This window comes from Panthera onca, chromosome B4, assembly GCF_046562875.1.
Source record: "Panthera onca isolate mPanOnc1 chromosome B4, mPanOnc1 haplotype 2, whole genome shotgun sequence".
Lineage (NCBI taxonomy): Eukaryota > Metazoa > Chordata > Mammalia > Carnivora > Felidae > Panthera > Panthera onca.
The window spans coordinates 74,979,663-75,051,751 of record NC_138345.1 but is presented as its reverse complement, the minus strand read 5'-3'; the positions used below and the strand labels follow the sequence as shown (position 1 = coordinate 75,051,751).

At 39.2% G+C, this 72,089-nt stretch overlaps 1 protein-coding gene and 2 pseudogenes across 1 annotated transcript; all 3 read right to left on the bottom strand.

Moving 5' to 3' along the window:
• Window positions 1–11,380: 11,380 nt before the first annotated feature.
• On the bottom strand, window positions 11,381–12,326 carry LOC132676596 (olfactory receptor 8S1-like; annotated as a pseudogene).
• Window positions 12,327–31,392: 19,066 nt separating this feature from the next.
• Window positions 31,393–39,214, bottom strand: LOC132675804 (glutamate dehydrogenase 1, mitochondrial-like; annotated as a pseudogene).
• A 4,229-nt stretch (window positions 39,215–43,443) lies between these two features.
• CB4H12orf54 (chromosome B4 C12orf54 homolog) lies at window positions 43,444–66,862 on the bottom strand. The gene is made up of 8 exons (XM_078449904.2): window positions 66,842–66,862; window positions 65,950–66,062; window positions 60,650–60,680; window positions 60,122–60,160; window positions 56,803–56,835; window positions 54,767–54,791; window positions 53,033–53,081; window positions 43,444–43,703 (listed from the first exon to the last, which is right to left on the bottom strand). Exons 2-8 carry the CDS (start codon window positions 66,003–66,005, stop codon window positions 43,577–43,579), a joined length of 360 nt encoding a protein of 119 aa, XP_078306030.1. The 5' UTR covers window positions 66,006–66,062; window positions 66,842–66,862; the 3' UTR covers window positions 43,444–43,576.
• Between the last annotated feature and the right edge of the window lie 5,227 nt (window positions 66,863–72,089).

The following is a 72,089-nucleotide window of genomic DNA, read 5'->3' as shown; positions in this document are numbered from 1 at the left end:
CAGCCACTCTGGAAAACACTATGGAGGTTCCTCAAAAAATTAAAAATAGAACTACCCTATGACCCAGAAATTGCACTACTAGGTATTTATCTAAAGGATACAAAAATGCTGATTCCAAGGGGTACATGCACCCCAATGCTTATAGCAGCACTATTGACAATTATTCAAAAATTATGGAAAGAGTCCAATGTCCATCGACTGACTAATGGATAAAGAAGATGTGGTACACACACACACACACGCGCACACACACACAAATGGAATATTACTCAGTGATCAAAAAGAATGATGTCTTGCCATTTGCAACATGTGGATGGAACTAGTGTGTATTATGCTAACCAAAATAAATTAATCAGAGAAAGACAAATATCATATGATTCACTAATTTGTGGAATTTAAGAAACAAAACAGATGAACATAGGGGAAGGGAAGCAAAAATAAGATAAAAACAGAGAGGGAGACAAACCATAAGAGACTCTTAAATGCAGAGAACAAACTGAGGGTTGCTGTCAGGGTGTTGGGTGGGGGAATGGACTAAATAGGTGGTGGGCATTAAGGAGGGCACTTGTTGGGATGAGCACTGGGTAGTATATGTACGTGATGAATCACTAAATTCTATTCCTGAAATCATTATTACACTATATGTTAACTAACTTGGATTTAAATTAAAATAAAAAAAATTTAAGAAAAAGGAAGAGCAGCTATAAATGAGACAGGAAGTATGAAGGACTCTGGGTGCAACTTTGGTACTTGCCCTTACATTATTTTCTGGGATAGATGCAGAGAACTCTGGAAAAAGAAGGAAACAAATTATGTGAATAGAAATCATGTTGGTGCCCAAAGGAACAGCTAGGAAAGAAGACCCTCTCCAGAACAATACACTCTGAACAATTCCCCTAGACAGGGTAAGACAGGAAGAGTGTAAGAGAAGAAGTTTGGGAATGTATCCACTTAGTCCTATGACAGCTTGTGCCAGGCAGAGTCCCTGTGTTCAGATGAAATCATCATAGCTACTGAGCCCTGCCCCAAAGGAGGTAGATCTCACCTTTCTTTGTCCAGTCTGGAAAGGCTGCTTATAAACATTCAGTACTGTATATACTACAGTTGGGTACCTCTCTGGTCTTGATTCTGAAACACTTTTTCAGTGTCTAAGTTTCAACTCCCTTTCTCATGCCCAGGTGATGCTCCTCTCCTTAGATTCCACTTTTTTCTAAGACTCTATATCTAGTTTATAGCATCAGGGAGTGCAGTTAAACAATGTTATGCATAGTTTCCAACTCTGACCTGATAGCCTACAGCCTGTCCTTTAGGTAACTTTCAGGATTCACTGTGGTGTCCCAGCCTGATTCCTGGTTTATGCTAATCCTGAGTTGCTTGGTAGCTGATAATGCAAGGTCTAGCTCAGACTTAATTACCCAGCAAGGGTGACTCCCGAGCCCTTACTTATCAATTCCTCATCCCTGATCCCACCTACAAAACCCTTTCCAGAACCCAAATCCTGATTACCTATGAATTCTGCCCAACAAGACAATCTGATGCCCAAGAAGGCTGCAGAAGTGTGATTTAAACACAGCTTCTAAGAAGTTGAATGAACTATAGCTTTTGCATCCTCAAACATGGTGAAGTTCATAAAATCCTATTGCTAACTAGATTCTGAACTAAAAATATTACTAGATTGTAAACTAAAAATATGAAATAGTCGCAGCACAGTTGCTTCTTTCAATGATCTCAAATGCCTTCATCCAAGCGTCTCTTCATTCGGATTTCCAGATGTTTCTTTATAACATGTCTCAGCCACTCATTGGGTTATCTGGTCTAACTAATCCTCAGAACACCTGTTTAGACAGTTTGAGCATTAACCCTCTGGCTGAGAAGCTCAGGGGAATGGCAACTCTGTTATTCCCACTAGTCACAATTTGAAGTCAATCTTGTAGTCAAGAACCTTAGCAACTGTACTCAAGAATTCATGGAGCTTGCTTAGATGTGGAATTAAGGAACTACTGGTTTGATGTATGTATTATGTATGAACCTTTGTTAATCTAGAGGGAGCTGGTTGGAGACAGATTGGGCCAAGAGTATTTATTTGATTGGTCCCCGTGAAGCAATGGGAACTTACTTGATAGTCGCTGACTCACTAAATTGATTACCAAATAAGTAAAGAGAAAAAAAATCAGTGAACTCATTTTTGTGAACAATTTGACTCCCGTTGTATGATGCATCTGTGTAGATTCAGCCTACATAATAGCTCTGTTAAGGTTTGAGTGCTCACAGGTTAAGATGTGCAGAACTGTTTGCTTAAGTTATCAGAGTCCTGATATAAAACAAATGTCCATTTGTTTATTATAATGAGTTTTAAGACCATCAGTAAAATTAGCTCTAGGATAAAAATAATCCTTAACATTTATTATGTTACAGGAGGGTGGGAGAGACACTTGTCTTTGTCTCGTGTGTCAAAAAAAGGAATCTCACCAACATCGGAGAGTGAGCAAAGTGATAGAATTTATTGAGGGGAAGTATAAAGCTCTCAAGAGGGAGAGGGGTCTCACTGGGTAACCACTGAGGATTTTTGTCCCTGACTTTTTATTGGGACCTTATCAGAAAGTGTGAGACTCCACTCATGGCACGTCACCCAGGCAGGTCTGGAATAGGTTTATCCTTTTTTTCCCCTCAAACCTGTCTACCACTTCAGCTTCCCACCTGAAGCTGGAGCCTGCCTTATCTATCCCTTATCTATCCCTGCCTAATGTTAACCCTTTCCCTACTCAAACACAAAAGCCAGCAAATAAAGTTCTAAAAAGATCAGAAGACTTGTCTAGATTGGTGTTGTGTGATGAGAAGTTTCTGTGGTGATGGAAATGTTCTATATATGCACTCTCCAAAAAAGTAGTCACTAGGCACGGGTGGTTATTGAGCTCTTGAAACGTGGCCAGTGAGACTGAGGAACTGGAGTTTTAGTTTTACTTAATTTTAATTAACAAAAAATTAAATTTAAATAGTCTTGTGTGATTAGTGGCTATCACATTGGACAGCTCAGGTCTGGACAATTGTTTCTCTCCAGGAAATCAATGCCAAGTAATTTTTATTTATTTCTCTGATTATAAAAGTTATATACATACATGTATAATGTTATTATATATTATATAATGTAAGAATGTTGTATATGACTCATACATGCATGTTTGTATATTTTCACATGTGCATGGTGTCTGTGTGCTTGCATATAAGGAATATATACAAAGTATTAATAGTAGTTATCTCTGGATGGGCAGTATTATACATTATTTATTCTTTTTAGGGGGATTCTCTGTATTTCTATATTAAGTATCTGTTAAAATAAGAAATAGAGTGCCAGAACAAGAGTAACACAAGTTCAAGTAAAAGAAAACCATAATTAAGAAAATATAAAGCCCTTTTTATTTGACACATTTAGAGATGAATACTCTGGTATTAAGTCATTTTTCCTTTAATTCTGTTTGTCTGCTTATCTATCTCTATCATCTATCTATCTATCATCTATCTATCTATCTATCTATCTATCTATCTATCTCTATCATCTATCTATCTATTTACCTATTTATCATGTATCTACTTTCCCTTCAAAATTGATTACACTCTTGCTACTCAACTCAATAATGAGCCAGCTTAGTAGCATCACGTGGGAACTTGTTAGAACTACAGGCTCTTAGAACCTGTGCTTGCCTTATTGAATTAGGATCTACATTCAACCAGATTTCCATGTCTACATAAAAATTTGGTAAATAGTGAATTAAATCCAAGTATAGTTTAGTAACACTTTTATGTAACATTTTAATGTGTAGATTTTCTTTACATTAAATACTTTTCTAAATGTGGTTTTAAAATACGGATTACAGTATTCCATAGCATGGGTTTACTTAACTTTTTTTTTTTAACACTTATTTATTTTTGAGAGACAGAGAGAGACAGAATGCAAGCAGGGGAGGTGCAGAGAGAGAGGGAGACACAGAATCGGAAGCAGACTCCAGGCCCTGAGCTGTCAGCATAGAGCCTGATGCAGGGCTTGAACTCATTAATTGCGAAATCACGACCTGAGCCAAAGTCGGAAGTTCAACCAACTGAGCCATATAGGTGCCCCAGCATGGGTTTACTTTAATCACATAATGCATTCTCCAATATAACAGTTAAATAATTTATAGTTTTCATAGTTATCATGAAAACTGATAATTCTATGATAAGCAGTCTTGTGGCTAAAATTTGATGCAATAACCGATTAATTATTTGAACCCAGACAAGCTAGGGAAAGGGATATGATCTTTGTGAAAACTCTTGATACATATTACTACATGATATCCAGAGACATTAAACCAGTTTATACTTTGGCTTAAAGCATGTGATTATGCTTCTTTTGTTAGAGTTTCACCAACATTAAACATTGCTAGTATACTTAATTTTAAACATTTATTGGCCCGAAATTATATTTTATTTTATATTCACTAGAGTGAATAAATTTTGGATACTTACTGGATTCTATTTCTCCTATTGTGAGGTGCATATTTTGTATTTTGCAAACATTTGATTGGTATGTCTGTGTTTCTGAATGGTTTTAAAATTTTCTGTGAAGATTTCAATCCAAAGCTAGAAAGGGCAACACACAAAAAGGAACCTGAGCTGGAGGAGAGTTAAATATCAACTAAGAGTATGACAAAAAAAATAGAAATAGAAATAGAAATAGAAATAAAGTTTGAATAAATAAAGTTAAATAAAAAAATTTACTGGAATAGGCCACATTTTAGAAGTTTGAAAAAGTAAACTATCTTTTCTCACATAGTGAAATTGAATTAGAAATCAATATCAGAAGGATAAATAGAAAAGTCCCCAAATACATTTTTGTAAAAGATACTCTATTTTTAAAAATATATTTATTTATTTTGAGAGAGAGAGAGAGACCACAAGATGGGGAGAGGCAGAGGAGAGACACAATCCTAAATAGGCTCCGTGCCATCAGCACAGAGCCTGAGGTGGGACTCAAACCCACAAACTGTGAGATCATGACCTGAGCTGAGTCAGATGTTCAACGGACTGCACGACCCAGGTGCCCCCCACCCCCCATACATTTTTAAATGTACGTAGGTTAAAAGAGACATTGCAAAGGAAATTAGAAAATATTTTGAATTGAAAGAAAATGAAAGTAATATATCAAAATTTGTAAGACACAGCTACAACAGTACTAAGAGAGACAAGAAATCTTTTAATACATCTATTAGAAAAAGAGAGAGAGTGGAATTCAATTTTCTAAGCTTGCACCTCAAGAAGCTTGGAAAAAACCCAGCAAATTATATACAGAGCAAGTGGAAAGAGGAAAATAATCAAGAGCAGTAAACAAAATAGGAAGTAGATGTACAACAAAGAAAACAAGGAAGGCCAAATTTGATTTGTTGAAAAGATCAGTGTAAATGGTAAATTTGCAGTATTGACCCAAAATAAATAAATAATTAAAAAATTAGTGATATCTGAAATGAAAAGGAAGAATTACCACAAATCTTATAAAAAAGTTATTAGAAGGATGTTATGCACAAATATATCAAATACTTGTGAAAATATAAGTATCAAATATTTATATTAATAGCACAATTTCCTTGAGAAACACAACCTAACAATTCTAACACAAGAGAAAATATAAGGTTTGAACACTTCAATATCTGTTAAATAAATTAAACATGAAATTACAATATTTTCCATAAAGAAAACTCCAATCTACATGACTTCACTGGTGAACAAATAGTACCAGTTTTACATACAAATTCATCTATAGAATGGCAATTGTAGGAAGAATTCTCAACTTGTTTTATGAGGTCAATAATAACCCTGATACTAAAATCTGACAAGAACGTGAAAAGAAAATAGTCCAATAATTATCACGAACATAGATGGAAAAATTGCAAGCAAAACATAGCATATAGAGTCAAATAATTTATTAAAAAGATAATATATCATAATGAAGAGGGGTTCATTTTGCGAATGCAAAATTAACAGTCAGAAATCAATCATTGAGAGAGGCAAATCTAAAAAGAGAGAGGGAAACAAACTGTAAGAGACTTTTTTTTTTTTTTGCTGAGCAACTTTAAAGGTAACTTATTTACATTGTGATGTATCAAATTATATATGAAAATTAGTAATTTTATAACTGTGATAATAGCAGGGTAATCAATTTTTTTAAAAATTATTCAAAGCTTATTTTTTCCAGCAAAAGTAAAATGATTGTAAATTGAAATTAGTTTCTTAAATTTTTTTTGACTTTTTTTTAATTCTCAAGTTAGTTAACATACGGTGTAGTCTTAGCTTCAGGAGTAGAACGCAGTGATTCATCTCTTACATATGACACCCAGTGCTCATCCTGTCATCCATTTAAACCACTTCCCAACCCCCCCCACCTCCATTAACCTTCTTATGGTTATGAGACTCTTTTTTTTTTTTATGTTTGTTTATATTTGAGAGAGACAGAGACAATATGCAAGTGGGTTGGGGCAGAGAGAGAGGGAGACACAGAATCTGAAGCAGGCTCCAGGCTCCGAGCTGTCAGCACAGAGCCCAACACGGGGCTCGAACTCACGAGCTGAGCCAAAATTGGATGCCCAACCAACTGAGCCACCCAGGTGCCCTGAAGTCAAATTCATTTAAGGATGAGTTTGTAAAAGAGGCTTGAGAAAGGTATAAACTGACATTAAATTCTTCTGGAAATTCTCATTCCCTTAGCACCCTTTTCACATAATGACAGTAAGTCAGATAATTTTAAATATAAATGAAACATGCAAAACCATGTTAAAATGCATTTGTAATTTTTAGAACTATATGAGTTCTTGTAGCAGACTTGAACAATGGCTTTAGAATCATCAAACACAGCAGCCACTAAATATTTACCAGTTGCCTGCTTGACAAAGAAAGGACTACAAAGATGGCCTCAGGACCACTAAAGAAAAGAACAAAACCAAATGATTAGTCTTGATTACTGTTTGTAGCCTGTGTTCTACGAAGGAATGCACCCTCATGCCTTTAGAAGAAAGAGTGAGAAAATAGAAAGGAACTGGGGAACTTTTCCTGATCAGTGAAGATTCTATGAGAAATAGAAGTTTCTATATTGTAGAGTTTCTTACAGACTCTCACACTTGAAATTTGGTCACCAGAGCAAATGAAGAGTTTGTTCTAAGTGTGTGTGTGTGTGTGTGTGTGTGTGTGTGTGTGTGGAGAAAGCTAGAGCAAGTCATTATTTACATTAATAAGTGGGATCAATTCAAATTTATTTCAATTTTTCTGTTACATAATAGTTAAGAACATGGACTCTAGATTCTGAGCTGCCTAGTTTGAATTCCAACTTAAACCTTTAATATGCATCATTGGGTTATTTTTATTAACATCCTTTACTCTAAGTTTTCTTGTTCATATATGTGACTGGCCAAATTTACCTTATGTCAATAATAATGGGATAGTGAATGTAAATTATTTAAGTTCTGAGACAAATTAAGAGTTGCAAACATGTTTGATATTTGCCTCATATTAACAAAAGGATTTTTTAAGCTTTAGGAAAAAAGAATCTTCATATGGAAAGTTGAACGTATTTGATTACATAAAAATTAACATTTCTCTTTCTCTAAAAAGGAAACCCACAAAATTAAAAGACATTTTAAGGAGGTTTACAAGTTGGAATCAACCATGACAGACGATGTTTAATGTATTTATTGTATTAGTTAAATTGATAAGAACATCACCAACTGCATATATTAGTGGGCAAAATAGATGAATAATTAGACAAGAGAAAAGTAGTAAATAAATATGTAACATTGTTCATGTCGGTAGTATCAAAAGAAATATAGATAGATACAAAAATTTAATTCCTGGCCTATAAGTAAAATATTTTAAAAGCAGTATAAATAATATAGGTTACATTGGAAAGAGAGACATTTGCATACGTTGCTGGCATCACAATAGTGGTAAAATACTTGGCAAAATAATCTGTTGAAACATGTCACAAGGCTTAACAAACATCATACACATTTGATCTAATAATTTCCAAGCATCAAAATAATTATAACAAAAATATATTTATGAGATATTTAATGCATTGCTATTTTTAGAACTGAAATGTCACCTGAACTGTACTGTAAAATATATGAAAGATAAATTATAATAGTGAAGTAATAAACTATTTTCCATGATGAGAAAATGCCAAGCACACTTTGGAATATAAACATAATAGATTATTAAAATAATTAAAACTAATATTAGTTATATTAACATAAAAGTCACTTACAATATAATTTAAGTAAAAAGCTGTATATATAGTGATACATGTTGTATGAATTTTATTAGGTATAAAGATGTAAACATAATATAAAACATGTCAGTGGGAATTATCCTCTTGGACTGGAGTTGGTTATAGGGCTCACAGTGAAACAGATGCTAAGTTTCCTCTTTTAAAATGAACTGCCAACAATGACCAAATCCTTTTCTCCTTGGCTTTCTAACAGGTAATAGTGATGAGGGAGCATCGGGTGAGCTGAGAACATAGTACAGGCTAACAGCACCCCCAACCCTACCCCTTATGGAATATGTGTGATATTCCTGGACACTCCTGGCTACCCAAGAACAGAGGAAAGGGGTTTAAGTGCTTGCCATGGTAATGTGGGAAACAAAGGCAAATGAAAAAGTAATTCCCTTGCTGCTTACAGGCCATTGACAAGTCCTTGAAACAGGCAGAGTGACCTTCCTCTAGAAGTTCAGCTGCTTCCATGAGGACACTTTGCTAGGAGCAAAAGGGAATCTGGGCTGACCATTATCCTGACCCCTCAGGATCCTGTAAGTCTACTTTAACATATAAAAACTTCCATTATCTCAACTCTCCCAAGATATATGCTGGCAATCATACTCCAAGTTTATGGCCACCTGATATATATCTGAAGGGTCTCATGATGAAGGTTTTACTAAACGGTAATAAATGGCATTTTCTTAACACAACTAGCTCCTCAAGGTCATGGAAACCTTGCTTCCAAAATTCCTTAGAGACTTACTCTATCCCTAACCCCCTCCCAACCTGAGGGTATATAATGAGTTACCCATCACAACCCCCATGCAGCTCTTTCTGCCCATGGGTCCTGTCCCCATGCTTTAATAAAATCACCTTTTTGCACCAAAGCCATCTTCAAGAATTCTTGCTTGGCCAGCAGCTCCAAACCTCCCACCATCACTGCAAGACTTCACCAATAGAATACATCTGCTGCTACTACTCCAACACACGTTGAACAATACATAAAAGAAATTCTGGCGTTTTAGAGAGGATGAGGGAATCTTGACGTCTTTGTCTCATATTACAATCTATAGGGGATTATAATATGTTTGATGGACAATCATTTCTTCCTCTTCTTGCCGGTGAGAGATGGGTAGACTCCTTTCCTAGAAATCACATAAAGAAAGCACCAAGGAAATTATGTATAAATGTAGGAATTCATGAAAGAAGAGAAGACTGACCTATCATTTCTCTGTATGAAAACTTTTGATAACTTAAGGAATTCAGTTTCTTTCAAATCAGAAAATATTGGTTCACATTAATACAAATTATATGATGTAGTAACAAAACCTTTTGTTTTGAATATAGCAAGAAATTAACTGAAAAGGAAGAGTAAATGCTTTATAGTATCCATTATAGACTGTCACCTTTGCTGTCCATAGAACAATACCTCAGTATCCACAAGTGAATATATTTTTTTAACATTTATTTATTTTTGAGACAGAGAGAGAGAGCATGAACAGGGGAGGGTCAGAGAAAGAGGGAGACATAGAATCTGAAACAGGCTCCAGGCTCTAAGCTGTCAGCACAGAGCCCGATGCAGGGCTCGAACCCATGGACTGCGAGATCATGACCTGAGCCGAAGTCGGCCACTTTACCGACTGAGCCACCCAGGCGCCCCTCCACAAGTGAATATTAAGCAGATGTCAGGACACCTGGGTGGCTCAGTCAGGTGAGTGTCCAACTTCAGCTCAGGTCATGATCTCATGGTTTGTGAGTTCGAGCCTCGCGTGGGGCTCTGTGCTCACAGCTTGGAGCCTGGAGCATGCTTTGGATTCTGTTTCCCTCCCTCTCTATGCCTCCCCCTCTCACACACTCTCTCTCTCAAAAATAAAACACTAAAAAAAATTTAAGCAGGTGTTAAATTGATCTACTATTTCTTGTAGCATAATTCATGTGAATATGAATAAAAGTAGCACAAAACAGAGCAACAATTTTTAAAATTATATACGTGATGAATCTTCTGTTAAGAATGGCCTACTGATAAGCATTTACAATTATGATTTAAATATGAAATGCCTTTGAATCAATGGACTAATAATCGCTCAAATTCTCCAAAGCCAAGAGAAAAACATCCCAAAATACTAAAGGGTCTCAAATATTTCTCTCTCACAAGAAATTTGGAAATATTTTGATGATAGAATCTCAATGAATTGTTACTATAGAAATGTATCATTAGGATAAAGGACATTTAGGAAAATTCATCTTCAGTGAATTGTCATTGGTTAGGTGGGCACCTAAGGAAATGCAAGATTCCTGCCGGGAGCAAAAATGTTGCTCTGAGCACTTAGATGTGAGCAGGCATCAAGGAAAGTAAGGATCTGCAAAGGAAAGGTAGAAGCCACCAAATATGTCCAATTTGCAAATCTACTCAGCACTTAACCTCTGTCTGCTTGTTTTGGAAATAGGATTGCATTGCTCTGGTACTTTCGTTTTTCCTGTCACTGTCTCTTTCCCTGAGGCTGTGGGCACTACTTAAACCCAGGAAATGGTTAGCTGGTTTGCAAAGTTACTCTAGGAGGGCAATTTTCCACAGACCTATTCCCACCTTAAGCTTTCTATAAAAACAAATGTTTGGGAAGTCTTCAGCCCCATTATGGTAACTCACTCATTTCTCTTTCTGCAACTTTAACCAGAATTCATTACCCAGTGGCCCTGTGAACTTGTTATGACTGTTCTCATTCAAAGATTCAGGCAATTTTCCATTTAGGAAAACCATGGCTTTCAAACTCCACTGCAAATGATGATAATTTACATCACTCATCTTAATATATATGAAAATAAATGAGAAATATCGATGAACATGTTATAAGCAAAATTTTATAGTGTTACATGAATATTTAATCAATTATTTTTTTTTTGCTTTCAAGTAGGACTGACCTAAATGATCCACCATATAATAGGTCTTTGTTTTTTTTCTTAATCCTTTCTGATTAATTTTGCCAAACTGGACATCATGAACTGTCAGGAAGTACCCCTTAATGTCAACTCACTCGATGTTTTGCCACATATTTTTATTATAATTACCCATAATCCTCTCTCTTTATTCTGCCACTGGAAACATTATAAATACTTCCCCAGTGTTCTCTGCAGAGCATCCTTCACCTCCTTATTTTTTGGTCTGCAGATGAGAGGATTCAGCATGGGAGTGATCACACCATACTGCAGAGATCAGATCCAGAGTGGGGGGTGGATTCTGAAGTTGGAATGAAATAATGAAGAAGGCCCGAGCCATAGAACAAGATTATTGTGGTAAGGTGGAGGAGCAGGTGGAAAAAGCTTTGCTTCTGCCAGAGGTGGAGGTGATGCTCAGGATGGTGGAGATAATGTGGGCATAAGAGATGAAGATTGACAGGGAAGTTACAAGGCCATATGGGAGGAAAGAGCAGAATATGACAAAGAGGTTTGTAGAAACATCTGAGTAAGAGAGAAGGAAGAGAGAGGGCAGCTCACAGCTGTAGTGTGGGCTGGTATGGTTATCACAGAAGTCCATTTTCATTGCCAAAGGGACATTAATGAGTGTGTCCAGAATGCCCAGGTTCCATGAACCCTACACTAGCTGCAAATACCACTGTTTACTCATCACCTGGCCATTGAGCAGTGGGTGGTAGATGGCAGCATAGTGGTCATAAGCCATCTCTGAGAGTAGGCAGACTTCAGTCCCTGCCATGATAGATACAAAGAAGACCTGAGCCAGGCAGCCCTCTTCTGAGATGGTTTTCTTCTTAGAAAGGAGATGGTTTTCTTCTTAGAAAGGAGGTTTTCCAACATCTCGGGCACAGTGACAAGGGAAACAGAGGTCTGAGAAAGAGAGGAAACTTAGGAAGAAGTACATGAGGCTGTGGAGGTAAGAATCAGCCTTGGTCACCAGCATCATCGTCAGATTCCCTACTAGGGTCAGGAGATAAATCACCAAGAAAAGCACAAAGAGCAGAGTCTGAATGTGGGGGTCAGCAGATAGTTCAAGCAGGATAAACTCTGTGATGGTGGTGTGGTTCCCCAAGGCCATTTAAAAAGGATGGCCTCTAAATATGATTATGAAAAGCATGGCAATGAAGTTTCTATTTTCCTCCAACCAATTTTCATATTGCTTTGATTCTCTTGTAATATCACAAACATTCAGAAAATATGTCTTAACTTCCATCATGGGCCAAGTTTTGTGTCAGTCACATGGAACATAAAGAATAAGATTTGATGCCTACATTTAAAAATGTCATAGTTGAGGGGCACCTGGGTGGCTCAGTTGCTTGAGCATCCAACTTCGGCTCAGGTCATGATCTCACAGCTTGTGAGTTCAAGCCCCGTGTCAGGCTCTGTGCTGACAGCTTGGAGCCTGGAGCCTGCTTTGGATTCTGTGCCTCCCTCTCTCTCTGCCCTAACCTACTCACATTCTGTCTCTGTCTCTCTCAAAAATAAACAAACATTTAAAAAATGTCATAGTTTAAAGAAGAATGCAAAATAAAGACAAGCAATTAAATCAGAATATGAGTAACTGAAATGGGAACTTTAAGTTTGATTAAGAGAGAAGTCATTAATGTCATCTAATTTAAGGTAAAGGAAGAAAAATTTAAGGATAAGTATGATTTCTCTAGGAAGTCATGGAAAGGAAGGACATTTAACTGGAAGATCAGGATTGAGAAGTAGAAAGGCATATTTAGTAAAACGTGGGCATTTCTTAATAATTAAGAGTTTAGAATATGGGTAGATAATAATGCAGTGACTAAGGATGTAGGGTCCTGTGTCAGACTAAAATCAAATCCCGGCTCCACATTGTGCATGTTACATAACTGTCCTTGTCTTCTGTTTCCTTGCTGAAAATTAGGATAACAATATAACTCTGTTAGAGTTGTTAGGAGAATTAAACGTGATAACATATGTTAAGTGCATTTTAAAAACCTGTACACTATTTCTTTTTTTTTTTTTAATTTTTTTTTTAACGTTTATTTATTTTTGAGACAGAGAGAGACAGAGCATGAACGGGGGAGGGGCAGAGAGAGAGGGAGACACAGAATCGGAAGCAGGCTCCAGGCTCTGAGCCATCAGCCCAGAGCCCAACGTGGGGCTCGAACTCACGGACCGTGAGATCGTGACCTGAGCTGAAGTCGGACGCTTAACCGACTGCCTGTACACTATTTCTTAATGTACTGTCGTTATTTGAGATTACGATTGTGGCCTAAAACAAATAATATCCTCATGCAGAATTATCCCCTATCAGAGTTAAAGTTATTTTTGCCACTACTGCTCCTGTTCCTTACTGAAAGGAGTATAATAAAGTTATTTTGAAATCACTAAAGATAGATACTCTCCTTTTCCCATCTCCCACCTGAAAGAGTTTGGGATTTGGAATCACATTGAAATGTTCAAGGGTTAAAGACCTTAAAGTTACTGAGGGCAATGTTACTCAGAACAAAAAAAGCAGCCAGACTTGAGAGATGCCAAAGGAGAGAGAAGGTGAACTTGTGGCCCCAGAAAGAAATCACTTTCTGGGATGGATGTGTGCTCCATGAACAGCCAGACCTCCAGGCAAATAAGGAAGAGGTCATATAAAGGAGTACCTTGCCAGTGTCCATGGCATAGATCACTCACTCAGACAAGGCAGAAAAGAGGTAAAGTAGGGACAGAATTTCAGGAGCCCATGATCCTAGAACTCTGAGAGCTTTGCAGGACTTCTAAATTATTCTGGAATTACCACAAGAAGAGATTCTTCCTAAATAACTTTCCTCTGTCCATTTTAAGAAGGCTTCTTAAAGAGGGGAATAGAGCATTCAGTCATGCACATATTTAGATTTATCCTTTGACATTCATCCTGAGACACTTCCCAATACTTTAGTACCAACACCTTTCACTGTACCTTGACTTTGCCCAAACACTCAGGTTTGGTTTACAAAAATACTCTGCCTGTTTGAACATTGGATGTTATCCATCAGTTCTAGCATTGGTCAGATGCGTTAGAATTGGATCTTTGGGTCACTCGTAGGACTTATACAGTGGCTGAGTATATTTCCTCTTCCTGCCATTCCTTTGTTGCCCTGTTCCCAATAAGTTCAAAACCTGACCAAGGTTAACTTTGAGTGCTTACTTTTCAACTGATCAGCCATCAACACATCCCTGTTCCATTTCCAATACCCAAATGCATGTTACCTGTACATCTTCTTCAACAGACGGTCTACTCCCTGATGTGGCTATAGGGCTTGTGTTTGATTCAACTTTTAAGAATGAAAAATGATTGGGAGAAGGCACTTTTTTTATACCTGGTTTTATGACTGAGGTTATAAAATTCTACTGATAATATATTTTTTTCATATTCTTCACTATTAGAGTGAAATAGCTACAGGGAATTTTTTTCTTTCGAATTGTCTGAAACACAGTCACCCTGCCACCTCTTCATTTGTTCCTCTGTTTTCCAAAAACCTTGTCTCAGCCATATATAGAATACTTTGGTCCAAGTAATCCTCAAAGCTGCTTAGTTTAGGTACCTTGAGGGTTGACTACCAGGCAACAGTAGCCCAGAGAATGGTTGATGCAATGCCAATTATTCCCTGTAGTCAGAACTTGAAGGTTTTATAGTAAAGAGTACCAATGGGGTTCCCTTAAGTGTGGCATTTGGAACTTCTAGGTTGAAGCAAAGACCAAAACTGTCAGATGTGAACTCTTGATAGGGAAGTTCACAGGGGACAGAAAAGGCAATGGTTTTTTTTTAACTGTCTTCCTTGTAAAAAACAAATATTTTTCACTTGACACTCTAAAGCAATTTCACCCAGGTAATCTGCTGCGTACCTGTGAGTTGAAGATAAAATGAGTAAAAAATTATAATAAAGGAAAGAAATCTCATAACTAGTCATTTGTCCGAACTGCCCAGTCAACTTTTTCTGGTGTGATTAACCCATATATATGAATCCATATATACTTTAGCCACATGATGGCTATATAACAATTTTCATGCTTAGTGATTAAGATTTCATTTAAGCAAGCATTTACTTATTGAATGTATCATGTATTGAGTCAATATATTATGATAAATCATAATGCCCACTTATTTATGATATACTATAATGTTATCATTCAAACTAGAATGCTTAATAGTGATTTTCATCCCCCCTGTCAATTTATTAAATAAACATAAGCAATAGAATTGTAAGGAAGTTAGATTACAAGTCCATTTTATTTATTTTTTTTTTTATTTTATTTTTTTTTATTTTTTAATATATGAAATTTACTGTCAAATTGGTTTCCATACAACACCCAGTGCTCATCCCAAAAGGTGCCCTCCTCAATACCCATCACCCACCCTGCCCTCCCTCCCACCCCCCATCAACTCTCAGTTTGTTCTCAGTTTTTAACAGTCTCTTATGCTTTGGCTCTCTCCCACTCTAACCTCTTTTTTTTTTTTTTTTTTTTTTTTCCTTCCCCTCCCCCATGGGTTTCTGTTACTTTTCTCAGGATCCACATAAGAGTGAAACCATATGGTATCTGTCTTTCTCTGTATGGCTAATTTCACTTAGCATCACACTCTCCAGTTCCATCCATGTTGCTACAAAAGGCCCTATTTCATTTTTTCTCATTGCCACGTAGTATTCCATTGTGTATATAAACCACAATTTCTTTATCCATTCATCAGTTGATGGACATTTAGGCTCTTTCCATAATTTGGCTATTGTTGAGAGTGCTGCTATAAACATTGGGGTACAGGTGCCCCTATGCATCAGTACTCCTGTATCCCTTGGATAAATTCCTAGCAGTGCTATTGCTGGGTCATAGAGTAGGTCTATTTTTAATTTTCTGAGGAATCTCCACACTGCTTTCCAGAGCGGCTGCACCAATTTGCATTCCCACCAACAGTGCAAGAGGGTTCCCGTTTCTCCACATCCTCTCCAGCATCTATAGTCTCCTGATTTCTTCATTTTGGCCACTCTGACTGGCGTGAGGTGATATCTGAGTGTGGTTTTGATTTGTATTTCCCTGATAAGGAGCGACGTTGAACATCTTTTCATGTGCCTGTTGGCCATCCGGATGTCTTCTTTAGAGAAGTGTCTATTCATGTTTTCTGCCCATTTCTTCACTGGGTTATTTGTTTTTCGGGTGTGGAGTTTGATGAGCTCTTTATAGATTTTGGATACTAGCCCTTTGTCATTTGCAAATATCTTTTCCCATTCCGTTGGTTGCCTTTTAGTTTTGTTGATTGTTTCCTTTGCTGTGCAGAAGCTTTTTATCTTCATAAGGTCCCAGTAATTCACTTTTGCTTTTAATTCCCTTGCCTTTGGGGATGTGCCGAGTAAGAGATTGCTACGGCTGAGGTCAGAGAGGTCTTTTCCTGCTTTCTCCTCTAAGGTTTTGATGGTTTCCTGTCTCACATTCAGGTCCTTTATCCATTTTGAGTTTATTTTTGTGAATGGTGTGAGAAAGTGGTCTAGTTTCAACCTTCTGCATGTTGCTGTCCAGTTCTCCCAGCACCATTTGTTAAAGAGACTGTCTTTTTTCCATTGGATGTTCTTTCCTGCTTTGTCAAAGATGAGTTGGCCATACGTTTGTGGGTCTAGTTCTGGGGTTTCTATTCTATTCCATTGGTCTATGTGTCTGTTTTTATGCCAATACCATGCTGTCTTGATGATGACAGTTTTGTAGTAGAGGCTAAAGTCTGGGATTGTGATGCCTCCTGCTTTGGTCTTCTTCTTCAAAATTACTTTGGCTATTCGGGGCCTTTTGTGGTTCCATATGAATTTCAGGATTGCTTGTTCTAGTTTCGAGAAGAATGCTGGTGCAATTTTGATTGGGATTGCATTGAATGTGTAGATAGCTTTGGGTAGTATTGACATTTTGACAATATTTATTCTTCCAATCCATGAGCAGGGAATGTCTTTCCATTTCTTTATATCTTCTTCAATTACCTGCATAAGCTTTCTATAGTTTTCAGCATACAGATCTTTTACATCTTTGGTTAGATTTATTCCTAGGTATTTGATGCTTCTTGGTGCAATTGTGAATGGGATCAGTTTCTTCATTTGTCTTTCCGTTGCTTCATTGTTAGTGTATAAGAATGCAACTGATTTCTGCACATTGATTTTGTATCCTGCAACTTTGCTGAATTCATATATCAGTTCTAGCAGACTTTTGGTGGAGTCTATTGGATTTTCCATGTATAATATCATGTCATCTGCAAAAAGCGAAAGCTTGACCTCATCTTTGCCAATTTTGATGCCTTTGATTTCCTTTTGTTGTCTGATTGCTGATGCTAGAACTTCCAGCACTATATTAAACAACAGCGGTGAGAGTGGGCATCCCTGTCGTGTTCCTGATCTCAGGGAAAAAGCTCTCAGTTTTTCCCCGTTGAGGATGATGTTAGCTGTGGGCTTTTCATAAATGGCTTTTATGATCTTTAAGTATGTTCCTTCTATCCCAACTTTCTTGAGGGTTTTTATTAAGAAAGGGTGCTGGATTTTGTCAAAGGCCTTTTCTGCATCGATTGACAAGATCATATGGTTCTTCTCTTTTTTTTTGTTAATGTGATGTATCACGTTGATCGATTTGCGAATGTTGAGCCAGCCCTGCATCCCAGGAATGAATCCCACTTGATCATGGTGAATAATTCTTTTTATATGCTGTTGAATTCGATTTGCTAGTATCTTATTGAGAATTTTTGCATCCATATTCATCAGAGATATTGGCCTGTAGTTCTCTTTTTTTACTGGGTCTCTGTCTGGTTTAGGAATCAAAGTAATACTGGCTTCATAGAATGAGTCTGGAAGTTTTCCTTCCCTTTCTATTTCTTGGAATAGCTTGAGGAGGATAGGTATTATCTCTGCTTTAAACGTCTGGTAGAACTCCCCTGGGAAGCCATCTGGTCCTGGACTCTTATTTGTTGGGAGATTTTTGATAACCGATTCAATTTCTTCGCTGGTTATGGGTCTGTTCAAGCTTTCTATTTCCTCCTGATTGAGTTTTGGAAGAGTGTGGGTGTTTAGGAATTTGTCCATTTCTTCCAGGTTGTCCAATTTGTTGGCATGTAATTTTTCATAGTATTCCCTGATAATTGTTTGTATCTCTGAGGGATTGGTTGTAATAATTCCATTTTCATTCATGATTTTATCTATTTGGGTCATCTCCCTTTTCTTTTTGAGAAGCCTGGCTAGAGGTTTGTCAATTTTGTTTATTTTTTCAAAAAACCAACTCTTGGTTTCGTTGATCTGCTCTACAGTTTTTTTAGATTCTATATTGTTTATTTCTGCTCTGATCTTTATTATTTCTCTTCTTCTGCTGGGTTTAGGCTGCCTTTGCTGTTCTGCTTCTATTTCCTTTAGGTGTGCTGTTAGATTTTGTATTTGGGATTTTTCTTGTTTCTTGAGATAGGCCTGGATTGCAATGTATTTTCCTCTCAGGACTGCCTTTGCTGCGTCCCAAAGCGTTTGGATTGTTGTATTTTCATTTTCGTTTGTTTCCATATATTTTTTAATTTCTTCTCTAATTGCCTGGTTGACCCAGTCATTCGTTAGTAGGGTATTCTTTAACCTCCATGCTTTTGGAGGTTTTCCAGACTTTTTCCTGTGGTTGATTTCAAGCTTCATAGCATTGTGGTCTGAAAGTATGCATGGTATAATTTCAATTCTTGTAAACTTATGAAGGGCTGTTTTGTGACCCAGTATATGATCTATCTTGGAGAATGTTCCATGTGCACTCGAGAAGAAAGTATATTCTGTTGCTTTGGGATGCAGAGTTCTAAATAGATCTGTCAAGTCCATCTGATCCAATGTATCATTCAGGGCCCTTGTTTCTTTATTGACTGTGTGTCTAGATGATCTATCCATTTCTGTAAGTGGGGTGTTAAAGTCCCCTGCAATGACCACATTCTTATCAATAAGGTTGCTTATGTTTATGAGTAATTGTTTTATATATCTGGGGGCTCCGGTATTTGGCGCATAGACATTTGTAATAGTTAGCTCTTCCTGATGGATAGACCCTGTGATTATTATATAATGCCCTTCTTCATCTCTTGTTACAGCCTTTAATTTAAAGTCTAGTTTGTCTGATATAAGTATGGCTACTCCAGCTTTCTTTTGGCTTCCAGGAGCATGATAAATAGTTCTCCATCCCCTCACTCTCAATCTAAAGGTGTCCTCAGATCTAAAATGAGTCTCTTGTAGACAGCAAACAGATGGGTCTTGTTTTTTTATCTATTCTGATACCCTATGTCTTTTAGTTGGCGCATTTAATCCATTTACATTCAGTGTTATTATAGAAAGATACGGGTTTAGAGTCATTGTGATGTCTGTATGTTTTATGCTTGTGGTGATGTCTCTGGTACTTTGTCTCACAGGATCCCCCTTAGGATCTCTTGTAGGGCTGGTTTAGTGGTGACAAATTCCTTCAGTTTTTGTTTGTTTGGGAAGACCTTTATCTCTCCTTCTATTCTAAATGACAGACTTGCTGGATAAAGGATTCTCAGCTGCATATTTTTTCTGTTTAGCACACTGTAGATATCGTGCCAAGCCTTTCTGGCCTGCCAAGTTTCAAAGGAGAGATCAGTCACGAGTCTTATAGGTCTCCCTTTATATGTGAGGGCACGTTTATCCCTTGCTGCTTTCAGAATTTTCTCTTTATCCTTGTATTTTGCCAGTTTCACTATGATATGTCGTGCAGAAGATCGATTCAAGTTACGTCTGAAGGGAGTTCTCTGTGCCTCTTGGATTTCAATGTCTTTTTCCTTCCCCAGTTCAGGGAAGTTCTCAGCTATAATTTCTTCAAGTACCCCTTCAGCACCTTTCCCTCTCTCTTCCTCCTCTGGGATACCAATTATGCGTATATTATTTCTTTTTAGTGTATCACTTAGTTCTCTAATTTTCCCCTCATACTCCTGAATTTTTTTATCTCTCTTTCTTTCAGCTTCCTCTTTCTCCATAACTTTATCTTCTAGTTCACCTATTCTCTCCTCTGCCTCTTCAAGCCGAGCCGTTGTGGTTTCCATTTTGTTTTGCATTTCGTTTAAAGCGTTTTTCAACTCCTCGTGACTGTTCCTTAGTCCCTTGATCTCTGTGGCAAGAGATTCTCTGCTGTCCTGTATACTGTTTTCAAGCCCAGCGATTAATTTTATGACTATTATTCTAAATTCACTTTCTGTTATATTATTTAAATCCTTTTTGATCAGTTCATTAGCTGTTGTTATTTCCTGGAGATTCTTCTGAGGGGAATTCTTCCGTTTGGCCATTTTGGATAGTTCCTGGAGTGGTGAGGACCTGCAGTGCACTTCCCCTGTGCTGTGGTGTATAACTGGAGTTGGTGGGCGGGGCCGCAGTCCGACCTGATGTCTGCCCCCAGCCCACCGCTGGGGCCACAGTCAGACTGGTGTGTGCCTTCTCTTCCCCTCTCCTAGGGGCGGGATTCACTGTGGGGTGGCGTGGCCCGTCTGGGCTACTTGCACACTGCCAGGCTTGTGGTGCTGGGGATCTGGCGTATTAGCTGGGGTGGGTAGGCAAGGTGCACGGGGGCTGGAGGGGCAGGCTTAGCTCGCTTCTCCTTAGGTGATCCACTTCAGAAGGGGCCCTGTGGCAGCAGGAGGGAGTCAGATCCGCTGCAGGAGGTTTGGCTCCGCAGAAGCACAGAGTTGGGTGTTTGCGCGGAGCGAGCAAGTTCCCTGGCAGGAACTGATTCCCTTTGGGATTTTGGCTGGGGGATGGGCGGGGGAGATGGCGCTGGCGAGCGCCTTTGTTCCCCACCAAACTGAGCTCTGTCGTCAGGGGGCTCAGCAGCTCTCCCTCCCTTTGTCCTCCAGCCTTCCCGCTTTCTGAGCAGAGCTGTTAACTTCTGACCTCCCAGACGCTAAGTCGCGCTTGCTGTCGGAACACAGTCCGTCAGGCCCCTCCGCTTTTGCCAGCCAGACTCGGGGGCTCTGCTTGGCCGGCGAGCCACCCCTCTGCCCCGGCTCCCTCCCGCCAGTCCGTGGAGCGCGCACCGCCTCGCCGCCCTTCCTACCCTCTTCCGTGGGCCTCTCGTCTGCGCTTGGCTCCGGAGACTCCGTTCTGCTAATCCTCTGGCGGTTTTCTGGGTTAGTTAGGCAGGTGTAGGTGGAATCTAAGTGATCAGCAGGACGCGCGGTGAGCCCAGCGTCCTCCTACGCCGCCATCTTCCTGGTCCCCCTACAAGTCCATTTTAGAAGATTGTCTTCCTGCAGGAAACGTATGTGGATACTAAAATTATTTTATTTACATTAGTTTTTATAAAATTAAAATTAGGTATATGAAATATTTACATATATGAATATATAGTATTTATATCCCAGCCACATTTTCTGGGACCCACTTGAGTTCATCCACATAGTGATAGATTCCCAGATCAAGTACCTGCATCAATTTACTTCTACAAAAGAGGATAATCTCTAGAATAATAGGATCTTGCTCCAAGCACGCATACTCAACCCAGAAGTTCATGGAGTTAATGGCCATCAGGATCAAACTTAAACAATAGGAAATGGAAATCAGTGGATAAATGCCCCAGGAGGAAAGTTCCCGAGTTATGTATCACACGGTTTTTCTGCGGGTCCCCAGTGAGATTGAGTTCTAGTTTCCCATTATAAAATCGTTAACACATCCTTTATTGGTTTTTCTTTCTTGTCTCATGCCTCCCATTTCCTTACTTTGAATCCTCTCTCAAATACTCTACCAGTACCCAAATCCGTGTCTCATTAAATGCTTCTGGGAGAATGCAAAAGAAGATGGTACCAGATGAAGTTCTAGAGAACAGTGGGATTTTGGTAATACATCCCTTGCCAGTTAAGGGGCAGCAGGGACTTTTCCTAGGGGTAAGTACTATGGGGATAACCCCTTTAACATCCAATTACTATGATTCTTTTGATTTGAATGATGTACATATGGAAGTGAACGTATTGGCTGTAGCTGCAGCAATTCAAAAATATGTGGATAATGATAATTATAAAGATTGTGGAGAACCAAGCATTTGTCACTTGAGCTAGAAGGCCTGAAATAGAAAATGATATTTTCAAATCAGTCAGCTATCAACTTAGGGTACACTGCAAATCCAAAAATATTATATGGAAGCATTGAAAAAAACCCTTATTTCCCATTGCAGAAGGGGAGACTGTACGAAAACAAAGTTCAAGATTTGATCTTAAGGTAGCTGAGCCATTAAGAAATCTAAATATGCAGCTCTAGAAGGTTTCCTGTGCTAAAGTAAAGGCCTTGATAAGGAAGGGACTAAACCCTGCAGTCAGGAATGTGAATATTTGGGTGGACAGAGAACCCTGAACACATATTGTCTTAAATCTTCAGGCTTTCAGAAGTGATGGTCTCTCCTAGTCCTCTTTATTAAAGTCCATCACTCTCACACTGCTTGGATGAAGAAGCCTTGCCTGAAGTACATGTTTCACAAGATGATGTGTGTCCTCTTCAGGATCTGCCCTAACTTCCCCTCATTGCTTCTAGACCAATAACATAGGTTAGACCTCAGAACTGTAGGAAAATTTGGCATCTCTGTAGGAAGAAATAGCTTATTCATTGAAAGGGCAGCAAGATACAGTTAATATATACTAGCAGGAATTTGTGGAACACATATATCTAAAGGTATTTGTGGGAGAAGGGTGACTTATTTAAATGGTAGCATTATCACATAATTTAAAATTTTAGGTCCCTGAAAGGGTGCAATGGAAGCAACCACACAATAGAGTAAATTAGCTGAAGTTGCCAGAACTGCCTCACACCTACTAAGGAAAGAAAAAAGACTTGTGCATGTTAAGTAGTTTTACTATTTATGGCTGGAGTATCCATCATCTGACTGTGTTCTTCATGAGGCCCTCCCTTTGCTAAAGTTCTAAGGAATTCATTACTGAAAAGAGCAATGGAATCACTCAGAACCTCAGGGGAGTCTGTCCTAGGTAGGCAAGGTTTGGTGGTTGGAGATGCTGCCATGGGATTGGGGTACTTATTGCCAAAGGAAATAAGATTATGGAATAGCAGAGGCCAGATGACTGTCTTTAATAATCAAGTGTAAGGTGAATACAATTACTGTGATGTGCACCAAGGCCATATTGGCAACCAAGGTGTTTTGGCCTGCAAACATCTGTACTGATGCATAACTGATCACAATGTGCGTAGTGGGGAGATAGGCAGCCAATGAGCCATTATTTCTTTACTAATAATGGCCCCCAAACATGATCAGGAATAGTGAGCAGAATGCTGATGTTAGCTGCCACCATGAAAACTCATGGTTCCAACATGTCAAGTTTCCAGATGTGAACTAGTTTTAAGACCCAGAGTCCATCTCATTAAGGGGAAGCCAAGTGTCCTTGAGGAAAGTCCTACAGTCACATATAGTATTTTCAAAACTGTTACTCAAATTCTTTTTCCAAACTGTTAATTTATCAGACTAACTGTACACTGAGAAAATAAAAATACTTAGATCTTTTGAGGGATATTATGCACAGGGTCTGAGCTAAACCCTGATACCTGGGACATAAAACACCATCAAGTCCTCATGGGCAGGTAGCCTCATGACACCCACCGTTATTGCACCAATGTTTCACCTAAATGTAGTTCACACCTATGGCCTCATAGAAATTTCCCCATGACCAATTGATGGAGAAAGACAAAACCCAGGTTTAGTTTGTGATTGAGTTTGCTAAATTAATTAGTACAAGCTGAAAAAGCCTGATGATATATATATATACCACATTTCTACTCAGGGGTGGCTCCAAGAGGTAATGAGGAGAAAGTCTCCCAATGGACAGAACTTTGGGTGGTGCACTTTAGACATCAACTTTGTATGGAGACAGAACTGATCCAAAATAGGGTTACACATGAACTCTTGGGTAGTGGAAAATAGCTTAGCTGAATGGTCAGTGGCCAAGAAAGAGGAATATTGGAAGGTGGGACAAAGAAGCCTTGGGAGAAGGAAAGTGGATGAATGTATAAGTGTTCATAAAATGTGTGGATCTTGGTTTCTAATAAACCAAGAAGGCCCAGGAAGGACAGGAAGGGTCAACAAGTGGGGGCATGCCAACTTTTGTCCTTGATCACCTCAGTACTTGTACAATGGGCCAAAGGTATAGTTATAATACAGGAATGGAGTTATGCTTTGGTCCAATGGCATAGACTCCCTCTCACCAAGATTGGCATAGCTGTTGTTGCAGCTTAGTGTCCAAGTTGTAAAAAGCAGAGTGCAATACCAAAGCCTTGATGTAGAACCATCCTTCAGAGACTAACCAGCCTCTTGGCAGTAAGTTAATTACATCAGACATTTTTTAGTCTGGAGAAGCCTCTAATTTCTTCCCGCTTGTATTAGCACTTATTCTAGATATTAGTTAACCTTTCCTTCCCACAGTGCCTCCTATCTAAGGACTGATAGAATACCTAATTTATAAACTTAGGGATCCTGCATATTGTTACCTTGTATCAAAGGACCCACTTTAGGGCAAAGAGCTGAGACAATGGCAACATGACCATGGGGTCCCTTGTTCCTACACTATACCACTCACATGGAAGCTTCTGGTCTGACAGAATGTAAAAATGGTGTAAATGGGTGATATGCCAGCTTGATTATCACACCCTCAGTGAACAGCTTCCATGGAGCAGACTATACAATGAAGCAATGGCCATTATATGATGCTCTGTCCACATTAGCCAGAATACCAGGGCCTCAGTAACCATAGGGATAAAGTTGAATTAGATGTTCTCATCACCATTCCTAGTGACATGTTTGGGAAACTTGTGCTTTCCATATCTGACACTTCAGACTCTGGGGAATTAGAGATTGGAGGACTTTGGGATAAGCTAGGGAGAATGCTCCCATCAGCTAATGGTGTGACATTTCCACCAAACCTAATGATTCAACTGCTGCCTGGTCATTTTGGGCTTCTCATGACATATAGGAAGTTATTAAATTTATGAGGGTTCTTTATCATGAGTATCCAGAGATGCTTCTACATAATGGGAGCATGAAGATGAATATCTGGAAGCTAGGTGGGTTCCCTGAGGACCTTTTGCTTCCATGTTTAGTGAGTGTAGTAAATGGGCAATTGCAGCAACCAAATCCTGACAGGAGCTAGGTCACTGGGCCTTAAATTCCTCCTTTCACTGGTCTGGACTGATGAGTTATTTAGGAATGTAAATAAACAATAATTCTTATTTTATAAAAATCAATTTCAAATATGGAAAGAGATACAGGACATTTTATGAAACAAAATGAGACCGACAGAAATAAAAAAGTAAACTATAATAAAAAAATCATACTTGTGGCCTCCAGGTGGCTTGGCTATTAGGCAGCCAGTAGTGTCCTCCTATGAGAAAAGGAGTGGGGCTGGGGTCAGGGCAGCTCTCATCTACACTCCCCTGTGCACTTGTATACTTGGAGCCCATAGGACAACATGGCAACAAAACAACCTGATATCAGCTAAGAAACAGAAATAAGAGTCAGTGAATCTGAAGAGAAATTGGATGTTCCCATTGGCTCCATAAGCACCTATGGACTATGGCATGAAAAGTAAAATGGGTCAATGATATTGAGAAGTCAGTGCTCATAAAGAACTTTGAAAAGAGTGGATGGGCCCAAGTGACAGAAAATATGGACTGGATTTTTTACTGGGGGAGGTGCAAACAATCTGAAATGTTTTAGGGTCAAAACTGTGTACTGAAAAAAAAGACAATCTCCTCAACAAATGGTATTGGGAAAACTGGACAGCTACATGCAAAAGAATGAAACTGGACCACTTTCTTACACCATACACAAAACCAAATTCATAATGGATTAAAGACCTAAAGATCTAAATGTGAGACCTGAAACCATAAAAATTCTAGAGAACACAGGCAGTAACCTCTTTGACATTGGCCGTAGCAGCTTCTTATTAGATATGTCTTCTGAGGCAGGGAAACAAAAGCAAAAATAAACTATTGGGAGTTCATCAAAATAAAAAGCTTCTGCACAGTGAAGGAAACAATCAACAAAGCTAAAAGGCAGCCTATGGAATGGGAGAAGATATTTGCAAATAACATAAAGGGTTAGTATCCAAAATCTATGAAGAATTATCAAACTCAAAATCCAAACAAATAATCCAGTTAAAAAATGGGCAGAAGATATGAATAGACATTTTCCAAAGAAGACATCCAGATGGCTAGGAGATACATGAAAAGATGCTCAACATCACTCATTACCAGGGAAATACAAATCAAAACTACAGTGAGATATCACCTCACACCTGTCAGAATGGCTAAAATTAACAGGAAACAACAGGTGTTGGAAAGAATGTGGAGAAAGGGGAATCCTTTTGCACTGTTGATGGGAATGCAAACTGGTGCAGCTACTCTGGAAAACATGGAGTTCATCCAAAAGTTAAAAATAGAACTATGATCCAGCAACTGTGCTATTAGGTATTTACCCAAAAGGATACAAAAATACTGATTCAAACATGCACCCTGATGTTTATAGACGCATTATCAAAAATAGCCAAATTATGGAAAGATCCCCTTTGTCCATTGTCCTGATGAATGGACAAAGATGTGGTACACACACACACACACACACACACACACACACACAATGGAACATCAGCCACAAAAAAGAATGAAATCTTGCCATTTGCAACTATGTGGATGAAGTTAGAGAGTATTATGCTAAGTGAAATAAGTCAGTCAGAAAAAGACAAATATCATATAATTTCATTCATATGTGAAATTTAAAAAACAAGGCAGACAAACCTAGGGGGAAAAAAGAGAGAGAGGCAAAACAGGAAACAAATCCTTTTTTTATAAAGTTTATTTTGAGAAAGAGAGAGATGGGGAGGAGGGGCAGAGAAAGTGGTAGAGAAAGAATCCCACCCAGGCCCTGCACTGCCAGTGAGGAGCCTGATGTAGGGCTGAAACTCACGAACCATGAGATAATGACCTGAGTTGAAATCAATAGCTGGACACTTAACTGCCTGAGCGACCCAGGCACCCCAACAGACTTTTTTTTTTTTTTAACGTTTATTTATTTTTGAGACAGAGAGAGACAGAGCATGAACGGGGGAGGGTCAGAGAGAGAGGGAGACACAGAATCTGAAACAGGCTCCAGGCTCTGAGCAGTCAGCACAGAGCCCGACGCGGGGCTCGAACTCACATACTGCGAGATCGTGACCTGAGCCGAAGTCTGACGCTTAACCAACTGAGCCACCCAGGCGCCCCATCCAACAGACTTTTTTTAAGAAGAAAAGATTTTTTTAATGTTTATTCATTTTTGAGAGAAAGAGAGAGAGACAGAGTATAAGTGAGGGAAGGGCAGAGAGAGAGAGGGAGATACAGAATCTGAAGCAGGCTCCAGGCTCCAAGCTGTCAGCACAGAGCTGAACGTGGGGCTCGAACCCACGAACCGTGAGTCATGACTTGAGCTAAAGATCATGACTTGAGCTAAAGCTGTATGCTCAACTGACTGAGTCACCCAGGCGCCGCCCAATAGACTTTTAACTATAGAGAACAAACTGAGGGTTGCTGGAGGGGAGGTGGGTGGGAGGATGGGCTAAATGGGTGATGGGCATTAAGGAGGGTACTTGTTGTGATGAGCACTGGGTGTTATATGTAAGTGATGAGTCATTAAATTCTATACCTGAAATTAATATTACGCTGTACGTTAACTAACTGGAATTTAAATAAAAACTTGAAAAAAACACACAAAAGAAATCCTGCATATTGGTTCTCTGATGATCAAATAGGCAAACCACTTTTCATATTTGCCACATTTTCCAAACCACTATGAACTGACCCAGAAAAATCTGATGAAGGATGTTAAAAGATATAGGACATAAGCAAGAATAAAATATTGCCATTGAGACAACATGGATGAAATGAGGGCATTATGCTAAACGAAATAAGTCAAAAATGAAAAGATAAATATTGTAACATCTCACTTATATATGGAATCCAAAAAAGTACACAAAAAGACAAATGAAACAAGAATAACAGCAACAAAATGAACAAAAAAGAGAATAGATTGGTGGTTGCCTGAGGCTAGGGATGGGGGATGGGCAAAATGGGTGAAGGGGGTCAAAAGGTACAATACGTGAACAAATCATAGGGATGTAACGTACAGCCTGGTGACTACAGTTAATAATACTGTACTGCATATTTGAAAGTAGCCAGGAGAATGGATCTTAAAAGTTCTTATCACGAGAAAAAAAATTTTGTGTGGTGACGGATGTTAATCGGACTTACGATAATGATCATTTTGCAGTATATACAAACACTGAATCATTATGTTGTACATCTGAAATTAATATAACGTTATGTGAGTTATCCCTCAATAAAAAAAGAAGAAAATGAAATTGATGACCAAAGGATTCACTGGGAAGAGTGCAGGATAGTTGGGCTAAAGGATGGTAGTAGCAAGGAGGTGTCCTGGGGTGCCTGGGTGGCTTAGTGGAGTGTCGGGCTCTTAGTTTTGGCTCAGGTCACGGTCTTGCAATTTGTGGGTTCTGGCACCATGTCGGGCTCTGTGTTAGCAGCGTGGAGCCTGCTTGCGATTCCCTCTCTCTCCCTCTCTCTCTGCCCCTCCCCTGCTTGCGTGTGCACACAGTCTCTCTCAAAATAAATAAATAAAACTTAGAAAAAAAAGTTAAAATAGAAGGTGTTTTCAGAGAGAAAGGACAGGGCAGGATTATACTGTGTGCCCTTTGGTAGACTTTATTTAATGAGATGATGAGACTGGGTGATTTGACATTCTAGAAGACATTCACCCATCAGATGTTCACCCACTACGTGCAGGGTATTGGCCTAGCCTGTGCCTTTGGTTCAGTACGCAGTTTGTGCATTGAATAAAGGTTGGGTTGGAGTGGTGGTCTAAAATCTAGGCCAATCCCTACTTGCCAACGGTGAACTTGTGGGAGAGATAACTGCCCACAGGAGCCCCTGTTTAATGTTCACACAAAGATTGTAGCGGTTCTCCTGGAAGCCCAGAGTTTCTTGAGAATGGTCATGTACAGCTCTTACTCTCAGGGCACTTTTAGGGTAAATCCACACATTTCCCTTGAGTGGGGACAGAATGTGTGACTTCTGGAATATGGTGAAGGTAAGGGATGTCACTTCCTTGATTAGGTAATGTTATAAAGCAAAGTGAAGGGATTTTGCAGAGGTAATTAAGATCCTAAGTCACTTGATTTTGAATTGGTCAAAAGGAGGGTTATACTGGGAGGGCCTGACTTAATCAGCCATTAAAAAAGGGACTTGACCCTTTTGTGCAGAGAGATGCTCTCCTGCTGGCATTCAGGAAGTAAAGTGTCATGTTGTGACTGCCTATAGAGGGCCATGTGGCAGGGACATACAGGTGGCCTCCAAGAGCTGAGGGCAGCTACCAACGAGTAAGAAGCCGAGGCCCTCAGTTGTGAAGTTGCAAGGAAATGAGTTCTCCCCCAAAATTTGACTGAGCTTGGAAGAGGACTTTCATCCAGTAGAATCTCCAGGTGAGAAGGCAGCCTGGCCAACATTACAAGTGCAGTGGAGGACTAGCTCAGTTGCAACTCTTGACCCACAGAAACTGCCATAGCATAATTATGATACAATAAATGTATTGTGTTAAGCAGCTGAGTTTGTGGTAATATGTTTTTTAAAAAGTTTATGTATTTATTTTGAGAGAGAGAGATAGAGAGTAGGGGAGGGGCAGAGAGAGAGGGAAAGAGAAAGAATCCCAAGCACACTCCGCACTGTCAGCATAGAGCCTGACACGGGGCTCGAACCCATGAACTGTGAGATCATGACCTGAGCCAAAACCGAGTTCGACATTCAACCGACTGAGCCACACAGGTGTCCCTGCGGTAATATTTTTTTACAGCAAGAGAAAACTAAACAGGTCGTGGCAGGAGAGGCAAAATTCTGGGGATGGCAGTGTTGATGACTGCTTTCTGGTGAGGATAGAATTGCTGATTAGTCCTGGAAATTGTTTTGGAAGCTTAATCACCTTAACCTGATTTTTGCAGTTAAGTACCAGCTACTGAATGCTAATAGATTTCATTTCTGCTTCAACTAACCAGAGAGGATTCTGTAATTTCACTAAAACCATTAACCGCTACAGCTTGCAAGAAGGTATCAATTCTCCTTGTGACTCAACTTCAAAACCCCTTATTGCTTCTAAATGTATTAATGCACTCAAATCCCAGAATGGTCTCAGTTTGGGGAGTGGGAAAATTACAAAGTGCAAAATGAAAGAAGAGGGCTTATAGTCGAAGTAAGATTTTGCTAATTTATATTGGGGAAAACTGGGGAATATACGTGGAAGTAGACTCTGATGGTTGGACCAGGGAGGGAGTAAGATAAGTTAAATCAGGCTGTGATAATTGATATGGTGCCTTCACCCAGGATTCTTTACTAAGCAAAAGTATATATATTTTTTAAATTGTATGGTTGTTGAAGAAAACTGTTCCTGGCAGGTCTGGATATAGGCATGGAGAACTTCATTTCTAACCTTTGGATCTTATCTTTTAGATTTGTCCATGATCACCCCCATTGTAGGACCATCATAACCTCTATGCTTTCAAATACTGAAAACATATAATTTTCCCTAGTGATTCTGGTACATGATGTCTATTATACTTTTAGGGAAATCAGAAAGCAACATTAAGGGGATAAAAGTAAACCTTGGGGTAGTATGCTGATTCTGTGGCAGAAGGTGCCAAGATTGAGTAAAAGTGTAGATAATCGAGAAAGTGAGAGATTCTCAGTGATGGTATCACATTGTCACAAATGTATATACAGAAGACAGTTAATGCATGAATAGAGGGCATTGCCATTACCAGCTTGTAGCCAAATGCTGGGCAAATTCACCCTTTGCCTGGTTTTAATTACATGCTAAATGGGACATAAGCATTGCCTGTACTCTCTTCTATAGTAATTATTAAGCAGTACTTGAGTACTAGAGGATAGTGAACCTCAGCCCTTACTAAGAAAACTGTAGAAGGGTGTCTCTTCTAATTCTTTCTATAGTATTCCTATATGGCTTATAAAAAACACTTCACAGCTGACTGCTGACTACCACATTTTAAAAGCACTTCCATCGATAGCCTTTGCTATGCCAGACATGAGGACAACATTTCAAGCATTCAGCAGGTTAAAGGTGACTGGTTAGCTAAAGGTGACTAGGCTTTCGTATCTCATTTTGGAAAGCCAGTCAAGTATACAGTTTATCTTCATGTGAAATGGACTCCATTATGCAATTACTGTCCTCCTGTAAGGGTAACTGAATGCTGCAGCATACTATCACAACCTGATAGGATGAGATTTAAATACGATCAGTTTCAAAATAAGTTGATTCATTACATTGATAATATGATGATTTCCTCTTTGGAAGAGGAAGCCAAGGGCATTTGTAAATTATAATGTGCAGAAGTAGTCAAGGATGGCTGATTTAGGGTCAAGGCCAATCAGGCAAATATCCAGGAATATCCCAGGTTGAGGCCTTTAGGGACATTTCACAAATAGTAAAGAACAAATTACTGTCCCTTCTGGGTCCCACTAATGAGAAAAAGATACGAAGTCTTGTGGAGCTATATATATTCTGGTGGACACGTATACTGAATTTGAGTATCCTGTCCTCTGTAATATAGAGTGACTAGGGGAAAAAAAAAAAGACTAAATTCAAACGAGCTGGAACAAAGGAAGTCTTTGAGGATATGTAAAGGGCACCTCTGGGACTATCTAATCCTAACAGACCAAGGGTTTTATATGTGTATACCAGTAAAACTCAGAGACTGCAGTTATTAGAAGTCTAATTCCGACGCTAAATGGCAGGTACTGGTATTTTGAATTAGAAGATTATGCTGTAACTTAGTATAAACCATTTGAAATATAAGTACTAGTGTGCTCTTAAGCTCTGGTGGCAACAGGTCATATGGCTGAAGGACAAACTTACCAAGATATATATTTTGATGTGAGTGATGTGAGAAAGACATTCAAATAAAGAAAGGGATGTACAACACAGTTCCTTGGAAAATGTAAACGTTATACTTACAAATATGTTGAAATGGAGTAAGTGCATCATATTCACGAGCAGGTAGCCTTTCTCTACCTCTAGGATCAATGATAGAACATCGTCTCCTGTTTGTGAGTGGTCTGAATTGTATGACTCTTGCCACTGACATGTAATAGGCTGCTTGCTCCACCAGTGGGAGCTCCTATACTGAAAAAGACTTCTTATGGGAGTCTGCTGCTCTTTGCCCAGCTGCTAAATTGCTATTAGCCCAGCTATTTCCCTAGTTGAAAAAGGCAAAGGTACGTTTTAACAATATTTGTTCGCTCAGTACATGAGCATAGAATGTCTTTCCATTTCTTTGTGTTGTCTTCACTTTCTTTCATCAGTGTTTTACAGTTTTCAGAATACAGGTCAAAGGACCTCTTTGGTTAATTCTATTCCTAGGTATTTTGTTATTTTTGGTGCACTTGCAAATGAGTTTGTTTTAATTTCTCTTTCTGCTGCTTCATTATTATTGTATAGAAATGCAACAGATTTCTGTACATTGATTTTGTATCCTGCGACTTTACTGAATTCATTTACCAGTTCTAGTAGTTTTTTTTTGGTGGAGTTTTTGGGGTTTTCTGCATATAGTATCATATCATCTGCAAATAGTGAAAGTTTTACTTCTTCTTTACCAATTTGGATGCCTTTTATTTCTTTTTGTTGTCTCATTTCTGTGGCTAGGACTTCCCATGCTATGTTGAATATAAATGGTGAAAGTAGGCATTCCCTATGATCCAGTAATCACACTACTGGGTATTTACCCCCAAAATACAAAAACACTAATTCAAAGGGATACATGAACCCCTATGTTTACTGCAACATTATTTACCATAACCAAACCATGAAGCAGCCCAAGTATCCATCGATAGATGAATGGATAAAGAAGATGTGGTTACACACACACACACACACATATATATAATGGAATATTATTCAGCCATTAAAAAGAATGGAATCTTTCCATTTGCAGCAACATGGATATGAGCTAGAGAGTATAATGCTAAGTGAAATAAGTCAGGGAAACAAATACCATATGATTTCACTCATATGTGGAATTTAAGAAACAAAACAAATGAGCAAAGGAAAAAAGAGAGAGACAAAGCTAGAAACAGGCTTTTAACTATAGAGAACAAACAGGTGGTTACCAAAAGGAAGGTTCGTGGGAGGTGGGTGAAATAGATGATGGAAATTAAAGAGTACACTTATCATGATGAGCACTGAATAGTGTATAGAATTGTTGAATCACTATATTGCACTCCTGAAACTAATGTAACAGTGTATATTAACTATTCTAGAATTAAAATAAATTTAAAAAAGAAAGAAAAAGGTAAAGGTAATTCTGTACAATGGGATAAACTGAAAGCAGTGCATAGAGCAATATAAAAAGAACTGAATATTGCTCTAGATCACAGTCCTGACATAAAATGCTATATAAAAATTGTGGGTATCACAAGCTCTTCGTCCATAGCCAATGGTCCAAGGGTATAGCTAATAAATGTTTAATGGATGAACAATAAAGAGTACCATCTGTAAAGAACACAACTGTGGAAGGCCTGTGGAATTTCAGAAAGAAAATTAAAGTAGATCATATTGATGCTCACCAAAAGAACCCAATTTTTCTTTCAGAGGAGAATTGGAATGCCAAGATGAAGCCTTTGTCCGCTGCCTGCAGGTAGTCACTTGGATACATGAAATGAGGCATGGTCATGTCCAAGTCATACAACAATGAGTTTACAAGAACATATTCCACTGTCATCCAGCAGAGTCACTAATGTGGAAGTTACAAATATAATTTACTAAATGTTAACAACAGATAAACTATCTGAAATTGGCCTTGGGAAAATCCCCAATAACAAGACTGACTCAAAGCTGACAGGTGAATGACACAAGGTCACTGCTAATATTTCTGAAGAATTCAAAAGGATTTTTAACAAAAATAACTATTTCTTACTCTTTAACAGAAATAGCAGCTAAAACACCATTAAGGTCATGGAAATAGACATTTTATGTCAATTTGGAGCCATAACCTACACCTCATTGGATCAAGGAACACATTTGAATATGACTCTTATACAAAAATGGGTCAAAAGAACACTTAACACCTATGGAGTAGTGACTTAATTGAACAACTAGAATGGGAAATTTAAATATTTTTGTTAAAGACATGGTAAGATCATAAAGAGATTCCTAGCTCAATTGGGTGAATGTATGCCTCACAAGAAAATGAAGAGTGGTAAATGTAGAACCCTTTTAAAGAGATTTCTGCACATTGGAAAGTTTTTTGTTGTTGTTGTTGTTGTTGTTGTTGTTGTTGTTGTTATCACCTCCAACGTCCCAGGCCCTGGACTACATTTGCATGTTTGAGGTAAAGGGGACGTAGCTTCTCAAAATAATCTATTCTTTTGAATTAGACTGTATTTATTCCTAAGGCATGTCTTGGTTGAATATTGATCTTGCCTCACGCATCCAAAGTAGAATCGATTATAAGTGCCACCCTATAATAATCTTATGATGATTTACCTCCCCAACTCTCACATCTCTCTCTGGGAATGGATAAAGGAGAGGTTTTGACGAGGTTCCTATTGCCGCCTTATAAGCTTTTTTTTTTTTTTAATCATTTATAAGATGCAGCATCTTCCACCCTTTTATTCTCAACTTTCTGTACCTGATATTTAATGTGCAACTCTTTTAGGTAGCATTTAGTTGCTACCTCTCTTTTAGTCAGAGAATTTAGTCCATTTACATTTATCATAATTACTCATGTAATTGAATTTAACTTCCTACCTCACCACTGTCACACCTGCTCTATATTCCTTTTTCTCTCCTTTCTTGCCTTCTTTTGGATTACCCACCCCCCCTTTTATTTTATCACTCCATTATTTCCTTTCTATTAGGAGGCAATCTTCTGGTCTTGTTTTAGTTGTTACCCTGGATGTTACCAAATGTATCCTATAAATTAGTACTTTTACCACTTCCTGGACAATATAAGGATCATTGCACAGTTTTAACATGTTTTACCCCTCTCCAACTTTTTGTGCTGTTATTGAAATGTATTTTGATTATATGTGTGTGTGTACATGTACATATATGTATGTATGTGTATAATCCTCAAGACATTATTGTTGCTATACAGTTCAATAGTCATGCAAACTTACTCACATGTTCAAACTTTCAGTAGGTCTTAATCCACTCCTCTATTTCAATGTTTCCATTTAGGAACATATTGCCTCTATAAAAGGAAATCCGTTCAGTATTTCTGTTGTAAATGTATACTGGTGCTGTCTTTAGCTGTCATTTGTCTGAAAATATTTCCCTTTCAATTATTTTTAAAAGGCAGACTTTTAATAACTGTTTTTATTACCAGGTTAAGTGATGAAGTTACAAAATAATTAGAAATTTCTGAGAGTTTTATTGTTTTAAAAAAAGGCCTCATTCATTACATACATAATGTCTAGTATTTCATTGGTATACCACTGTTCAAAAGGTCCTGGCCAAAAAAGTCCCAAACAAAACACTCAATCCAATGTTTTAAGTCCTACTTTGTTAATTAAGCTTGTGTGCATATGAAGCCCCCTAAAAGAAAAGAGAACAAAATCAAGTAATGCTTAAATTGTTAGCCAGATTCTAGACAGGGAGACCGAGTAGATTTTTTCTGGGTTACTCCACTTGAATTATTGTTCAATTACTCAACGATGGATCCCTAAAGAAATGAAAAATTAACATGGTAAGCAGGTCACTGCATTATTTGGACTATATGTCATAATTATATTTAGCAAATTCAGATAGCCACAATAAAAATAGCCTCCATCATCTGTAGTTTTGAAGATAATAATTCTCCATCTGGCTTTTTATTTTTGCTGGACAATACACAACTGATGAGCTATAAGTAATGCTGTTTTATATCATAAAATACTAGATTTTTAAATTTATGTTTGTAAGCACTTACTGTTTGAGTCAAAGTTAGGCTTGTTAAATGATTAAAGGCAATTTTATTACAGCAGCATGTACTTATGTCTTCCTAAGAGAATAAAATGCATAGAAGAAACAGCTTTTATTTTTGTTTGTAACCTATAAAATCGAGCTATTTTGCTGATGTGAAATAATAATAACTAATTTTAGGACAATACTACCTTCTGAAAATGCCACACGCCCACTTTTTAAATGCATCAAAATTATAGCATGTTCCATCTCAGACTTGGCCAGAGTAAAATTAGGCAAACAACTGATTGCTCAGCTGAAACAAAAGGTAATTAACATGTTGGGAACAAACTGTGAGCTGGGAGCATATAGCTAGATGAAAAGGCTTTTGATTTAAAGGCAAATTATCCCAAGTGGCCCTCTGGCACAGGCAATTTCTACTTTCACACTCATCAATGTGTCTGTGATCTCTCACCCTTAATTTCTTCCTTTTTAAAGGGCTGATTTGGACTGACTTATCTTTTTTTCCTACTTATAATATGTAATGCATTAACTTAATTACACATCTCTGTTTAAAATTACATTTTTTTAACATTTATTTTATTTTTGAGACAGAGAGAGACAGAGCATGAACGGGGGAGGGGCAGAGAGAGAGGGAGACACAGAATCCGAAGCAGGCTCCAGGGTCTGAGCTGTCAGTACAGAGCCCGACGTGGGGCTCAAACTCACAGACCGCGAGATCATGACCTGAGCCGAAGCTGGATGCTCAACCGACTGAGCCACCCAGGCGCCCCTAAAATAACATTTTTAAAAGAATAGATTTATTTTAGAATATTGCTCTTTTCCATTCTTCCATCTCATGAAGCAATTTGCTCACTTCTCCGTATTTCCCTTCCACACAATTTACATGTATCTTCTATCATCACTTAGCTTCTTGTGATTTAGACTGACTTATTAAGAATGATGTCCTTAAGAGAAAAATCTTTTTGTGGTTATATGTAAACATGTGATAGTTTTGCAGAAGTTACAGTTAAAGAGGGTAGTGAAGTAGTCAGCTATGTTCCATTTATTTGAAGGTCAAACCAGTTACACCCTCAGGACTTTCTCAATGGTGCTGAGATAGGCAGCTGTTTTCAGGTTCAATCCCAGGTTATACTTTGCAGCTGCGTACATGATTTGCCTGGCAGAAAACTCCCCAGTGTAAGGTAAACCAGAATGTACAATGTCTTTTCTCAGATACTCTGTTTTGGAACCCTGCTGTGGATATAATAGGAAAAGTTTGATGGTGCTTTCTACATTTTCTTTCTAAACTATCTTGAATAGACATGAGAAAGCAGTAGCTAGAATCTCTTTCATATTTAAGGTCAAAGAGCCATAGCTGACTACACACACACACACACACACACACACACGCACAAGCTTACTCCGTATTCAGCATGGAGCCTGGTGAGGGACTCGGTTTCACAAGCCTGGGATCACGACCTGAGCTGAAATCAAGAGTCAGATGGGTGAACGAACTGAGCCATCCAGGTGCCCCCTGATTTATATTCTTTTTTTTTTTTTTTTTAATTTTTTTTTTCCAACGTTTTTTATTTATTTTTGGAACAGAGAGAGACAGACAGAGCATGAACGGGGGAGGGGCAGAAAGAGGGAGACACAGAATCGGAAACAGGCTCCAGGCTCTGAGCCATCAGCCCAGAGCCCGACGCGGGGCTCGAACTCACGGACCGCGAGATCGTGACCTGGCTGAAGTCGGACGCTTAACTGACTGCGCCACCCAGGCGCCCCTGATTTATATTCTTTAGTCACTCAAAGTAAGATACTGTCACTCCTTCAACATTCAAGTATAAATCAGGAATGACCGTAATGTTCCTCTTCAGAAAAATCTTATAAGCTTCTGGAGTTGTTGTTTCATTGGAAGCATCAGCAATGATCTTGGCTTTCATTCTGGGTGCACTGGACTTGGTTACCTGCTTTTCATTGGCAGTAGGAATAAGTATGCCAGTTTGCTGGCAAGATACTTCCTTCCTAGGGCTTTGCCTTGGAGAAACCCAGAATTGATTCACATTGCAACTTTATTTTTTTTTAAAAATTAAGTTTATTTATTTATTTTGAGAGAGAGGGAGAGAGAATCCCAAGCAGGCTCCACACTGCCAGCACTGCCAGCACAGAGCCTGATGTGAGGCTTGAACTCACAAACCGTGAGATCATGTCCTGAGCAGAAACCAAGAGTCCTACGCTTAACTGACTGAGCCACCCAGGTGCTCCGATTCATGTTGCAATTTCAAAGTCTTCTAGTTCCTTTTGGTCAATGCCATCTGAATTCCATATTCTCCCATTAGATTCACCAACACCGACACATTTAGCAAAATAATGTAACTATAGAGTGCAAAATTGCCAAAGCCCTAAATAAGAAATGTTTTCTTTCCAAACCCTGGTGTCATTCCAAAAATGCTCATGAAAGAAGCTTCACTGAGGAAGTTTTCAATCCCATGTAAAACACTGGCCAGTAGCGGAGATGTCGGCGGATGAGACCCCAACTGATGGATTTACCAGGATAGCAGGCATGTGCGTTAATTTGCATGCGCTATGCAAGCCCTGTGATGCTGGCATAGGTGTCATCAATCTAGGACATCTCTCACTCACATTGCCTATTTCTGAAGAAAGCACATCAATTCCAGGACGAATAAAGAAAGCCCTGTTTTGTTAGTTCCACGGTGAACCCCCTTGTGATCTTTCCCCACTTCCTTACTGGTGTAGTTTTGGGGATTAATCTTAACACCAGCGTTAGCATCTCCAAATGGCACATCAACCACAGCACATTTAGACGTCATAAGGGAAGCCAAAACTTATCTTCCCTAGATTCACATCTTGGTTGTAACGGGAGCGTGCAGTGCCGGCTGTGCTGGCCCCATAGCCCCAGATGACCTCTGGGGAGCCGTTGTCTTTCGGGATGGGGACCAGCAGGCTGAGCACATGGTTGCAGGGCTTCATGATTCGCAGGATGCCACGCACCCGGGGTGCAGCTTCTTCTCACTCCTCTGGTTCTGGATGTGTGCCGCCAGCCCGTCCTCCGGGATGCCGGCCTCACGGTCGGTCGTAGAGGCTTTTCACCACCTTGAAGAGGTAGAAGCTGTCCTCACAGCCCGCTGCCTCCATGCTGTCACGTGGCCGGGTGGCTGTGCAGGCCCGCGCAGCTGCCGCGTTTCTTGGTAGGGCGACACAAGCTCTTGGAGGCCGGGGGGCGGGGTTGGGGGGAGTGGCCTTTTAAACTTCCCGCCTTCCCAGCAGTCTCCTTCCCTCGCACCGCCCACCGCCTGAGTGGGAGGAGTCGGCTGCACCTGATGGTCCTTTGAGAGGCAGGCCCGCCCTGACCAAAAAATGGAGGCCGTTAACCCAGGTGCCTTTCTTTCCCCACCCTTGGGTCGTCCCTGAATGGAGGTGGGGGGTCTGCATGCTTAAGGAATTCAGCCCGCACCGTAGAGCTCTGGGCGCTCAGGCCTGGGGCGCGCCCTGCGGTGCAAAGAGGGCTGCGAGCGCTGGAGATGGACCTGAGGCTGTGCGGGCAGGGGATTCTGAGGGCCCAGAGTTCTGTTTGGAGCCTGAGTTCCACAGTGTGCTGGCTGCGGGACTCTGCAGGACCCTCACCCTGTGGAGGGTGACAGGTGGGAAGGAAGCCAAACAGGAACCCTTAAGTCCAGGCCCCGGGCCACAGTTGCCTGGGTCTAAAGGTGGTGCTGTTTAAAGGTATTTGTCCTTGGTCTCCGTCTGTTTTGAGAATTTTCTTTGTCTTGGGTTTTCAGTAGTTTATTATGCAGTGCTGAGGTGTGGTTTCTTTTGCGTTTATCCTGCTGGAGGTTCATAGTAGTTATTAGGCAACTCTCATCTTCAGACCCACCATTGTGTGCAGTGTGGGTTCTGGAAAGCTTATTTGACAACAAGACTTCTCTTAAATTCCGGCACTAACGGGAGACTGCTGTTTCTGTTAGCAGCCCAGCAGTAGCTGGGCTTCCACTTTCCAGCTTTTTCTTGGCACTCCCAGAACTGGTCTCCTTATGGCCTCTCAGCAAGAAAGTTCCCCTTCTCAGCTCCACAGGCTCCCTCCTCTGAACTCCTGAGACAGCAGCACGGACAGGCAGCACGCCTCTTCAGGGAAGTGAGTCCCAGCTCGCAGAGAATCTCTTGCAGGCTTGTAGTGGCTGGCAATCCAACTTCATCTTTTTCCCCTAGCCCTAAGGAGGGTAGCTACTTCCTGTAATTAACACCTCTGTATCACCATAATGTGCCCGTTTTGCTGTTTATTTATTTATTTTTTAAATTCAGGTTAGTTAACGTACTGTGTAGTCTTGGGTTTAGGAGCAGAACTCAGTGATTTATCTCTTCTATATGACACCCAAGTTCGCATCTCAACAAGTGCCTGCCTTAATGCCCATCACCCATTTAACCCATCCCCCTACCCACCTCCCCTCCAACAACCCTCAATTTGTTCTCTGTATTTAAGTCTCTTATGGTTTGCTTCCTCTTTCTATCTTATTTTTCCTTCTCTTCCCCTGTGTTCGTCTGTTGTGTTTCTCAAATTCCACATAGGAGTGAAATCATATGTGTCTTTCTCTGACTTTGCTTGGCATAATATACTCTGGTTCTATCCACGTTGTTGCAAATGGCAAGATTTCATTATTTTTCATCACCAAGTAGTATTCCATTGTATGTATATGTGTGTGTGTGTGTGTGTATGTATGTATGTATATATACATACATACATACACCACATCTTTATCCATTCATCAGTCGATGGACATTTGGGCTCTTTCCATAATTTGGTTATTGTTGATAATGCTGCTATAAACATTGGGGTGCATGTGCCCCTTTGAATTGGCATTTTTGTATCCTTTGGATAAATATCTAGTGGTGCAATTGCTGGGTTGTAGGGTAGTTTGATTTTTAATTTTTAAAAACGTTTATTTATTTTGAGAGAGAGCATGACCAGGGAAAGGGCAGAGAGAGAGAGAGAGAGAGAGAGGGAGAGAGGGAATCTCAGACAGGCTCCACACTGTCAGTGCAGAGCCTGATTCAGGGCTCAAACTCATGAACCATGAGATCATGACCTGAACTGAAATCAAGAGTCAGGTGTTTGACTGAACCACCCAGGCACCCCTATTTTTAATTTTTTGAGGAATCTCTATTTTCTAGAGGGGAAGTCAGGTGCTTAGCTGACTGAGCCACCCAGGTGCCCTGATGTTTTTTTTAATACTTGTTTTGTTGCTATAATGTGTTCTGCTTATTATTTTACTGATGTTATGACAAATTTTAAGTCCTGGGTTAGTGCTATGTTGTATAATTTTTAGTACGTTATGTTCATTTGTTTAGATTTTGTTTAGGAAGGAAAGAGTTAAAAAAACTCTACATTTTCTGTCATGTAATATGTGCATTTGTGTGTTCAAAGGCCACCATCTTTGATAAAATCCTAAATATTCCTTCCTTGTAGGAAATATTTTTGGATGAGATGGCTTTTCAAGTCTGGAGAATAGCTATGTTGGAATTGTAGACTGTGAGACCATCTAGATCATAGGATATTAAAAATGAAAGGAGCCTTCAGTAGTTTCCAGTTATGCTGCATTATTTACAGGGGAGGAAACTGAGGTCCATAAAAAAGAATAACTCAAAGTCGAAGTGGGTTTGTGACCTTATAATTCATATTTTCTTCTAATCTACAGTGCTGTTCTATGAACCAAACTTGGACATCTGATCACTATATTCCACTACCCAGTAAGAACTGATAAAGTGAGTGCCTTTTATATCACATTTATTTTACTGGTTGTTTGTTTGCTGGTTTCTTTGCTTGGCAGTTGTGATGTGCTTGGGTCTCATTCAATTTCCAAGTTACCAGGTGCGGCCGAAGATCATGGTATCTTTGTCCATGAGGGTCAGTTTCTCTTCTGGGTCAGAGGTGATGTCTGCCGAGTAACTTCTCTTTTTTTCAGGCAACCTAAGCTGTGCCCTAGATGTCATTGTCACATGAATGGAAATAAAAGAGATTTGGTTCACTAAGCAGGTGGCACTGCCTTCATGATCCTATCCCAAGATATCTAACATGAAGTAAGGGAGGAGATCCACTGGTTGCATACCATCTTTCTATGCAGTGTTCATTCTTTGCTATCCTACATTGCTGCCCATGTGGCACTGAAGAGAAAGGAAGCTCCCTGCCTTAATTTCTGAACCAAATTGAGTTTTGAATGATGACCGAGGTTTTGTCAGTGTATGTGTTCTTTCACAAAGATGTAATCTTATTGCCAAAATGTTGGAAAGTTTTGTGTATTTTGCTGCTATGGGGGATAAATATGGGATAAAGTATTTGAAAGGGGACTACTCAAGAAAATACACAGTTACTATACTTAGACATATGCAGATATGCCCACATTTCTTCATCACCCATCACTCAGACTCTGTCTTAAGAGGAATTCCCAGTAAGTCATAGATCGGACCATATAGAGAGTGTGGCTAGCACTGTATATGCCACAGGTGAACATCTGAGACAGTCTTCTTCTCCATATGATATTAGGTGTCAGATGAAACTAGGGAGTAGGGAACTTAAAAAGGTTGAGAAAATGACCTGTCACTCAAGCAGTGCCTTTGAGGGCAGCCTACTCCAGTACTTTATTGATGAAAATCTTGACAATGGAGTCTATTGTGGGCCTACTGTGTTTAACTCTTGAGTCTGAATTAAGCCCTCACGGTAATGCAAGTTTCTGGAGCACTTTCCAGAAAGGAATAATGGGCCTCACATTTCTTAGTTTGTGTTTAAGCTCTCCTACCTTTCTATCTCTTTATCCTATACTTGTTTCTCCATGATTTTCTCTATATGGAACCATCCACACCTGACGTACTTTGGCTCTTTGTATTGTTCAAAGAGACCAAGAAGTCATGGCTTGGCCCTGCCCTCAGGCTTCCATTCTCTTACTCCTTGTCCCTTTTATTTTTTAATTTTTTTAAATGTTTATTTTTGAGAGAGAGAGAGAGAGAGAGGAGTGAGTGGGGAAATGGAAGAGAGGGAGACGCAGAATCTGAAGCAGGCTCCAGGCTCTGAGCTGTCAGCACAGAGCTTGATACGGGGCTTGGACTCACGAACTGTGAGATCATGACCTGAGCCAAAGTTGGACACTTAGCCAACTGAGCCACCCAGGCACCCCAACTCCTTGTCCCTTGGGTTGGAGCATACCTGCTTGGTTTGGCACTGTTCTCTCATGTTCGAGTGAGGACCCATGAGGTGTGGTTTCTTGACTATAGAAGGATGGGCAGGGGAGACCTCAGGGGAAAGGCCATGTGGGTGAAACCTGGCAGAAGCAGAAGAGAGACCTTCTTTTCTTGATTGTAGGTTTAGGGTCCAGGGTAGCAAGCTGATTGATCAGAGAACTGTCTTCTTAGGTTGTGGGCCTGCGCCCTTGATGGCTGTTCTCCAGTGCTTCCCAAATTTAGGGTCATCCCAGAATCTGGAGGCCTGATGCTTTTGTACCCAATAAGACAAGGTTGTGATTGTGAATATATGGCAGAGAGTGATCTCATCCACCCCTCCCCCCTGTCCTGGCTTTCACTGTCCTGAAGGATTTTCTCATCACATTCCACCAGGAATGGGAATCACTAGCTCTGGGAGTTGCAATTCTCTGGTGATCATGTGGCCCACAGGGAATAGCCCTTGCTAGGTCTTAGGAGATGTAGTGTCATAGCTTATGAGAGCTTGTGTCCTCATCAGGAAAGTCAGGATAGTTCCTCATGCTTGCCTCAGAGGAATATTAAAATTAAGTAAAATCATAGGTCCAGTATGGTTTTTACCAAACAAAAGTGCTTCTCGTTATAAAGGTTTACAGTAATTACACTTAAAGTGTATATAAAGATGAGATTACCGGTCAGTTATTCCTTTCATGGTTTTAGCACTGATCAATTTAAAGTATAATGATCTGTCTCTTATGGTTTTTATTTCACTAGAGCCAGCTGTCTGAGAAAGGATCAAATTTGGTTCAAACAGGGTCAGGGAGTTCGCCTTCATTTCCTGGTTCAGGAAGGACTGTATCTGAAATATATCAAACTGACTTTTAAAAAAGAATCTCTTAAGTCCTCTGCAGAACATGATGTTGTCATCTTTCTTGACCACCCAGTCCTCTTGTTTCTTAGTTGTCATTATTGGAAAGTTATTCCTAATGTCTAAATTAAATCTCTGGTGTTGTAGTCTGATCTTTTTTTCCCTAGTCTTTTTTTGTTCTTTTCCGTTTTTTAAAAAATTTATTTTAATTTATTTTTAATGTTTTTTTTTTAAATGTTTATTTATTTGGGGGTGGAGGGGCAGAGAGAGGGAGATACAGAATCTGAAATAGGCTCCAGGCTCTGAGTAATCGACACAGAGCCCGATGAGGGGCTTGAACTCACAAACCACGAGACCATGACGTGAGCCAAAGTTGGATGCTTAATGAACTGAGCCAACATGTTCTTTTCTGTTTTTTTTTTTTTTAATCAAGATAAGTGTAGTCTTTAATCCCCATCACCTGTTTCACCCATTTCCACCCCCCCCCCCCCACTGCCCCTCTGGTAACCATCAGTATGTTCTCTATAGCTAAGAGTCTGATTCTTGGTTTGTCTTTTTCTTTCCTTTGCTTGTTTGTTTTGTTTCCTAAATTGTACACAGGAGTGAAATCATATGGTATTTGTCTTTCTCTGAGTTATTTCACTTAACATTATACTTTCTAGCTCCATCCATGGTGTTGCAAATGGCAAGATTTCATTCTTTTTTATAGCTGAATAATATTCCACTATATATATACACCATCTCTTCTTTATTCATTCGTCAGTGGACACTTGGACTGCTGCTATAGTTAGGCTATTGTAAATAATGTTGCAATAAACATAGGGATGCATGTAACCTTTGAATTAGTATTTTTCTGTTTTTTTAGGTAAATACCCAGTAGTGTTATCACTGGACCACGTGGGACTTATATTTCTAACTTTTTGAGGAAATTCCATACTGTTTTCCACAGTGGCTGTACCAGTTTTCATTCCCACCAATAGTGCAAGAGGGTTCCCTTTTCTCCACATCCTTGCCTGTGGTTTCTTGTGTTGTTGATTTTAGCCATTCTGACGGGTGTGAGGTGATATCTTATTGTAGTTTTTAAAAAAATTAAAGAAAAAAAATTGTTTTTAAGAGAAAGAGAGAGACAGAGTGTGAGTGGGGGAGGGGTAGAGAGAGAGGGAGAAACAGAATCTGAAGCAGGCTCCTGAGCTATCACCATAGAGCCTGATGAGAGGCTTGAACTCGTGAACTGCTAGATCATGACCTGAGCTGAAGTCAGCCGCTTAACAGACTGAGTCACCCAGGCACCCCTCATTGTGGTTTTGATTGACATTTCCCTGATGATGAGTGAGGTTGAGCGTCTTTTCATATGTCTGTATGCCCATCTGTATGTCTTCTTTGGAGAAATGTCTGTTCATGTCTTCTGCCCATTTAAAAAAATTTTTTTAACATTTATTTATTCTTGAGAGACTGAGAGAGAGTGTGAGAGAGAGAGAGGGAGACACAGAATCCGAAGCAGGCTCCAAGCTCCGAGCTGTCAGCACAGAGCCGACAAGGGGCTTAAACCCACGAACCACGAGAACATGACTTGAGCTGAAGTCAGCTGCTTAACTGAGACACCCAGGTGCCCCTGCCCATTTTTAAATTGGATTATTTGTTTTTTGGTGTTGAGTTGTGTAAGTTCTTTATATATTTTAGATACTAATCCTTTATTGGATATATCATTTACAAATATCTTCTCCATTCCATAGCTTGCCTTTTAGTTTTATTATTTCCTTCACTGCAGAAACTTTTTATTTTGATGTAGTCCCAATAATTTATTTTTGCTTTTATTTCTCTTGTCTTAGGAGACATATCTAGAAAACTGTTGCTATGCCCAATGTCAGAGAAGTTACTGCCTTTGCTCTCTTCAAGGATTTTTATGGTTTCAAGTCTCATATTTAGGTCTTTAATTCATTTTGAGTTTATTTTTGTGTAGGGTGAAAGAAAGTGGTCCAGTTTCATTCTTTTGCATTGTAGCTGTCCAGTTTTCCTAACACCATTTGTTGAAGAGATTTTTTTCCCATGTATATTCATTCCTCCTTTGTTGAAGATTAATTGCCCGTATAATTGCGGGTTTATTTCTGGGGCTTCTATTCTCTTTTATTGATATGTGTCTATTTTTGTGTCAGTACCATGCTATTTTGATTACTGCATCTTTGTAATATAACTTAAAAGTCTGGAATTGTGATGCTTCCAGCTTTTCTTTTTCCAGATTGCTTTGGCTAGTTGGAGTCTTTTGTGGTTCCATACACATTTTAGGATTGTTCTATTTCTGTGAAAAATGCTGTTGGCATTTTGATAGGCATTGCATTAAATGTGTAGATTGCTTGGGGTAGTATAGACATTTTAATAATATTCATTCTTCCAATACATTAGCATGGAATATCTTTCCACTTTGTGTCATTTTGAATTTCTTTCATCAGTGTTTTATAGTTTTCAGAGTACAAGTCTTTTGCCTCTTTGGTTAAGTTTATTCCTAGATATTTTTGGTGCCATTGTAAATGGGATTTTCTTAATTTCTCTTTCTGCTGCTTCATTATGAGTATATAGGAATGCAACAGATTTCTGTACATTGATTTTATGTCCTGCGACTTTACTGAGCTATCAATTCTAGTTTTTTTGGTGGAGTCTTTAGGGTTCTTTCTGTATAGTATCATGTCATCTACAAATAATGAGAACTTTACTTCTTCCTTACCAATTTGGATGCCTTTTATTTCTTTATGTTGTCTAATTGCTGTGGCTAGGACTTCTGATATTATGTTGAATATCAGTGGTAAGAGTGGATATTTTTATCTTGTTCTAGACCTTAAGGGAAAAGCTCTCAGTTTTATCACCATTAGGTTGATATTCCTGAAGGTTTTTCATATGAGGCCTTTATTATGTTGAGGTATGTTCCCTCTAGACCTGTTTTGCTGAGGGTTTTTTATCATGAATGGATGTTATCCTTTGTGACCTGCTTTTTCTGCATCTGTCAAATCATATGATTTTTATCCTTTCTTAATGATGTGACATATCATGTTGGTGGTTTTGTGAATATTGAAACAACCTTGCATGTTGGGAATAAATCCCACTTGATCATGGTGTGTGATTTTTTAAAATATAGTTTTGGATTCAGTTTGCTAATAATTTGAGGATTTTTACATCTATATTTGTGAGAGATGTTTGCATGTATTTTTCTTTTTTCATGGTGTCTTTATCTGATTTTGGTATTAGGGTGATAATAGACTTCTTGGAATGAATTTGGAAGTTTTCCTTTGTCTTCTTTTTTTTTTGGAATAGTTCGAGAATAGGTATTACATCTTCTTTAAATGGTTGGTAGAATTCACCCATGAAGCCATCTGTTCCTGGAATTTTGTTTTTTTGGGAGTTTTTTGATTACTGATTCAATTTCATTGCTGGTAATTTGTTCAAATTTTGCATTTCTTCCTGCTTTAGTTTTGGTACATTATGTGTTTCTAGGAATTTATCCATTTCTTCTAAGTTGTCCAATTTCTTGGCATATAGGTTTTCATAATATTATGTTATAATTTTTGTATTTCTGTGGTGTTGGCTGTTATTTCTCCTCTTTCATTAGTGATTTTGTTTACTTGGGTCCTCTCTCTTTTTTTGATGAGTCTGGTTAGAAGTTTATCCATTTTGTTGATCTTTTCCAAGAATGAGCTCTTGGGTTTCATTGATCTGTTGTATTTTTTTTTTTTTTTTTTTTAGTTTCTATTTCATTTATTTCTCCTCTGATCTTTATTATTTCTTTCCTTCTGCTGTTTCTAGGTTTTGTTGTTCCTGTTCTAGCTCCTTTAGGTGTAAGGTTAGGTTGTTTATTTGTGATTTTTCTTGCTTCTTGAGGTAGACCTGTACTGCTGTAAACTTCCCTCTTTTGAACCACTTCTGCTGCATCCCAGAGGTTTTGGACTGTTGTGTCTTCATTTTCATTTGTTTCTATTTACTTTTGCATTTATTCTTGATTTCTTGGTTAACTCATTCATTATTTAGTAGCATGTTGTTTAATGTACATGTTTTTGTAGTCCTTCCAGATTTTTTCTTGTGGTTTATTTCTAGTTTCTTAGCATTGTGATCAGAAAAGATGCATGGTATGACTTTGATCATTTTGAATTTGTTGAGACTTGTTTTGTGGCCTAATATGTGATGTGTTCTGGAGAATGTTCTGTATGAACTTGAAAAGAATGCATATTCTGCTGTTTTCAGAAGAAATGTTCTCAATGTGTCTGTTAAATTTATCTGGTCCAGTGTGTCGTTCAAGGCCACTGTTTTTTTTGTTGCTGTTCTGTTTGGATGATCTGTCCATCAGTGTAAGTGGGGTGTTAAAGTCCCCTATTATTATTGTATTACTATTGATTATTTCCCTTTATGTTTGTTATTAACTGTTTTATGTATTTGGGTGCTTTCATGTGGGGTGCATAAATATTATAATTGTTGTATCTTCTTGTTAGATTCTCCCCTTTTTATTATATAGTGTCTTTCTTTGTCTCATATTACAGTTTTTGTTTTAAAATCTGGTTTTTCCAGTATAAGTATTTCTACCCAAGCTTTCTTTTCACTTCCATTTGTATAATAAATGATTTTCAATCTGCAGGTGTCTTTTGGTCTGAAATGAGTCTCTTGTAGGTAGCATATAGATGGGTCTTTTTTTTTTTTATCTACTCTGTCACTATATGTCTTTTGATTGGAGCCTTTAGTCTATTTACATTCAATGTAATTATTGAAGATATGTACTTGTGGCCATTTTGTTACTTGTTTTTTGGTTGTTTCTATAGATTTACTCTGATCCTCCTTCTCTTGCTTTTTTCATGGTTTGTTGACTTTCTTTAGTGATATACTTAGATTCCTTTCTCTTTATTCTTTGCTTACCTATTACTGGTTTTTGATTTGTGGTTACCAGTAGGTTTGTATATAACATCTTCTGCATATAGCAGTCTATATTAAACTGATTCTTGCTTAAGTTTGAAATCTTTCTAACTCTTCCCCACTGCCATGTTTTAGGTATATGTCATGTTTTACATTCTTTTTTTTTTTTTTTTTTAATGAATCCCTTGACTGATTTTTACAGAAATACATATTTCACTGCTTTTGTGTTTTTTACTTTTCATACTCTCACTTATGGTCTTCCTTTTCCACTCAAAGAGCCCCCTTTAATATTTATCATAGGGCTGGTTTAGTGGTCATGAACTCCTTTAGTTTTTGTTTGTCTGAGAAACTCTTTATCTCTCTTTCTATTCTGAATGATAGCCTTGCTGGATAGACTATTCTTGGCTGCAAATTTTTCCCTTCCAGCACTTTGAATAGATCATACCACTCCCTTCTGACTTACAAGGTATCTGCTGAAAAATCTGCTTATAGCCTTATGGGGTTTTCCTTATATGTAACTGTCTTCTTTTGTCTTGTTGCTTATATTTTTTTCTTTATAACTACCTTTTATCATTTAATTACTATTTGTTTGGGTGTGGACCTCTTTGGATTGAATATTTTGGGGGATCTCTGTGTTTCCTGGATCTGGATATCTGTTTCCTTCTCCAGGTTAGGGAAATTTTCACCTGTTATTTTATTTGTTTATTTATTTATTTATTTATTTATTTATATTTATCTTTTTATGAAATTTATTGTCAAATTGGTTTCCATACAACACCCAGTGCTCATCCCAAAAGGTGCCCTCCTCAATACCCATCACCCACCCTTCCCTCCCTCCCACCCCCCATCAACCCTCAGTTTGTTCTCAGTTTTTAAGAGTCTCTTATGCTTTGGCTCTCTCCCACTCTAACCTCTTTTTTTTTTTTTTTTTTTTTTCCTTCCCCTCCCCCATGGGTTTCTGTTAAGTTTCTCAGGATCCACATAAGAGTGAAAACATATGGTATCTGTCTTTCTCATTGTATGGCTTATTTCACTTAGCACCACACTCTCCAGTTCCATCCATGTTGCTACAAAGTGCCATATTTCGTTCTTTCTCATTGCCACGTAGTACTCCATTGTGTATATAAACCACAATTTCTTTATCCATTCATCAGTGGATGGACATTTAGGCTCTTTCCATAATTTGGCTATTGTTGAGAGTGCTGCTATAAACATTGGGGTACAAGTGCCCCTATGCATCAGTACTCCTGTATCCCTTGGGTAAATTCCTAGCAGTGCTATTGCTGGGTCATAGGGTAGGTCTATTTTTAATTTTCTGAGGAACCTCCACACTGCTTTCCAGAGTGGCTGCACCAATTTGCATTCCCACCAACAGTGCAAGAGGGTTCCCGTTTCTCCACATCCTCGCCAGCGTCTATAGTCTCCTGATTTGTTCATTTTGGCCACTCTGACTGGCGTGAGGTGATATCTGAGTGTGGTTTTGATTTGTATTTCCCTGATGAGGAGTGACGTTGAGCGTCTTTTCATATGCCTGTTGGCCATCCGGATGTCTTCTTTAGAGAAGTGTCTATTCATGTTTTCTTCCTATTTCTTCACTGGATTATTTGTTTTTCGGGTGTGGAGTTTGGTGAGCTCTTTATAGATTTTGGATACTAGCCCTTTGTCTGATATGTCATTTGCAAATATCTTTTCCCATTCCGTTGGTTGCCTTTTAGTTTTGTTGGTTGTTTCCTTTGCTGTGCAGAAGCTTTTTATCTTCATAAGGTCCCAGTAATTCATTTTTGCTTTTCACCTGTTATTTTAAAAAAATTTTTCTGCCCTTTTTCTGAGATCCCTCTAATCTAAATGTTATTATGCTTGATGGAGTCTCTGAGTTCTCTGAGACTATTCTCATTTTGCATAACTTTCTTCTGCTATGCTCAACTAGGTTACTTTCCATTGCTCTGTCTTCCAGGTCATTAATTTGTTCCTCTTCTTCATCTAGTATGCTATTTATTCTCTCAAGTGTATTTTTAATTTCATTTATTATGTTCTGGATCTCTGATTGGTTCTTTTTTTTTTTATCTCTGTGTTAAGGGTCTCACTGATGTTGTGTACTTTTTTCTCAAGTCCAGTGAGTATATTCATGATCATTACTTTAAATTCTCTATCAGTCATATTACTTATATCTGTTTCCCCTAAGTCTTTTGCTGTGGTTTGGTCCTGTTCATTCATGTGGGACATGTTTCTCTGTCTCTTCCTTTTGTCTAACTCTCTGTGCCTGTTACTGTGTGTTAGAGAAGTCAGCTACCTCTTGCTCTTAATAGTAGCTGTATGAAGAAGAGGTCCTGTAGAACTCTGCAGTGCAGTGTCCCCTGTTCCTCAGGGCCTGGAATTTCAGGGAATGTCTCCTATGTGTGTTGCATTTGCTCTGCTGTTAAGTCTTGGCCTCTTTTTACTTCAGTCCAGTTGTCTGCAGAGGCTCTCTTTGCCTACTGTGGGCAATGTTTGGTCCCCAGCAGGGTGGTGGGGGGTGGGGTGCGTTTTAACATGTGTGGTGAAATGCTTGTGAAATGAGATCTGCCTTGTCGATGGAACTGAGGTCCCTCAAAATGTGTAGGTTGGGAGATATTCTGTGCTGTTCTTCTGGGGAAGGAGGCCTGGAGCTACGGGACCAATGGGAGTGGGACTGGGAAGAGTGGATCTGCTGAAGTGAAGTAGGTGGGAGACTTGGTGCAAACAAATTAGGTAATGAGTATTGACCCATGCTGGTTCCTACAGGTGGCCGTTGTTTATGCTGTTGTATTGAGGAGGGAAATGGTGCCTGCCAGCTCTTTTGCTTCTGGAGGGGTCTCTCTGTTTTCTCTGTCTCTCCAGGCCATGCTCTGAGATGAGTAAATCACTCTCTCTCTTCTGCCCTGGCATTTTTCACACTGCTGGTTCTATGCTGTATCTGCACAGGTTGTTTGCTGTACTATCTTTTTAGGGACTCAGCTTCCTAATGCCCTCTGGGCTGTGCCAGACCTGAGTTGGCTGATTTTTAAAATTCCAGGCTTTAAGTCCTGCTGGTTGTAAGAACTCATGAAATTCAGCTCCTCTTGCTTTCAAAGGCAAATGTTATGGGGATTTGTCCTCCCCATTCTTAGGCTCTCTGGTGTGAAAGTCTGGTTTTTGCCCTTCTCTGCACTACCAGCTCTCTCCCTACCTGGATAGCCATGGTCTGTTTCACTCTCAAACCATGTTTTACCCTTCCTGCATGCCCTGATGTGGCCTCTTCTCTACCTTTAGTTGTGGAGTTTGTTCTGTTAGGCTTTGGATCATTTTCTGGTTATTTATACTAACGTGAGTGTTATCTATTTGTATCCATAGGATGAGGTGAGCTTAGAGTCCTCCTACCCTGCCGTCTTCCCAGCTGAGCAATCCTGGTATTTTTCTTTTGGAAAAGAAATTGACATCTCCCCATGTTAGGGCATTGGACTTTCAAACTTTTATTAATTTAATTTTCTTCTTCTAAGTCTTTCTTGTACCTCCATAATTTTTTATTCTTTTCTCATGACTCTATTTTCTTATCTGACATTCTTTTGATGTTCCCTTACTCCCTCAATTGAATGATGAGAATCTCCCCGTTTCTATTATGGTGAGGTCCAGGACTGATCCTGAGATTACAGGGATTTCTGATGGGGATGAGGATGGAGGAAGAACCCCTGGTTCTGTAGTTAACCATTAGTTGAGTGGTGGGGGGCCACTTCCTCCCCCCTTAGAAGAGATGTATATTGGAAATACAGGCATCTGAAAGTTCAAGGCTCAGAGCCAGCTATATTCCTAGCCATTATACCCATATCTGGGTGGATACCATTTCCATTGGGGATTATCAAAAGAGGGCTACTTACCCAGTCCCAAATGCAAATGACCTGGGTATCATGGAGCAGTTGCTCATCCCTGAGGTGGACACACAAAGGAGTCATTTTGTTATAAGGATCTAGAAATGTCTCCCTAAGGGCCCTGAGCCCTGCTCACATCCTTAGTTTGGAGTATAGCCAAAGAAGGAGAGGTTGGAACTTATGGGGAAACTAAAGAGAGGCAGATGCAGATTATGGCACCAGCCATCCTGGTTGCTTGCACCAGACATATGGTCATTTGCAAAGCAGAGCAAATCATGGCCACCATGATTCTGTGTTTAAGCAGTGCTGGGCGTTAGGAATTAGCCAAATGTCTCAGTCCCTGGGCACTGCCACTAGAGCAGGTCCTTGATTTCTCACTTCTTATCTACTTTTTTTTGTATGGAAAATGGATACAATGAGACTTTAATTCTCCTCATCCTATTCTGAGTCTCTCCTCCCTACCCCCACCCCCTCCTGCTCTCCCTCACCTTTTAGGAAAACTAACAACAGCAGCAGTTACATCCTAGGTCATCAGGTGGGTATTCCCAGAGTCCTGCAGTGACCTCTTTGAAAATCAGCCTTTCTTGGATAAAGGAGAGTATCCTTTAAGCTGAGGTAAACTTGGCACTTTTGACCTGTTGACCCTTAGGGAATTGGCAGCCAAGAACTTTCCTCTATATCTCATGATGGATTCTGCCTGGCCCTATTTCCTTATCATTCTGGAATGGAGGTGATTGACCAGGCTTGGGGAAAGATCAGAGCAATTCTTTCTGGACTTGTTATATTTAAAGATTCTCAAGAAGTTTCGGACTGTTAATGAGCTCTGTTTTGGGGAGGGTCTAGAAAAGCATAGAGTAGTTTTAATTTTCAGAAAGTCCCCTAGGCTAGTCAGAATCTCCTTTTGATTTGCTCCTCCCTGTGATTACTCCACCCATATTTGAAGTGATGGGACTTGTAAACCCCTGAAATAAATCTTACTTCATTCTGACGTTGGAGGATATTTCACTGGGCCCAGTTATTTATATCCTTGATACTCAAAGTCTGGTTCACGAGTCAGCAGTTTTGGCATCATGTGGTACTCTCTTAGAAATACAGAATCTCAAGCCCACGTTAGACCTACTGAATAAGAATCTGCTTTTTAACAAGGTATACAGGTGATTTGTATACATGCAAAAGTTTGAAAAGCCCTGATTTATAAATTTCTTCTTGGATGGGTGAAGGATGGAACTCCAGATATGGCTTTTATGCTATAATTCTAGGCTTCTGGGTGTTTTGAATATTTTCCTGTAACACTAAAATTTTCTTCTGGGCATAGGACTGTAGTTTAGAACTAAAATTTGACCACCATGAATAAGCATTCTGTTCTGATGTCCCCACTATTTAAGCCCTATGCCAGCCCTAGTAAGCCCATACAGCAGACTTCTATGCTTGCTGCCCCTCCTCTGCTGAAAAGAGGTAGGTCTCACTGAGGGTTGAGAGTATCCTCAGGTCCTCAGCAGTCATCCCACGGGAGAAAAGGATCCCTCTGTGCCCATCTCGGTAATTGGGCTGGACAGAGGAGAGACTAGCAGTGCTCCTGCAAGTTCAAGGAAAGTCCATGTTCACTTGGCTGAAGGGGGAAAAGAAAGGAGGATCTCGACTCCAGCTCTTACCCAAAGGAAAGATGAGACTTTGGGTTGAACTCCCTCTTGTTCCCTCCCACCACTCTTGGCTTATCCAAACCTTGAAATACTGCTTTTTTACCTCGAATCCGAGCATCTTCCTGCAGCTGAAAGATAATGAGAATTCAGAGAGAGTCAGAGACTTAGAGGCCATCCATCTCCTCTGAAACTTCAGTGTACCAGCTGTACACTTACTTGGTCAACTGTAGGAATGTCTATGTGGAAAATAGGGGCTTTTAGGGATTGGAATTAAATTCTGAGTTTCCTGAAAGCAGAATTTTGTGTTGTTTTTATATCCCTCACGCCAAACCACTTAACATAATGCCCTGCATACAGCATATGCTCAATAAATGTTTGTTGAATGATGAATAAATAAATAGGACAAGATGTGGCCTCTTTAGGGGTGGGAGACATACAATTCATTACTCTCTTTTACTTTTTTATGTTTTTTTTGCTCTCCCTTTTCTGGCCCCCTTTTCCCCTCCTCTCTGCATCTCCAGTGGTTCTCTGAGGAGAACTATTAAATATCTATGAAGGACCTTAAAAAAAAATCCTTTTTACCCACCCTAGAGTGAACAGCTGCTGCTGATACACTTTGGGACCCCTGAGCAAACAGGGGCCTGGTAGATCATCTTTCTACCTAACGATGCTCTAAGCATCGTTTAGAACCTAAGGTTTGCCTAATCAAAAAGAAAGTACATTCTAATTCTACCTCTCTGCTATCTTTTGTTTGACATTCTTCTCTCAGTATTTAAGTATACAAATTTTTCTTAATAAGTCTGTAAGTAAGGAGTATGTTTGCCTGTATCAGCCTGGGGGAATTTATGAAGACAGGGATTTATCTGGTGGATCCCATGAAGAAGCGCTAGAAGAGAGCTTCAGCATAGAGGACATCAGAGGGGACTTTTAACTTAATATATAAGCCTTTTGAGGATGGAAATCAACACACACAAGTCTCACTTATAGATAGGCTTCTCCTCTTACTAATTCAAGTGTTATCTGGAGGAGACTCAGGCCTAAGGGGACTAAAGTTCTGGGGAGGGTAGAGGCACCCTGACCCTAAGGCAAAACTTGGGTGAAAATATCAAGTTTCTTATCTCTACCTGGTGCTGCCTTTTACTTGCAGCCAGGTGGAGGCAAAGACTGCTCTAATTTTCCCTAGAGTAAGTCCTGGACATAGCAGCAGGATACAATGACATAGCTTCCTGGGACCGTAGAAGGGGCTCAGTTCTAAGGCGAAGATAGTGATTTAGAAGAGGTTTATTTTCAGTGCTTTCTCAATCAATTTATACATGACTTCTTGCCAACTAGAAAGAGAGCTACTGTTTCTGAGACCCCTGGAAGCTCATATTATACTTAGATGCTAATTTTAATGAAACTGTGTCTTTATTCAGAGGAACAAAAGTTAAGAATCTGTGTAGAAGTTTCCCATTTGCTTTGGTTTTATAATATTAGTACCTGTCCTAAGTTATGTGTTTACCTATGTAAATAGTCTACTGATAGGTAATTGTGTAGACAGTGCCTATTGTTGTCCACTGTAACAGACAGAAAAAAAAAGGCGGGACAGCAGGCTTGGTAGGACCCAGATATATCACCACCTTGAGCAAGCTGGGGACAGTGCATGTTTGAGTATATTTTTAAAATGTTTGATCAGTATTTGTATAGAAAAAGACTGAAATCTATGTGGAGGAAGAGCAGAGGAGGAGGAATGTTTCTGTTTAGCAGAGACATTTAGCTCTGACCTCTAATTTGCACTTCCCTACAGTGAATAGACATACTTGTCTAATAAGGAATTTACCACATCACTTGGGGACTCTTCCTAACTCAGTCACTTATCAGTGTTTCATATAATTACACAGAGTATTCTTGCTCAGAGAAGTTCTGGTAGATACAATTTTCTCTATTGTCATATTTCCACGAGGGGATTGTTAGGCATCTTCTTCCCTTAGCTTCCTGAATTGACAAGCCAGTGCTGCTCTTTAAAGGGAGAATTCACTAGATAAAGGACTGAAACTTAAACTTTGATCAGAGTCAACATCACAGTAGGGTATGGAAAACATGGGAGCAAGGGAAAAGTGACGTGGCCAGGGAATTTAGAAAATTGAAATTTAATCTCACCTCTTTTTGTATATCCCTAAAAGCCATTAGTACCTGAAAGAAGACACAAAACTTGTGAAAAAATTAATGTTATAGACTTTATTACAAAGGGATTATATATATAGAATCTTCCAGCTATTAGGCTGTAGGGTGTGAATGCCAAGAGACCATGGCCTCCTAGCTTTAGCAATAGATCCCATTGACTTCTCTACATATATCTGGGCCACCATTTCTCCATATGGTAAATGGGTGAAATGCAGGAAGTTATTTAAAGAGGGCTGAGTTGTGAGAGGAATATAAGTGAAACCTATTATACTTTGTTTAATTGGTCCTTGTTCTGAAGCTAAGCATAGCTATTAAAGTCAACACATATTTGTATTGGAGGACAACACCAAATATTGGTGAGGATACAGAGCAGTCAGAACTCTCCTACATTGTTGGAAGGAGTGTAGAATTGTATATTCGCTTTGGAAAAAGCTTTGGCAGTTCTTGTAAAACTGACTATGTACCTACCCTCACACCTAGCCATGGATGGATAGAATGACTGTTAGAAATCTGAGTTGCATCATTTTGGGAGAAGGATGAAGACTTTGAGATAGATAGTTATGTCTTGTTTGGTAGAAATATAGAGTTGTTTTTGTTGAAATTCAGGAGTTTCAACAGGTGTGTGCAGGTGCATATGGAAGCTGGATGGTCAGCGGGGTAGACTATGCCAGTTACCAGCTTACTACCTTTGTTCACTCTTTGTTTTATCATATCCTTTTTTATGTCATAGGTATCCAATTATGTATTGGTTCTCAACAGGATGGTTTTCTGAGGCTTTCATAAGCAACTCACTCTTCTAATACAATAATTATAAGAACATTAGTTATTCTATCCATTTTAAATTAAGAAGATTACTTTCTTCTGTAAAACTTACAGGAAGAGTCATTGTAAATCACAGAGAATAAAAAAGTTGATCACATTACTCATTTCATATAATATTGTTCATTGGGAGCTTGCAGGAGAGTCTAGCGAGACTTCTCATTTTTTGATAAAAAATCCAGAGTCATTAATTTAATTGTCTTTTCCTGCTTGGCTCAGTATGGGAAACATATAAGTTCAAAGTGATCAATTGTCCTCTAATTCCCATCTCTATCTAACAGTTTAAATGTATATGCAACTAGAATGTCAAGATTTGGAAGCTGAAGTAGTTGATATTTTTGGGAAGTCCTGAGAAACTCCAGATAGCGTCTGTGTTCTTGAATTCACAACAGCTTGCTCTGGCTGCCTTGTGGGAATACTTAGCTTCTGCACTGATAGGCCATTGAAATATAAAGTGAAACCTGGCATTTTCATGTTTGAGAATTGGCCACCTTGTTGTTTTCATATAGCTGGGAAACCAAGGACATTTCGTGAAAATGGAAAAGGCATCAGTTTTTATAGAATTAAAAGAAGCTACTTTCAAATTCATTAAATTCATGTCTATTGTAAAGCAGTTTCAGAAAGCAAGACTTAATAATGTAGATTCTGAGACTAACCACTCATCGCATTGCTTCATTAGAAGACTGAAGGCAACAAATTCAGATTGGTGACCTAATGGGCCTATTTTTGTTTTCAACTCATAGTTGTCAAATTCCAAAACACACTCTTAATTGGATTCAACAATTTCATTATTATAGAACATTTGATTTAACAAAGGAAGACATGTTTTGACTGGATTTCTTTAAATCAACTTAAATGGTTTTCCTGACCATTCTTTTCCTAACCACAAAAATGGCAATTCATGTTCCTATCCAAAGTACAGACTTCTATTCATTTACTTCTCAACACTTTAGAAGTCATCAACAAAAAGCGGGTCTGAATCTCTCAAATCTAATAAAGAACAGGAAAGCTTCAGCATGGTTTTCTACTATTAGCCATTATTCCCGTTTAAACTACTGTCAATAAATTTGGGAATGTGTAGGACAGTTTGGAGCATTAAAACATTTTTATTAGCAGCCTCTGATCCCACAGGATGAATCTGGCATTTGTGCTTCTCCAAAATCTTTATTAAAATACTCTAAAGAAATTCACAACAGCTAGAAATGCATTAGTAATAACGCAATTTCCTATTATAAATAATGCAGAGGAGAATCGCATCCCAAATATTGAAATTGTATCTGAATGACAATCTAATTTTAATGTCTTTTAATGTCTTGATATAGACCTGCCAGCCATAGCCAATGGGAAAAAATAATCCTCCTCTGTGCTAATGACAAAACCCCAATCATGTTCCAGACAAGACCTTTAGAAGCAATGGGATCACTTGGCATGTTACTCTCTGAAACTCACTAGCAATTATAGGAAACTTAGTATTTTTTTAATGGACTTAATTTGGCATTCAAATGGATAAAACTAAATACTTCTATTCTTCAGGTTGATTCATTTATTTTTTGAGACGTTTATTTTGGAGCTAACTTTTTTTTTTTTGTCTTTGAATATATTTTTATATATTTTTTTCTTTTTTCTTTTTTTATTTTTTAATATATGAAATTTACTGTCAAATTGGTTTCCATACAACACCCAGTGCTCATCCCAAAAGGTGCCCTCCTCAATACCCATCACCCACCCTGCCCTCCCTCCCACCCCCCATCAACCCTCAGTTTGTTCTCGGTTTTTAAGAGTCTCTTATGCTTTGGCTCTCTCCCACTCTAACCTCTTTTTTTTTTTTTTCCTTCCCCTCCCCCATGGGTTTCTGTTACGTTTCTCAGGATCCACATAAGAGTGAAACCATATGGTATCTGTCTTTCTCTGTATGGCTTATTTCACTTAGCATCACACTCTCCAGTTATTTTGGAGCTAACTTATTCTGGAGGGGCCAAATCTTTCAGAAAACATTTTATGATATAGGAATCAAGGGCCACAGTCAAGTAGTTATTGGACAAGTTGAGTAGCTCCAAAGATAAAATAACTTTCTTTTGGATCATAAATGGAGTTAAGATCTTTAATTTTCCTAACAAAATGGTAACTTTGCCTTCTTCTCATCCGAGATTTAAAGTATATGGCTTTCTCAATACTTCCCCTAAGGTTCTTGCTCGTGGATGAGATTTAAATTATTCATTTTGCAGTCATTAAAAGGCTGGGATTATCTAATGGACAGGTGGATCTCTAGAAGAGTGCTGAAGTGCACAAACATGAGGAGTCTCTGAGGATTTAGGACTGGATGGGTAATAGAACAAGATGGAAGAGAGCATGGGAATCCTTCACTATCAATCAGTAATTACTCAAGGGGAAAGAAAGAAGTTTGCTCCTTTCTTAAGTCTTCTGTCCCTTCTCCTGCCTCTCACAATGCTGTCGAAGATGACCCCTTTGTACTTACTTGGTCCCAGAGGGCTTCAGTTATTGTTAGCTGTATTTCCTGTTGAAATAAGAGACATATCTTGGGAATATTACCCTAATCCTCCCGGAATCAGAAGACACACCCTGAAACTGATATAATACAAGATATTTTTTTGGAATTGAGATGGACACTTGAAGTCACCCTATTTTTTCAGACATCCCAAAGTCTCCTTCAGCCCTACTGAGTCATTTTCAGGCCATATCTCCTGTGTCATCTCTTGATCTATCTGGTGGGTGACAGGTATAAATAGTCTCATATTTTTCCCTTATGAACATCCACATAGCCTCTGGAGTTATCTAGTGTAGTAGTAGCATTGAAGGTATTACCTAGTCTTGGTAGACAGTGATCCACCAGCTGGTCAAGAGCACTCTGAACTATAATGCCCAAGTCCTCCAAGATACGGTCCTTACTAGGCAGCATTCCTGTCTCCTAGCTACAGTCCCTTCTCCATTTTCCCCAGGAATGAGAAACCCGAAAGGAACCAGTCTATTTGGAAGTCTTACCTACCTTTGGTTGCATGATGTCATCAGTGGATTTTCTGGAAAGAATAATATAAATCTGATGAGGCACTGGGTAGGTGATGTCAGCAAGAGGGCAGAAAAGGAGATTCCAGTCCTCATACCCACCACAGAAACATCAATTTTGACAACCACCATGAATGGGAAAACCTCTGTGGGAAACCAGGAGTCTAGTGGAGAGATTCCAGCACCTTGCAGGAGCAAAATATCCATAAGTAGATGCATTAAAGAGGTTAAGAAAAACAGTTTCACTTTACCTATGTCACCCTTCCCCAAGGGCAGCATAACTCAGTGTCAAAAGAAACACTCTTAGCCTGTGATTTCTCCCATGGGGAAAAGTGAGAGTGAAATGAGCAGTCTGATTCCCCAGCCTTGTGAGACGTTGCATAAGAGGCCAATTTCTGCTTCACCTCACCCAGGTCACTGAGGTTATTGGCACAGCTAAATAGTTTGAGGGAATCTGGGAACAAAGAAAAGGAGTGGACACTCACAGAGGCCACCACATGGATCTCAGAAACCAGCTGCAGATCCTACTAGCTGGTTTGTAGGCTCTACCAAGAGGACCACGCATGAACTCTATGGGACTCCTTATCTGCAGGTCCCCCTACCCCTGGAATTGGCTGACAAATGCCCACAGTACTCTGCACACACCCCAAGATGGTGCACATAGGCCTTTGCAGATGGCAAGTGCAAGCATTTTACAGTATGTAGATGTCAGCAGCTGGCTCAATAATGTAGGAATGAGAGAAGACATACAATCTTGGAATGCACCAGGGCACCATCCTGGGGAAAATAAATAGGAGGCTCTCAGTACCCAGACTAGCTTTATGGGAAGAGAAGACAAAATCCTAAACCTTCCACAAGAGGGAACAAGAAGGTAAGGGTAGTGCATCCATAAAAAAGGCCTGAGAGACACCCCCCACCCCCATTTTTAGCTGGGCTATTGGTGAAGGTCTTTCACTCTTGAAACCAGTCAGTAAAGATTGGCAGTGGGGACTGCTTCTTCAAATGCCAAGACAGCAATGGAAGAACTCAAGGAACATGAAGAATCAAGGAAGAGTGTTACTAAAAGAACAAAGCTCCAGTGGCAGGCACCAAAGAAATGGAAACATAGGAATTGTCTGAAAACTATTCAAAATAATCATATTAAAGAAGCTCAGTGAGCTACAAGAGATCACAGACAATTAGTGGAAATCAGGAAAGCAATACATAAACAAAAGGAAAAGTTCAACAAAGAGGTAAAAACCATAAAAAAAAAAAAAAAAAAGAACCACTTTCTGGAGCTGAAGAATACAATGACTGCACTGAAGAATTCTATGGAGAACTTCAACAGCAGACTCAAGCAGGGGAACAAAAAGAAAAAAGAATGCAAAAGAGGGAAGAAACCTTGTGTAACTTATGGGATACCATCAAACGACGCAATGACATTTTGAGAGAAGGAACGGAAAGAGAAAGGGGGCAGAAAGCTTATTTAACAATAATGCCAGAAAAATCCCCAAATTTAGGAAGGGAAATAAACATCCTGATTCAGGATACTCAAAAATCTCAGAAAGGCTGAACATTGAAAGATCTTCACTGAGACATTATAATTAAATTGTCTAAAGTCAAATACAAAGAGAATTTGGAAAGCAGCAAGAAAAAGTGAATTGCCACATACAAAGGAACTTCCAGAAGACTATTAGCAGACTTTGTGGCAGACACCTTGCAGGCCAAAGGTAGTAGGATGAAATACCCAAAGTATTTTTTTTTTAAGTTTCTTTATTTATTTTGAGAGAGAGCAAGGGAGGGGCAGAGAGAGAGGGAGAGAGAGAATCCCAAGTAGGCCCTGCACTGTCAGCACAGAGCCTGAAGTGGGGCTCTATCTCACAAACCATGAGATCACAACCTGAGTTGAGATCAAGAGACAGATGCTTAACCAATTGAGCCACCCAGGCATCCCACACCAAAGTATCAAAAGAAAAAAACTGCTAACCAAGAATACTTTACCTGGCAAAGCTATCCTTCAGAAATAAATGAGAGACAAAGACTTTCCCAGACAAACAGAAGCTAAGCAAGTTCATCACCACTAGACTTGGTGTACAATAAATGCTAGGGGCACCTGGGTGGCTCAGTCGGTTAAGCATCCGACTTTGGCTCAGGTCATGATTTCACAGTTTGCGGGTTCAAACCCCATGTTGGGCTCTGTGCTGACAGTTCAGAGCCTAGAGCCTGCTTGGGATTCTGTGTCTCTTTCTCTCTCTGCCCCTCCCCGACTTGTGCTCTGTCTCTCAAAAATAAATAAATGTAAAAACAAAAATTTAAAAAAATAAATGCTAAAGAGAGTTCTTCAAATTGAAATGAGAGGATGTTAAACAGTAGAATGAAAACATGAAAGTGTCAATCTTGCTGGAAAAGGTAAGTATATAGTCTAATTCAGAATACTTCAATACTGTAATGTTGGTGCTTAAATCATTTTTAATGCTAATATAAACCTTAAAACCCGAGAGTATTAAGAATAACTCTAGATACAATAATTTGTTAATGGATGCACATTATGAAAAGATGTGAGTATTGGGGTGCCTGGCTGGCTCAGTCAGTAGAGCATGCGGCTCTTGGTCTTCAGGTTGTGAGTTCGAGCCCCACGTGGGATGCACAGATTACTTAAAACAAAATCTTAAAAAAAAAAGATGTAAATATCAACAATAATATAAAACATAGGGGAGGGGTAAAATGTAGTTTTTGTATGCAATCAAATTTATCAGCTTGAAATGGACTTATACTATATAAGATGTTTTATGTAAACCTCCTTGTAACCACAAAGAAGAAATCTCTAGTACATACACAAAAGATAAAGAGAAAGGAATCAAAGTATATCACTAGAAAAATTCAACAATTCATTCCCAGTCATTTCCTAGTTTTGTTAACGTAGTAATGGGGATTGTACACCTAGTTTATTTTCTTATTAATATATAAGAGCCATTTTTGTAAAGTTTTTAAATGACATTTTATTGAAATTCCAAACTTTGATTTTCTTTCACAATTCATCGTTCTTACAGAATATATGGAAGCAGAAAGGGCCTTTGGTTATTTGACAGTGAATATTAGTCCTATTAGTTTTAGGTTTGTTTACTTATGGGTCATTTTAGGCAACTTCTTTTTATTGAACATTTTTCACGGAATTTGTTGACAGGTTTAGTAAAATGTTTTTTTGTTGTTGTTGTTATGTATTGTAGGTGATTGTACTTGCCATTATACTTATTGATTAGGCTAAAATGAACTTCTTCTAAAAATGAACATTCTTGTCTCCACTGAATGAATTACATTTTGTCTCTGTGTATGTGTGTGTGTGTATTCATATATATTCCTGTTATAAATGTTACAATTTTATTTGCAATTTTTGAAAATATAATCCTAACTAAACAGCTTATTTTGTTCTAAAAGAAAGATTCAACAAATCACAAAGATAGCAAGAGGAGAGAAGCAATGGAATTACAATATGTTCAGGATACAACAAAATGGCAATAGTAAATAATTATTGCTATGTAATGATCATTGGATAAGCACAAATTGATTAAATTATTTAATAAACAATGGCTAAATAAATTAAAATAAACAATATCCATCTATCTATCTACCTATCTATCTAAAGAGAGAGAGATAGAGGGAAAGAGAAAGAGAAAGGAGGGCAACAAGGGAGGAAGAGGAGAGAGAAAAGATGCAGTCATGGTAGAATTTTAGCAATTTATTCTTGGAAGTTGGGGCTGAAGAAGATTGAGCCTCCATGAACCAGGCACTGAGGTGGGTGCTTTGATCCACATTTTTTATCCTCAAACAGGGCTGCTGTGTGGGGGAAGCATTTTACTTTACAGCAAACTGAAGCTCTGTCATGCTAAGTAATAGTAATAAAAAAAGCTAATTCCCACTCAGTCAGTTTGAATATATTCTTTGTTATGACTTCTCTAAGAGAGCATATATTATGTCCTCCTTGTTTTTTTAATTAATTAATTAATTTATTTATTTTTGAGACAGAGAGCATGAACGGGGGAGGGTCAGAGAGAGGGAGACACAGAATCTGAAACAGGCTCCAGGCTCTGAGCTGTCAGCACAGAGCCTGACGCGGGGCTCGAACTCACAGACCGCGAGATCATGACCTGAGCCAAAGTCGGCCGCTTAACCGACTGAGCCACCCAGGCACCCCATGTCCTCCTTGTTTTATACTGAGTTATTGAAAGCCTAATTACACTGCAGTAGGAAGAATTTGGAGTTTGGAGAAAGAAGAGTTTGTCTGAATTCCAGCTTCATTGTGTTCTAGTTCTTAGACTTTTGTCAAGTCTCTTTGTATAAATTTATTTCCGCATGTAAAAAAAGTAGGAGAAATGATCTTTACCTTACTGAGTTTGGGGTTAGATTATATAAAAGCCTTTGTAACTGTAAAGTTCATTTTAAATATTGTTATCACTATTTTTCAGTGTCTTGCTTGCTTCTACCGTCAGAACACCTGTCAGCAGACATCTCTGGTGTGGTTTTTATGCTTTCTTATATAGAACTCGCAGAGACTCCAATATCTACTCACTATTTCTCCTCATAGTCCTGCAGCTGTCTTCAAGAGACTTTATACTCTTGGAACAGATTTTCATCTTCCTACAAGTTTCAGGCTTCTCAATTCCTCACTGGCTCTCAGACTTGAGGTCCAGTTGACCATTCTGAGCACTTTAGAGATAGGTAACTTGGAAACCTTGAAGACACTTTCTCTTTCTTCCTGACTTCCTACCAACTCTTAAGTCAAAACATCTGCATACTTCAAAAGCTCAAGCCAAGTCCTAATTCCTTTCTGAAGCTTTCTTGACCCATAAGTTCATAGCAAGCCTCCTTTCTTCTGACTTTATGGATAACATTGCCTGGGTCTCATACTCAGTTTCATACAGCAGATTCTGGCCCTCCTCTCCACCCTAGTCCAAGGGAAGCATGGTTTTGGATGGCTGGCCTTGATTTAAACTGTAGATCACATAAGGACTTCTTAACAAACGTTTACCCTGGGATAAATGTCCCTACGTTGTATACTCAACTAACTCCTAGAGGGATTTCAGATTGAAGCTAACCCTCTAAATTGAAATGACAAAGGTCTACTAATGTCTCTAACATTGAGGAGGTGGAGAAGAGAGGATACATGAAAGTCCCCCTCCCCCCCAACTTCCTCTGTCAGGAAGTAAGTGTATCAGAAGGGGGATGGTAGACAGGTGACCCTAGTTTTTCTCCCACGCAGCATATCTAATCTAAAGACTTTTGACGATCATCATTACCCCCATTTACCTATTCTGCTGTATGGAGGTCCTTTGTTCTTGATCTTGGAAAGTATGCTGTGCCATTTGTCCTTGAACAGAAACCAGAGACTCTGGAGCTGAAGTTGGAGATAGCTCTAGGCCCTGGGGAGGCACAAATGATAGGGGGAGAGGGCAGGTGTATAGTGAGAAGAGAAGCACTTACCCACAAGGACAGAGGTCTCAGTAGTACACGAAGCATTTGTGTTTTGAATGTGCGTGTGTGTGTGTGTGAGTGTGTGTGTGTGCACGTGCACATAGGTGTAAAGAAAGATAAGGGTGAGAGGAAGGAAGTGTAGCCCCAGGTAAGTCTTTTTCAGTAAGTAAGAACAGAAAGTTCCAGTAAGAAGGTAGGTGAAAAAAAAAAAAAGAACCTGAGTAAAAAATAATAGCTGGCTGAGATTGGGGCTAAGAAGCTGGCTAGAGTCCCCTTGAGGTGAAGATGGACTTTAAAGCAAGGATAGGAAGTAGTGTGTAATGAACTGAAGATAGGAAAATTCCCTATCCCATTCTACCCCACAGTCAGAATCTTCATGGTCATCTAAGGGTAACACTGCAGGCTGGAAGTCTGGCAGCCCCAGCCTTCAAGTGCTTTGTGGAGGAAGAGGGAAACCTCATAGTTGATAGTGTCAAAAACACATGGGGTTGAAAGGCCAAAGCAGTGACCTAGACAGGAGTTCAACCCTCCTCTGAAAAGTTGCCTCCCCTTTTCCTGCTCTTATCCTCCCCTCCTCCAAACCCCAGTCAGAACTAGGTCATTTATGCCCAGAAAGTTACCCAGCTCCGCTGCCCAAGTCATACTTTGTCCCACCCCTTTCCCCCTAGAATTTCTCCTCTTTGAACCCCATTTCACAACAATCCCATCTCATCTGCTCCCCATCTACCTTGCCCTTTTCAACTCTCTGTGACTTCAGCTGTGACATCATAGATCTGAGACAATTGGCTCTCCCCCGCCCCCTGCCTCAGCCCGGGTTCCATTCAATCTAAATGATAATGATGAAAGAATGAGAAAATATAAAATTTTAATTTCTACGATTTTTGGCTGCTTCATTGCCTTCCACCCATTGCATTAAACATCCAGTGCTTCTTTTGGGGCGCCTGGGTGGCGCAGTCGGTTAAGTGTCCGACTTCAGCCAGGTCACGATCTCGCGGTCCGTGAGTTCGAGCCCCGCGTCAGGCTCTGGGCTGATGGCTCGGAGCCTGGAGCCTGTTTCCGATTCTGTGTCTCCCTCTCTCTCTGCCCCTCCCCCGTTCATGCTCTGTCTCTCTCTGTCCCAAAAATAAATTAAAAAAAAAAAAAAAAAACATCCAGTGCTTCTGAGAGACAGCAGGAAGGAGCTTAGCAGAATCCACCTTTAACTTTGAATTGCAAAACAGGGTCTGAAAAATTTGGCTTTCAATTTCTTTTTTTTTCTTTTTTTAATTTAAATTTTTTAAAAATTTACATCCAAACTAGTGAGCATATAGTGCAACAGTGATTTCAGCAGTAGATTCCTTAATACCCCTTACCCATTTAGCCCATCCTCCCTCCCACAACCCCTCCAGTAACCCTCTGTTAGTTCTCCATATTTAAGAGTCTCTTATGTTTTGTCCCCCTCTCTATTTTTTATCTCTATTTTTATATTATTTTTGCTTCCCTTCCCTTATGTTCATCTGTTCTGTGTCTTAAAGTCCTCATATGAGTAAAGTTATATGATATTTATCTTTTTCTGACTAATTTTGCTTAACATAATACCCTCTAGTTCCATCACATAGTTTCAAATGGCAAGATTTCATTCTTTTTGATTGCCAAGTAATACTCCACTGCATATATATACCACATCTTCTTTATCCATTCATCCATTGATGGACATTTGGGCTCTTTCCATACTTTGGCTATTATTGATAGTGCTGTTATAAACAGTGGGGTGCATGTGTCCCTTCGAATTGGCATATCTGTATCCCTTGGATAAATACCTAGTCGTGCAATTGCTGGGTCGTAGGGTAGTTCTCTTTTTAGTTTTTTGAGGAACCTCCATACTGTTTTCCAGAGTGGCTGCACCAGCTTGCATTCTTACCAGCAATGCAAAAGAGATCCTCTTTCTCCGCATCCTTGCTAGCATCTGTTGTTGCCTGAGTTGTTAATGTTAGCCATTCTGACAGGTGTGAGGTGGTATCTCATTGTGGTTTTGATTTGTATTTCCCTGATGATGAGTGATGTTGAGCTTTTTTTCATGTGTCGGTTGGCCATCTGGATGTCTTCTTTGGAGAAGTGTCTATTCATGTCTTTTGCCCATTTCGTCACTGGATTATTTGTTTTTTGGATGTTGAGTTTGATAAGTTCTTTATAGACTTTGGATACTAACCCTTTATCTGATATGTCGTTTGCAAATATCTTCTCCCATTCTGTCAGTTGCCTTTTAGTTTTGCTGATTGTTTCCTTCGCTGTGCGGAAGCTTCTTATTTTGATGAGGTCCCAATAGTTCGTTTTTGCTTTTGTTTAGCTTGCCTCTGGAGACGTGTTGAGTAAGAAGTTGCTGAGGCCAAGATCAAAGAGGTTTTTGCCTGCTTTCTCCTTGAGGATTTTGATGGCTTCCTGTCTTACATTTAGGTCTTTCATCCATTTTGAGTTAATTTTTGTGTATGGTGTAAGAAAGTGGTCCAGTTTCATTCTTTTTCATGTTGCTGTCCAGTTTTTCATCCATCTGATGTGATTTGTGATACATTTGGGTGTAAGGCTGCCATCTTGCTCTACGTTTTCTATTTGTCCTAGCTATTCTTTGTTCCTTTGTTCCTCTTTTTCTGTGTCTTTGTGAATTGAGTATTTTTATGATTTTCTTTTATCCCCTTTTTTGGATTATTAGCTGTAGCTCTTTTTGTTTTAGTTTAAGGGCTGCTTTATGATTTATAGTTTATATCTTTAACATATTAGGGACTACCCTCAAGTGACATTATGTCACTTTATGTGTAGTATAAGAATCTTATAACAATATACTTTCATTTATCCCCTGATGCTTTTATACTATTGTTGTCTTTTGTTATAACCCCCCAAATACATTATTTTTTTTGCTTTAAATAGTCAATTATTGTTAAAGGAGATTTAAAAAGAATAAACAGTCTTTTATAATTACTCATGTAAATATCCTTTCTGATATCTTAATTTCTTTATGTGGATCCAGATTTCCATATGGTATCATTTCCTTCTCACCAAAGGAATTTTCTTTAAATTTCTTGTGGTACAGATCTCCTGGTAATGATATTTTTAAACTTTTGGACATTTGTTAATTTTTCTAGTTTAACAAGTATTTCAAAAGTGGAAATTATTTGGATGATTTGGAATTTGGATGATTTGGATGATTTGGGGACTGTATGCCCCCCCAGATTAACTCCTTGGGCAGTAAAGAGTTAACTCCACTGGCCTGGGTTTCTCATTCCCTACATATTCCAAAGAAAGGCCTGTCTTTAGGACTCCTTGGCTGGCTCCTGGGAGATAATCTCCAAATCCTTGGAATATTCTGCCTGACAAGAATGTTTTTGTAGGCGGAGGCTTTGAGCCATGGTGTACTAGCTTGACCAAATAAGTTTACATTTATGGTGAATGTTTTTGATCCGGAGGCGACTTGAGTCTGAGTAGTTGAGGCTGGTCACATAGGCACTGCATGAGACTGACCTCCAATAAAAACTCTGGACTTCATAGCTTGTGTGAGCTTTCCTGGTTGGCAACTCTTCACGTGTGTTCTCACACATCATTCCTGGGAGAATTAAGCGGGTCCCCATGCAACTTCACCGGGAGGGAACAACTGGAGTCTTGTGCTTGGTTTCTCTTGGATTTTGCCACATGTGCTTTTTCCCTTTGCTGATTTTCATTTGTATCCTAACCCTGTAATAAACTGTAACCATAATTAGGACCACTTCTGAAGTCCTGTGAGTCTTTCTGGTGAGTCATCAAGCCTGAGGGTACTCTTGGGACTCCCAACATAACGCCCGAATCTCAGCAGTTTAAAACTGTGAAGTTTTGGTTTTGTTCACATTACATGTCCTTTCTGGGGAGCTTTAGGGGAAAGGCCCTACTCTGTATCATCCTCACTCAAGTAATCAAGCTGAGGAAGTTTCTTCTTCATGCTTCAGCAATTTCTGATGCAGCAAACTAGAAACATGATGAATTGTGCCTGTTTTAAAAACATTTTCCTTAAACATGTAACTTCCACTTATTTCATTTTGTTTTAGATCAGGAACAGGAGAGAGGGGCAGAGGGAGAGAGAGAGAATCTTAAGCAGTGTCCACTCTGAGTGTGCAGCCCAATGTGGGGCTGGATCCCACGACCCTGGGATCATGACCTGAGCAGAAATCAAGAGTCGTATGCCCAACCAACTGAGCCACCCAGGCCCCCCAACTCATATTTCATTGGTTCAAGCAAGACATAGACACTCTTAGCTTTGAGGTGGTTCAGAAATTCCCTCCTATCATGCTGTTAGATAGAAAACTGGAGTATTGGTGAAGAGCGTTGCTAATTACTTCAGCGTTTGCAAGCTCTAAAAGTCCTGGCCTGAGGCATCTACCATTTAAAATAGGATCTATTAAGCAGACAAAAAGAATTACAAGAAGTATAAGGAAACAGGGAAAGTGCAATTTTGTAATATTCATGAAGGTATAGAAATCAAAGAAGAAAGTGGTAGTTAAGATTTGTCAAGAGTAAGATTTTAGTGCACAGACTGTGTAGTTCCCAAGAAGGAGGAGAGACGGAAGCCAGCTTTCAGGGAAAATGGGCTTTAAGAAAAGAATTGATGGGTGGGAAGTAATGTCATTATACTTGGACATGCTGTTGAAAAACACAGCAACAGAAAGAAGAGAAAGATTTGATAAGTCTGCTAAACTGCTTAAAATCTGTATTTGAAAACTAAAAGATTTACATGTTTTGTTAAAGACTAGAAGTATTTGAGTCTGTTCATTCATGCTGAAACATCTCAATCATCTTTCTAAAATAGGAAAAGAGGTATCAGGATAGGGGTTTTATTTAAAAAAAAAAACAACAATGAGGTATCCTGAGGGAAAGGGTATCAGGGATAAAACAACAATGAAGAGAGATCAGGAGGTTGATGTTAACATTATTTGTTCTGTAAATGTTTATTAAGCACCTGCTGTGTCTTGGCTACTAGGATGGAAACTGGGAGTAAAATAGCTGGAGGAGGTGGTCCAAGTCCTTGAGTAGCTCTTTTGTAGTTAAGCAGTAATGTTTGGATGAGCTATGCAGTAAATGTCCATGTTAATGGGGAGGAGGTCAATAGGGTGGTCACTGTTACAATAACAAAGCAGTAGAAAGGATGTGTGAACTATAATGGAAAGGAGGAGTCTATTCTGTTCAGACATCCCAATAACAAAATGCCATGTATGTTTAATTACTTGAGTTATGTGTTTTAAATGTTTATAATTCAGGGTTTTAACTGGTGTGATCCCTCTCCTGTAGCAGTTAACAAATATTTTCTAAATCCAGCTAGCTTCTAAACAATCCCAGCTAGTGAGGCTGAAGACAATTTATGCTTGCATTTGGCTGTAGCAGGTCAGGTTCGAGCTCACTAGGAATGCCTCAAGGGTATCCCCTCTCTTTTATTTCTAATACTTTTGCTGAGAGGAAGCTGAAGACAAAGTGGGCAGCTGGCCAATTTCTTCAGAGGTCTCTAGATGAGGGAGGCTAAAGTTCAGCACTTGTTCCTGAGTTTGGACACTGGGGAGCTCCTTCCACAAATTTTCCTTAACTAAGCCTCCTATGATCTGTCAGAGGAGGCAGAAGCTGCCGGAGCCTAAAGAGACATGTGTAGTTTGCAGTAACAAGACCCCGAGATACCTGGCAGAATCTCACTTCCCATTCATCTCTCTCTATGGCTAATAATGCTCAGTGGGAGCACAGTTCCTTCTCCCCAGGACAATATCTAATGTTATCGTGGATGTAGAGAATGCCAAACAAAGAGAAGAGCCAGAACCAGAGAAGGCAGCTGACTGGAGAGGCCTCACAGGTTTCTGGGCATTGAGGTAGACTTACCCAACCCACCAGAGAGAAGGTCAGACGAGCCAAGGACCTTTCTGAATAATTGTCCCTGGCTGAGACTCTGGAGGCCCAATTGCCTCTACTTGAGTGGTTCTCAAAGTGTAGCAGAC

What these genes read in the sequence shown, in the direction of transcription:
- CB4H12orf54 (XM_078449904.2), bottom strand. Translation starts at nt 66,005, where the DNA reads ATGGCACAGCATACTTTCCAAGATCAAGAACAAAGGACCTCCATACAG. An exon ending in GGAAGATGCTCGGATTCGAG is followed by an intron (nt 53,082 to 54,766) that starts GTAAAAAAGCAG and finishes TGTCCACCTCAG; the next exon opens with GGATGAGCAACTGCTCCATG. An exon ending in TCATTTGCATTTGGGACTGG is followed by an intron (nt 43,704 to 53,032) that starts GTAAGTAGCCCT and finishes TGGGTACAAAAG; the next exon opens with CATCAGGCCTCCAGATTCTG.